This window comes from Podarcis bocagei (assembly GCF_964188305.1).
Source record: "Podarcis bocagei genome assembly, chromosome: 5".
NCBI lineage: Eukaryota > Metazoa > Chordata > Lepidosauria > Squamata > Lacertidae > Podarcis > Podarcis bocagei.
In genome coordinates this window covers 19,024,293-19,096,381 of record NC_138129.1, presented here as the reverse complement: position 1 = coordinate 19,096,381, position 72,089 = coordinate 19,024,293, and the positions used below count along the sequence as shown (strand labels likewise).

At 45.6% G+C, this 72,089-nt stretch overlaps 1 protein-coding gene across 1 annotated transcript; it reads right to left on the bottom strand.

Moving 5' to 3' along the window:
- Positions 1-16,938: 16,938 nt before the first annotated feature.
- On the bottom strand, positions 16,939-41,588 carry ZFP64 (ZFP64 zinc finger protein). Its single transcript, XM_081196171.1, has 6 exons — positions 41,386-41,588; positions 36,430-36,669; positions 34,910-35,071; positions 31,190-31,252; positions 24,021-24,272; positions 16,939-19,192 (listed from the first exon to the last, which is right to left on the bottom strand). The coding sequence occupies exons 1-6, from the start codon at positions 41,573-41,575 to the stop codon at positions 17,907-17,909; spliced, it is 2,193 nt and encodes a 730-aa protein (XP_081052297.1). The 5' UTR covers positions 41,576-41,588; the 3' UTR covers positions 16,939-17,906.
- Between the last annotated feature and the right edge of the window lie 30,501 nt (positions 41,589-72,089).

Genomic DNA, 72,089 nt, shown 5'->3' with positions numbered 1-72,089 from the left:
CACTGACCTTGCTGTTGCCTTGTCCCTGTCCCTCCTGGTAAGCAACAGTGACTCACCTGCCTGGAGGTCAGGTAAGTGTCTCCACACCGCCATGCTGCTGAATGGATTGATGTCGGGTTTGAAGTTTCATCAGTAGTAGTAGTAGTAGTAGTAGTAGTAGTAGTAGTAATAATAATAATAATAATAATAATAATATATTATTTGTACCTCGCACATCTGGCTGGCGATTAGAAATTAGGGATGTCCACTGATTAATTATTGGCCTCGTCACCAGTCAATCAATTAAAACTGTTGACTTCAGAAGCAGGACCAACACAGCTAAAACTTTGAGAGGCTACCTAGACATTTTCTTGAAAGCTGTTTCTGCCCCCACTTTTATTTAGCCAAATGTTACACAATGCCAGTTTTACATTTGAACATATTTTAACAAACAAACAGACAAACAAATATACATACATACAGGGAAAAAATAGCTTCTGAAACAACTGTATTAAAAAAACCCAATTATTCACACAACAGGATTAAACTTCTGTGCATTTGTACCATATATTCATATCATAACACACATGCTAGATGCAAAATACTTCTACAGGATTTTTATTTTTTAATCATTCCTCACTGATAAAAGGGTCCAGGTTGCCTCCCCACCTGTAACCACTTACTGAGGGATGCTTAATGGAAGAAAAGCTAAGTGGAGTTTAAACAACTTTGCAAATGCCAGATATCAGCATCCCCAATACACATTTTATACTCGAAGAATCAAACAGCCATCTTAAACATACATGCCATTCTGTGGCATACTAAATCCGACATCAAAAGCCACCTTATCATCAAAAGCCAAAAAAAGAAAAAAAAGAAAAGGTAACAAGTTAAAGCTTAAAGCACAATGGACTGAGTTTACACTTTACTTCTAAAGCAGCAAAACAGTCCCTTACATTCCCCGTTAATAAAACAGATGCTTTTATGAATGCCCGAAGCACAGCTGGAGTGAGGTAATAATTGGCACTGAGCAACTTGGAACTAAATTTATGCAATTTATATTCTAATATATAAGACATTCCTCCCCTATAAACAAAATCACAATTCTAATCCTACCTATATATGTGTGTGTTTATATGTGCGGGTGTGAATGCATTTGGTGTTTCCTTTCGGAAAAAAATGGCTTTAAAAATGCTAGCGTTTCAAAGAACAAATAGTTATTGGCAGCACTTTTGCATTGTTAAGTGACAAAATTCTCTGCAAAGGGTAACCCATTCCAAAGTTTACTGTTAATTCCTGTAGATCTGCATCATAATTGAACAGCCGGATCCTTATTTACAAAAGAAGGATGTGCTGGAAGAACAAACAGTGCGTAGGGAGTCTCCCCCCCTTAAAAAAAAAAAGACATGGGGGGGAGCACAGCAGCTTTCTGAATAATCACTGAAAAAGCTTTTAACCAACATGAAATACATTATTTCCATCCCCTGGAGGGGAAAAAAAGTATTTCTTTTATGCTAAACTTTTGGGTTGCACATTTTCCTGGTCAGTATCTGTGCTGGAAGTTATTGGCAAACCAATGAGCAGCCAAAACTTAGTGTAAGCTTCTATAATAATGAGGACACTTTTCCCTAGCCCCCCAAATGAGATCAGGGGAACGAGGGACAAAAAAGGGGAGGGGGAATAAATTTGACACAAAGAAATTAAGCCCACCATAATGTCTGTGTTTCATGTTAACAGCCTTCTCTATCCTGCTGCGTTGACCATAATGCTCTATCACAAGTGCTGTCAGGGGCCCACGCTGAGTAGCTAATTAAAACAATTACAAAGACAAAGAAGGTATCGATGGCATTCCAAGCTGCAAACAAAGAGATAAAGATAAAGAGAGAAATTATCAATGGTTGATCTCTGCGGTCTGGTTTTTGAAGTGGTAACAGTGTTCCCCCCACAGATGGAGAGGGGGTCCTCATATTTTCTGGGGGAAAGAAGTGGGTTCAGCTGGAGCTGCCTGCATTGTCCAGAAGGCAGGAGCAATAACAATATTTTTTTTTGCAAAGGAACAACTGGCAATTGTATAAAAAGGTACCATTTCTGGACAGTACCCTTAATGTACTGGGAGGGCTTTGAGTTCCCCTACTGGCAGAGCAATATGCAACAAATTTCCACTGTACTTGAATGTAAACTGGGATGACTGAGATTCAATGTTTATTGTATTTAGTAATGTTTCACCCTCATGTTTTTTTTCATAACCAAGGAGATGGGAGTGAAATTCAGTTTTTTTGAGAAAAAGGTGAGATACAGGAACACCCCCTTTACGTACGTTCAATATGTGTGCAACTGTGTACACATGCATTGCGCCGAACCCAGAAGTGACCTGAAAACATCACAAAAACAAAACAAGAAGGGATGGTCATGAGGCAGGGGTGGAACAGGGTTTTTGCAGGCTTTTTCAATGGTGTTTCAAATATATGCCATTTCACTTAAACATGCAGTGCCTTGGAACACAATCCCCGTGTAAATGGGGGGTTGTTTGTAGAAATGTCTTAAACAAACACATAAACAAATGGGTCTTCCTTGGGTGGGCCAGGGTGGTGCTGGTTTCAAGATTTGAGTGGCGGAAACTTGACCAAGGAAGTATCTGGGGGTCCTCTTACCTTGAAAGAGGTGGTGAATGTAAGCAAGAACTGCTCTCCAGCTGCATCCAACCTTCTTTGATTCGTGCCAAGTGAGAATGCTTAGTGCCATTGGGACAATAGGCTCTTTACAGCTCTTGAGGCCCTGGCAAATCACTGCAGTGTCAGCCCAGTTTGGGACACACATCTGTGTTGCGCCTTGGCTTAAAGTCAGGGCTGTGGCCCAGGACAATTTGCTACCTGAGGCAAAGGACGATGTGGAAACCACATGCAGAAAAATACTGGATCTCACTTCAGCCCTAGAGAGGGGACAGCACACTAGTTTACAGTTCGCAGGGCAGGTGATGTGGTGCATACAACTCTTTCCTTCTTCATCCCTATATCCCATCCAGAATGTGCTACAATCTACCTAATGGTAGGGATGGCTTGCACTCATCTCACTACCATCATTTTGGGAGCTAGGATTTAAAGAGAGAGAGAGGGAGAAAGAGAAAATGAAAGAAATAGGAACTACCGGTATACTGGATCAGACCAAAGGACCACCTAGTCTTGCATCATGGTCTCACAGTGGTCAACCAGATACCAATGGTGAACCTGCAAATAGGCAGATCCAAGGGTGGGTAACCTTCCAGGGTGGTATATGCCCCTGATGAGCAGAGTCAGAGGCAAAGGGTGGCAGAGCAGCAGATGTCCCAGTCAGGCAAAAGTCAGTGGTTCCTCTGACTCCCACCATGCTTGCCCATTGGCCACCTTGACTGGGGCTGCTGGGAGCTGTAGTCCAATGACATCGCGTACATACCTCATTGTCTAGCCATGCATTACAGACTTCCAAACCCACACTCCTGATTTTATAATAAGCTCAAATCCCAACAAATCTATGAATGGAAGCTCTATTTTGGCTTGAAGTGGGTACAATTTGGGGGGAAGATTTTTTTGTCTGGAGAGGTAAAGTGAGGGCAGCGGAAATATTTCTAAAGAATTGCAGGTTTGCTTCACAAAAACGCCTCTCTTTTTAACAAGTCGTTTTACACTGGTGTAATTCTCCAATTTCAGTCGTAGGTCTTTGTGGTCCCGGAGATAAATGTGTATCATTCATCTCATCAGTGTGAACCAAGCTGGCGGTGGCTGAGGAGATATTCAGCTACCGCATTTTGAAAAGCCTTGATAAAACGAAGCCAAGGGTGAGTTTAAATATGCAGCCAGCCATTCAGAAGCATTTACAGCCTAGACTGTAGAAATACTTTAGACAATCGTGCTTGCCTTAATTGCAGGTTTAAATAATTATATATGTGTTGTTGTTTTTAAAAGTCTAGGACTGATAAAGTTAACTTCCTGAAAGAATGGTCTCTGACAAAGAAAATGGAGGGGGGAACACCCCCACTAACTTTTGAATTTAAGAACAGCCCTGTTTTCTTTTTTGGCATTGTTAAACTGTTATCACCTCTATTATTTGCAGAGCGTTTGTTTAGAATTGTGTAATAACACTGAGTTGAATAGTGAGGAATTCATTTGTTAAATTAATCAGAGTAAACTAAACAGCAAAGCTATCATGAACTGGGTGGGCCTGATCTGTAAATGGACTTTGAATTCCAGTCAGCTGTGCTTTTAATCATCTGTGCACAAATGAGCCAAAGACTTCCAATTAGCCAAGAAATAACCTTGAATAGAGTTAACAGTGATTCCCTTCTCCCTATCCCCACCACATGGATGAAAACGACTCTTCGCTGTGCAAACTTCTCTGGGAATAAACCCCTCTAAGTACAGTAGAACTTAATGTTTGCAAGCGGAATAAGCAGTGAAATCTTTGCACGAAAATGCCCAAAGGGGCCTCTCTTTGATATTATTTTGCTGGTCTAATAGCAAGCATGACCTCTCCCACATGAAAACCTGTTGCACCTGATTGAGGGCTAATTCACATACCCCCAGCAACCAGGGGAGATGAGCGTGGGGTGGAGAGGAGAGGAGAGGAGAGGAGAGGAGAGGAGAGGAGAAATTATTCATTGGTTTCATTTATGGCACAGTCCATCCTGATCCCCAGGATACCTGTCAAGTAGAAGGTCAATCTATAATAATAATAATAATAATAATAATAATAATAATAATAATAATAATAATAATAATAATAATAATAATATATTACTTATACCCTGCCCATCTGGCCGGACCTCCCCAGCCACTCTGGGCAACTTCTAACAGAGTATTAAAAACACAATAGAACATCAAACATTAAACATCAGACATCACTTCTCGCAAGGAGTTAACCACCAGAAGACCCTCAGAGATGGACCTCAGTGTCCGGGTAGAATGATGGGGGTGGAGATGCTCCTTCAGGTATACTGGACTGAGTCCGTTTAGGGCTTTAAAGGTCAGCACCAACACTTTGAATTGTGCTCGGAAACGTACTGGGAGCCAATGTAGGTTTTTCAGGACCGGTGTTATGTGGACTTGGCAGCCACTCCCTGTCACCAGTCTAGCTGCCACATTCTGGATTAGTTGTAGTTTCCGGGTTAATAATAATAATTTATGAATCACTCCCTATGAGGCATCTCAGACTGATTTCACAGTACAATAAAAAGTATGATGTGATGATTCAACTTTAACTATACACTGGTCTGTGACTTGGGATTGTGTTTGTTTTTTTAAGTGACCATGGGCATGAGGTGGATCAGGGATTGCATGCCTATCTGTCATGGATGCTTTTACTGAGATTCATGCATTACAGGGCTTTGGACTAGATGACCCTCAGGGTCCCTTCCAACTCCACAATGGTACGATTCTATGGTTCATCTAGCTCAGAATTGTTGACACTGGTTGGCAGTGGCTCATCTCCCTGCTTCCAGATGGGGGTCTTGGCCAGCCAGGGATTGAACCTGGGACCTTCTGATTGCAAGGCAGAAGCTCTGCCACTGAGCTATGGCCTTTAACCACAAGTGCCCTACAATGCAGAGCCTCTCTATCACTGCAGAGGGAACTTTAGTGTCAAATGCAATGCTTCTTAGTGGAGTAACATTCAACTGCAGGCCGTATCCTACAAGTGTGCAGACAGAAAGGAGGAGTTCTGAGCACAGGAAGGGAACATCCATTCTCTGTTCGCACAATTGCCAGTGTGAAACGATTCTCTAAAGTAGCTTTCCCTAACCTAGTGCCCTCCACATGCTTCGGATTACTTGAACCCAAAACCGTTCGAGGGCACCAGGTTGGGGAAGACTGACTTACGAACACTCAACAAGCTGCTTCCTTTGCCTTTTGGGTTTGCAAAAAGGTGGTAGCTCCCACCGTTGTTCTTTTGCAAAACACTTTCATTGCTCTTTTGCTGCATAACTAAACAGTGTGTTTCTCACACTCTCTGATTCACAACTGTAGTGTGCTATGAGAAATGCCTGTCTCCATGAAGTACAGGAATGCAGTTCATTGAGCAAGGTGACTCATTGGCTCAAAATCTGGAGACAGATCTTCAGACAATAAAGCGACTAATTTCCGTGCATAAATGTACAGCTTGGAACTCAGGTGACTGACTGAATGGGCATATCATATCATTAGGTGCAGAATGACAAGTGTGGACTTCTCATGCCTTCCAAGAAATGCTTAATTATTCAGACTCCTTACCACATTCACGTGTTGTTGAGCTTTATAACCTACCAGTACTTATATTAACTTCCTTTTCTAACCCTTTTATTCCTCTTTTTTGAAATTGTGCTCTCATATACAAAGCAAATGCTCATTTTGCTAAGGGATTCAGGTTGGTCTGATGCAGTGTATGTATGTATATATATATATATATATATATATATATATATATATATATATATATATATATATATATATATATATATATATGCTTTCGTAGATTTTCACGGGTACAGGAATGCAGGTTTTGGTGTCTTCGGGTGTCTTCCCGTGTAAGAGTTGGGGTGTCTAGGCGACGTTTCGACGAGGTCTCACTCGTCATCTTCAGGCTGGTGCTTTCGGCTTCTTGTTACTGGAACAGAGCAGGATCTCAGTGTTTGAGTTCCTATAAATAATGTTGAGGGGGTGTGGTGTATAGCCTCCAACGTTCTGGGCAGAGAGGAAGTTTCCAGGTTAGTGTGCCTTTTCTTCTTTTGTTCATTAATTACTTGAGGGATATCTTGAGTGATTTCTTGAGTGATATTCTGAGTACCACTTAGGCGGGTCATTAGGTGTGGATTAGTTGCTAAAGCTTTCGTGTCTTGACCTCTTGAGCTTGTGAAGAGTTTTTTCTGAGAAGATGGCTGTACTGCACTTAGTTGTGCTCTGGCTTGGCTTCGTGTATAGGGGCGAGCTGTGGTTTTGTGCCCTGTGCCATGCCTGCAATCCCTACACAGATCTGACTGGCACAGGGCACAAAACCACAGCTCGCCCCTATACACGAAGCCAAGCCAGAGCACAACTAAGTGCAGTACAGCCATCTTCTCAGAAAAAACTCTTCACAAGCTCAAGAGGTCAAGACACGAAAGCTTTAGCAACTAATCCACACCTAATGACCCGCCTAAGTGGTACTCAGAATATCACTCAAGAAATCACTCAAGATATCCCTCAAGTAATTAATGAACAAAAGAAGAAAAGGCACACTAACCTGGAAACTTCCTCTCTGCCCAGAACGTTGGAGGCTATACACCACACCCCCTCAACATTATTTATAGGAACTCAAACACTGAGATCCTGCTCTGTTCCAGTAACAAGAAGCCGAAAGCACCAGCCTGAAGATGACGAGTGAGACCTCGTCGAAACGTCGCCTAGACACCCCAACTCTTACACGGGAAGACACCCGAAGACACCAAAACCTGCATATATATATATATATATATATATATATATATATATATATATATATATATATATATATAAAACCAGTAGCACCTTAGAGACCAACTAAGTTTGTTCTTGGTATAAGCTTTTGTGTGCATGCACACTTCTTCAGATACCTAAAGAATATCTGAAGATATCTGAAGAAGTGTGCATGCACATGTAAGCTTATAACAAGAACAAACTTAGTTGGTCTCTAAGGTGCTACTGGACAATTTTTGCTAAGGGAGTTATGGTACCTATTTATCTACTTGCATTGGTGTGCTTTTAAACTGCTGGGTTGGCAAAAGCTGGGACAGAGTAACAAGAGCTCACCCCGCTGTGCGGATATGAACCTCCAACCTTCCGATCAGCAAACCCAAGAAGCTCCACCCTCTCTCAGCTAGACACAGATTGCCTATGGATTCGAATGAGGGGAACACAACCAGGAAGAAGACATCATTGCCAAAGATTTACTGATATGGAACATCCTTATACTGCCCTTCAGCCCTGTCAGTTTACACCTGAAATCTAAAAATAATAAAATAAACCAGAATAACACATGAGGATGATAAAATATATGCCATTTCTCTATTTTTAAGAAAATTAATTCAAGGAAGTTTACAGTTCCGATAAAAATACACAACAGGTCATAAAGCAAAAACAAAGAGAAATAAAGTCATCATAAAAATAACTATGATTGTGGGTATGCTTACTCAAAAGTAAATCTCTCATTTCAATGAGCCTTCATGCTAAATAGTCGGGCATAGGGCTACTGGCTAAAATTATGGGTTGCGTCCAACTAAATATTATTCAGAGCTGACTTGTTTAAATTAATGCACCTAAATTAGTCATGCCCATTCATTTCCATGGGTCTACTTTGAGTAGGACTAACACTGGACACAATTATAAGGTGTTTTTTAAAAAATGTTTTTGGAAGAGACTTAGATAAGGATTTTTAAAATTATTATTAGTACTGTGTGATTGCAGCTTATTTAATCAGGACTCTTTAAGAATGTGTAATGTAACCCTACTGCTAGCATTGCTGACCTCCTCCTTCACTCTTTCACCTTGGTGGGCTGTTGGATTATTTATTTCGGAGCTTTTGGGGGCGGGGGCTCACATTTGTTTTTACACTAGCTTGACTCTGAAGGAGGAAGTGAAAAGCAAAGAAGACCCGTAAAATTAAGTAGGCTTAATGAACGTCTGTCAAGCCAGTCAACTGCCATCACCACCTTGTCTGTCACTCACTGTAGGAAGTGGGAGATATGTTAAAAACAACAGCAAATTTCCTCTTTTCCCTTTCCTGGCCTCCAAGCTACCTAGAGGAAATCTCAAGGCCAAGTCGATTAGTGACATCTTAAGGCCAAGACCAGAACTGGCAGGGCAGTTTGATTTAACAGACCAGGGAGTCAATCCCTAGACACAATTTGGGAATGAGGGACACCAGCTTGGATGGCTCTAAAAAGAGGATTTCGCCAGATTCATGGAGGATAAGGCTAGTAGGGGATACTACTAGCCATTATGGTGATGTTCCACCTCCAGTCAGGCAACTTGTTGGCCAGTCTAAGAACAGTGTGGTGGACTAGACAGGACTTTGGCTCTGACCCAGTAATGATCTTCTTATATTCCCCAACCTGGTGCCTTCCAGATGTTTTGGACCATGATTCCCATCAGCCCTGGCCAGCATAACCAAAGGTCAGATACCACAAAAGCTTTGGGGGGTGGGCGCGGGGAACCCATCTGGAGGCTCACATTTACACTCTATAGGGTCCAGACAGAAACTGACCACCTCATTTGCTGTTCTTGAGAACTAAGTATAAGTACGACAGACGCAAAAGAGGTTTACAACATTTGTGAGAGTTTTCAAAGTCCATTTTTCTCCCTCCCACTCAAACCACTACAAACTGAGGTCATTCTGTGAAGCTGACCCGCTTGCTAGTTCAGGACAGACAAAAGGAAGTAGTACCTTTTCATGAATGCATAAGTGCAGCTTACCACAAGATGGGGTGATACAGCTTTGGGACCAGGAGACCTAGAAGACTGGTGCATCCTTAACTGATCATGGCACACTGCAGGAGAGGGCATCTCACAGTGGTACCTCTGGTTGCAGATGGGATCCGTTCCGGAGCTCTGGTCGGATCCCAAGGTTTCTGCAACTGGAGGGACCACTTCTGCAAATGTGCATGTGGGGCAGCAGACCACTTCTGTAGAGCACTTCTGTGCATGCATGTGCGGCGAAACACTTCTGGGCTTGCTGCTTTCGTAACCCGAAGTTTATGTTACCCATATATGTATATATATATGTATATATATATATATATATATATATATGTGTGTGTGTGTGTGTGTGTGTGTGTGTGTGTGTGTGTGTGCAATTGTTTTATATATCTTTCAGTTGTATTGCACACTTGAAATGCTTTACAGGAAGCAATTCATAAATGAAAAAATAATTGTAATAGTAGCAACAACACTTACAATAAATAATAATAATTCTATATAACAGAATAAACATTAGCCACTAAACTCAGAAGACAAGATGAATTTGGAGTTGGCAGTATACCTGTTATTGATTGCCACAACAGAGCTCTAGGTTAAGACACATCATGCATTTGAATTTCAGATGCCATGGACAAAATGGAATGGTTGACCGCTATTGAGTTTTCAGAGGTGCTGAATATAGTTGGGGGGGGTGCAGCTTCCATCCTAAGCCTCTGCAGGGATCGCTCTCCTCCTGTGGAGACTTGGGAGGCTTTCTTTCTCCCCACTCCCCCCCCCAAGCAGCACAGGCCCCTTTTCCAGCCTCCTCCTCTCCATCCCTTTCGCCCAAACTCCTCAGGCAACATCTGCAATTTCTCCCCTTCGCTGCTGCCTCTCCTTTGCCCTCTACCATGACTCTCCACTCACGGCAACCTACCTCCTCTCCCTTTGCCCTGCTTCTTGGTCCCCCTCCTCTCCGTCTTCTTCCTCCCCTCTCTCGGCAGCTGCCTCTTCTCGCCATCCTCTGGCCAACATCCCCGGAGCCTTAGGGGAAAGGGGAGGCTGTCGGTCAAAGCCTCTCAAAAAGAGCAGACCAGGAGCATGAGGCAACATCGCACAGCCTACCCGCCGCTCCCAGACCTTCCCAGCGCTTCAGGGGAAAGGGAAGGCCGCCGGGAAGGCGGGGCAATGGCACGCAGCACACAGGCGATTCGGCTCCAGGGACCACACCTTCGCTCCATAAGATGCAGACATTTCCCTTTACTTTTTAGAAGGGGAAAAGTGCATCTTATGGAGCGAAAAATACGGTGTAATACCATGCTTTGGGGAAGGTTAAAAAATATCTCAACTTGTTCCAAAGCTGTTAGCCATAGTTCCCTTATTTGAACCTAATGGGAAGCAGTAGTTATGGGAAAGCTTCCCGGTTTGCACGTTCCCACTATAAATGAGCAAAGGGTCTGTGCGCACACAAAAAGCTAATCTGCATCTCGGTTTATTAAGCTGAGATAAGATAGTCCAAACTGTTCCAGTGTTATACTACTTGATGGAACTTTGGCCTGATTTTGTATGTCACTCTTTAGTTACATTCCGATGCCCTGATGCTGACAGGAAAACTAATAATTACTGTACATTTTCTTCAAGCAACTGATAGTCTCAGCCTCGCTCCACACACTGTGTTGGTGTTCTTCTGATACCTGTTGCATCTTGGAGAGGGAGGCCAAACTCCATGCGACTTTAAACATTGAGTTATCTCCTTGAGTGCAAGTTTTCTTCCTATAAATTGCCAAGCAGGGAGCCAGATCATAGCAAGAGTGAATGGGAGGAGATGACTTTAACCCTTTAGGTATTGTGGTAGGGTTTTGTTCTAAAGTGGACCCCCTGAGCTGGCAATTTGTGAATTAAAAATGCACTATACAGTTAAGGTCACAAGTAGTTTGGGCTTGAGTGTAGCCTCTGTAAAGAGATATGGGTTATAGATTTTAGGAATGATTAATTCTTAGCCCTTTAGGGGGAGACTGTCTCACCATATATTATGGTGAGGTCTTTTTGGGGTGGGTGGGATTTATGCATTTTAATTAGACTACAAGCTCCGAAGAAGCTGTGGAGAATTAGAGAATCCATTCCCTTATTTTTTACCTCAGTTTCTCTCTCTCTCTCTCCCCTCCCAATCATTAGTCTGCCAAGGCTTATGGGATTTACATATGAATGTTAAAAGTGAACTGTCCACAAAATGGCCATAGAAGCTATTAGCACGGAAAGATAATCAATGGGGAAATTGTTCCTTACTGTGCATTTTTCATGCAAAGTCATCACCAGAAAGCAATTTTACTGCCATACATGTACGTATGTCTATATATCTATATACGTATCTATATAAAGATCATGAATATCACACCCCAGTTAAACAGTTTCCATATCCCCTTGGATTTTACAACATGGATGAAAAGGCGATATTGTGCATTTCTAATGTGATGGCAGTGGGTTATATAAAAATACTCTGCTTGAACTTGGATCCAGTTATAAAAAATGCCATTTGGATGAATAAAAGCAGATTGCTTACCTGTAACCATGGGTCTTGAGAGTGGTAAACTGAGGTGGCACAACACACTCCTCCTTTCCCACTGCAGATGGCACAGTGACCTGCTGTGGCTCTGGAGCTTCCTTATACAATCTGTTTATAAACCCCGAGGAACTAAATGGGAAGTTGGAGGCCCCACGTGCACACTGAGGAATGGTGGCAGGTTTCCTAACAAACTGCCCAGCAGATGTTTATGCATGACACGGCCTTCTTAGTGGTGGCTCTCCATTTGTGGCATGTCCTCTGCAGTGAGGGCACGGGGGGGGGTGTCTGCCCCACTCATTATTAACTTTAAGCAGAAACTTAAAAGAGTGTTTTTAGTACTCTGTTGGCTAGAGTGGCTGGGGCAACCGTCATATGGGTGACAAAACACGTTGTTGTTGTTGTAACCCAGTCAGATGGGCGACATACACGTTGTTGTGGTGTGGCTGGGGCAACGTTGTTGTTTTATTACGTATGTGGGTAATAGCTTGATGGCTGTACTTTTAGATGTTATATAATGTTACTTCTAGGGTGCTGTAAGTTGTTGAGAGGTGACTCCATTCCCTTCAAAGAACGGCAGTTGCCAGAGTCCCCTGTGAAGTATTGATTGTTAAAGTACTATTGGGAATTGTAGTTCAAGTGTCCAGGGTGGGGCAAAGGCATCTTCAAACACCTCTCAGCACCTTTGACAAACTACAGCCACCCCCACCTCCCAATTATCTGGGTGAAGCCATGGCTGTTTAACATGGCAGCATAATGCTTTAAATGTTCAGTACGGCTAGAGCAATAGTCATGGATCGGTATTATATTATTGTGCATAACGAGGAGTAATAGAGTATGTCCTATGATTTAAAAAAATGAGAGTCCCACTTGTTGTTAGTCCTCTGTTTCCGATGTGCAGGCGTGAGAACTTTTGCTTATGTAGCCAAAATGGCATCACCCACAGAAAAGGCAGGGATCAGTAGATTGGGGGGGGGGGGCATCAATATTTGCAGAAGTATAAAAATGATATATAATCTAAGATGTGGGGTGCAGAAGATGACCCCACAAAACAGTCCACTGAAGACCGAGCAGTGAGCATGCTCTGTGACTACAGAATGCTGGCTGATTGTTCAGGAAAAAGAAATGGAAAACTTGGTGGGAGGGTATATAAAATCATGGAGGAAGGTGAAGATTTGCTACCAGTCCATGTTCAAACCCCGACTGGTGGGACAATAACTCAATGACTTCAAAAAACAATAAAGCACAATTCTGATACCGTACATTAAATATATATATGCTGCAGTCTGTGTCTGAAATAAGCTCAAGGATGCACGATGCTTCTTTATCCAGGTTTTGCTCTTTAAAACCAGTGGCTGAACCTCCATTGGTTTGAGAGGGACTAGATCACAGCCTGAGAATCACTCTGCTTTGGATTGTGAGCGTTCATCAGCCTAGAGAGCAAAACCCCCACAAACGGCGCCTTTAAACATAACACACCACTGTGGTGCAGAGAGCAGCGCTTGAGTTATCAGCTTTTCCATTTTCACGGAGGTTATCTTTCCTGTTTATCTGATAGAACTATACACAAACCCCGTGTTATAGGTTAGCCATCACAATGACATAAATATACTGGTTTCCTACTATTGAACCAACTCAATACCTCTTGCTCTGATAAAGTGAAAAGGCAGAAAATGCGGTTAGAGAACCTAATTGTGGCGTTTGGTTCCTGTGTGGGAGTGCACTGCTCTCGCAGCAACGCAAAAAGCACATTTGTGGGTGAAAATACATACGTATAGGGTTCTGGCTCCTTTAGTGCTGTTTCAAGTACTCTGAATTTATAGTCTAGTGTGGGTGGCATCACGCCTAGTTCTAATCCCTTGCGGATTAGCAGGACATGCTGAAAATGCAGAGATTCCATACTGGCACCTTAGTTCTGCAGGGATCACCAACGTAGTGCCCACATGCCCAAAAAGCCATCCCTGGCCCCAGCAGCTCCCCCCACAGTAGCCTCTCAGAGAATAGGAGGTGCTCTTAGTCTTCTCTCATCCCTAGGGAGCAGGGGGTGTCCTCTGAGATCTCCTGGGCTCTGCGCCCGCCCAGTGTGATTCATAGCAGACCCCTTCCCCCACTTCAAGCTTTGGGCGAGGTTGATTTGATCGCCTCCCTCTTGTTCCTTCTGTAGAGTTTTATTCCCTTGTTCCTGACAAAGCTCTTCACTCACCCCTTCTTCCTTGGCCGGGGGAAGGCCCTATCTTCTAGTTTGCCTTAGGTGTCAAAATGTATTGGGCCAGCCCCCTGATGCCTGGTTGCAGGGAGTGTATCTCTAGTGCCCATGTCTATTTTTCTAGCTTACAAAAAGTTGGCAACTCCTGTACTGCTGGTTCAGTTTCTACAGCATGTCAGAATAGTGAAACAGTGAAGCAGAAATAGGAAGAATTAATCGTTTCAGATGTCACAAATGATTAATGCTTTGCTCTTTAGAGGGAGATACATTCGCGATGTAAGCATTTTATTTTATTTTACTACAGTAAGCTTTGAGGGAGATGTTGGGAGTTATGCAAGCTGTACCCTTAGTTTCACCTTCGTGTTGAGAAACTGTTATGCGTGTGCATGCATGTGCGAATACATGCTTGTGATTAAACCTTAAGAGGGGCACTATTTTCAATGACAAATTCAATTTCCATCAGTTCCAATTCTGCATTGTTCACTGATCGACGCTTTGCTACCCTTTTGTTGAAAGACTCATCAGAAAGAAACAAGACTTCATCCTGTTTGCACGTGAGAGTGTAAAGGCAGCCTGCTGGATTCAGGCCAATGGCAGCCATCTAGTCCAGCATTCTGTTCTCACAGTGGCCAATCAGATGCCTGTGGGAAGCCTCAGAGTTGGACATGAACACAGCAGCCTTCTCCCCACCTGTGATGGCCAGAAATTCAGAGACATCCTGCCTTCGACAGCTCTATTGCCTGCAAGCCGTACCTGTGAAGACAAACCTATCCTTAAAGTAACACACTTCAGCCCAGACCTCAGCTTGAGTTCTAGCACCACCTATGGATGAAATAAAATAAATCCTGACTGCTTATCTCCCAACACACAAAATAAGGTGGAATGGAATGCATTCCCCTTCCCCAGCGATCTGCTGCAAACATCCCTTGGAAACGAAGCTTGTTAATATCAGAAAGCAGATTGCTGGCTCAAATTCTTTCAGTGAAATGGTGCAATGTGGGCTAATACAACATGGTCCTCCAAGCCCCACACAGCAAACCTCTGGTGGGCTGCACTGCATGGCTGGCTGCGCTCAGTGGGTCACATGTTGTGCTGGTGTGATCTTGTTAATTAGAGTCCCCAAATGATACATTGACTGCAGCTGCTTTTATTGCAAGTTGCAGAAATTGGAGTGACCTCTGCTTCAGGTTTTGTTTTTATCTGCCCATATAGTCAGGAACACACACAACGAAATCTGCTCATTACAGTGGTACCTTGGGTTAAATACTTAATTCGTTCGGGAGGTCTCTTCTTAACCTGAAACTGTTCTTAACCTGAAGCACCACTTTAGCTAATGGGGCCTCCCGCTGCTGCTGCACCGCTGCTGTGCGATTTCTGTTCTCATCCTGAAGCAAAGTTCTTAACCCGAGGTACTATTTCTGGGTTAGCGGAGTCTGTAACCTGAAGTGTATGTAACCTGAAGCGTATGTAACCCGAGGTACCACTGTATTGCCAAACTGCCCCACCGAGTTTGTACAGTGGTACCTTGGGTTACAGATGCTTCAGGTTATGTGATTTTGGGTTGCGCACTGCGCCGAACCCAGAAGTACTGGAACGGGTTACTTCCAGGTTTCGGTGCTCGTGCATGCACAGAAGTGCTATATTGCGCTTTGCGCATAAGCGCCGAATTGTGACCCGCGCATGTGCAGACGCGGCGCTGTGGGTTGCGAACGCTGCAGGTTGCAAGCGTGCCTCCCACACAGATCACATTTGCAACCCGAGCATCCACTGTACAGCATTGAGATACGATGTTCTGCCCCATGGCTGGCGACAGAGAGTATACATGGAATGCCTGAAATAAGTGAGCTTACTGCACTGAAACCTGCAAATCGCAAATATAGCTTGGCTTGTGTGCAGAACATAGCTGCCCCAGGCTACACTGCTGTTTGGCTGCAAGGGAGGACGGCACACAATTCTGGTTTATGCTGTGGTTCAAGAGCTGTTCCCTCCGGTTCCAATACAGACTATCCGATATTCAAAAAGGAGTCGACCGGCTTTTGCTTTGAGCAAAATCCCCAGGTCATGTCATCTTATTTTTATTGTTCGGCTCCTGTATCTTCAACAGGACCAAGGCAGGTTTTCCTTACCGCTTTCGAATCTTTTAGTGTAGCGGCACCTAAATTTTGGAACTCCCTGCCTATAGACATCAGACAGAACCCTTTGCAATACTTGGTTGGTGCCTGCTTAGAACATTTTCGTTTGGACAGGCATATCCAGACATTAAGAAGTTACTGTTGTTTTCAACAATTTGTTGAATATTTTCAAATATTTAACTTTTAAAAAATGTTATATTTTTTTTGTAAACTGCTTAGGTTTTTTACAATCAAGTGGTATATAAATTTTGTTCCTTTATCTATTCCAGTGATGGTTGGGACCCAGACAGAAAGGTCAACCCCCTACTGAGTTCTATGATGGCAACACTGAGACTGACAAGGAAGCTGACAGCCGGTACTGGATTTGCTGTACGGTGAAGGTTGTCTGCATGCAGATCCAGTGTTTTTGCTGCAGTGCTCCTTTCTCCCTATAGGACTAGCATCTTCTGCCTATTTCCATGCACATCAAGCTACCATCAAAGATGTAGAACACAGCCAGTAAAAAAAAGTAAAGTGTCGGACCTTCCCCCTCAAACCCTGTTTTTGGAGCGAACCCTGCAGTCTCGGATTACTTAGTCCTACCAAAATCCCTGCATAATTGCAATTACAGTACAATTTGGCATAGGATTACAGTCCAAGGCTGTGCCGTTATTTCAAAATATATTATATTTACTTTGAACATGATTGTGGAAATCCTGGGAAATGAAAGCCAATGTGGAACTGGAAAACAACAACACACTCTTCCCTGAAATTCGCTGGGTTACAAACATTGTGATTGGAGTTGGCTGTGAAGCTGGAAACTAATTTCAGTGCAACTTCTTTAGCAATATGTATTTTAAGGCTGTGACCTTCAAACGGGGCAAGAGGTGTAGGAGGGACAGTATTTGCTACCAAGCACCTGTGAATATTGTGTCGTGCACCAAACGAACAATCTAGCGCAGGAATGGGCAAGAGACGAACCGTGTGTAATGAATACTGCACCTCACTGGGTGGCCCGTTTGTAGAATCTCATACTTTCTCTGCTCCCTGGTCTCAAAAGCATAACCACCACTAAGCCTGTTAAAACATGCACGCAATACAGTGGTACCTCAGTTCTCATATGTAATCCATCCCGGAAGACCGTTCGGGTTCTGAAACTTTCGAAAACCAAGGCGCAAAGAGCTGTCGGCAAATTCAGTTGAGAAAATTGAAAAACACACAGCAGAAAAACACACGACTTCTGAGGCGTGGTCGGAAATGGAAGCATTCACTTCTGGGTTTTCGGCGTTCGGGTTCCGAAACGTTCATCAATGGAGACATTTGAGAACTGAGCTGCCACTGTATTCTGTAAGAGGAGGGGCTCTATTTGCAGGAAGGCATGGAATCCAGGGGCAGTCAACATGGTGCCCTAAGAACTTTGTTGGACTACAACTCCCATCAGCCCCCAAGCTGGTCTGGCCGATGGTCAGGGATGATGGGAGCTATAGTCCAAGAACAGCTGGGCTAACCCTGGAGTGAAGCAATGAACCGGCACGACACCAGGGATTGCTTCGCCTTCTGTACGCATCAGCCTAATCTGGATCCAGGGCCGAATCTGATGTGCTAACTGATCGCTGAGCAAATGCGCTCTTCTTGAACTAATCTGGTATGGAGTCTGCAGGACACAGCAAACTTGCACCACTTTGGATAATGGAGTAGACTTGCTTGGGCACGTCGGCGTGAGAAGGGGAGGAAAAGATGGGCGGAGGGGGAACCGAGGTGGCCACAGTGATGCTCTGGTCCTCATCACTCACCACTGTCACCTCCCCAGCCCCCTCCTGAATCAAAGCATTGAGTCCTTCCAAGTCGGAGCAGCTGATCTCAGCACCGCTGATGAAAGCCTGGGTAGCCGAGGCTTCGTGGCTGCCTACGGGGATGTCGGGAATCAGAGTCTGGCTGGGCGTGCTTCTGTCTACTGGACTGTGGGTTGTGAGGAGCACGGCCGGTTGGCCCATCGAAATGCTTTCCGCTTGAGACCCCGGGGGCAGAGGGGGAGCCAGCAAGCTCACTTGCTGCAGGATTTGCAACTGGCCGTTGCCAGACAGATCTTCTTGGTTCTGGCTTATTAAGGCTGGCGGCACAATGTTCACGGAAGCCGCTTGCACCAGACCGCCGGCTTGGGGTACCTGATGTCCGACGATGATCTTCACCTGTCCTTTGCCATACGACGAAGCCTGTAGCGGGACCTGGAGGTGGCTGACGGTAATAGGGGTGCCGCTTGGCCTCGTGGGGTCCACCTGGAACTGCAAAACGGCCAGCTCCGGGTTCTTCGCCCCGTTGTACTCGACGTGTTGCCTCTTGTGGCTCCGCAAGGAGTCTTCCCGGACAAACGAGGCCTCGCAGAGATCGCACTTGAAAGCTTTCTTGGCCTCCAGCCTGGCCACTTGCCTGGAGCCGCCTTCCTTCGGCCGGTCTCCTTCGCCCTTCTCGGCCGCCTTCTTCTTGGCCCTGACCTTGTCCCCGTGCGCCTTCTTCATGTGCGTGGTGAGGTTGCTGCGCTGCTTGGTGTCAAAGCTGCAGAACTCGCACTTGAACGGCCGGTCCTTGAAGTGGATCCTCTCGTGCACCTTGAGGGTGGCCTTGTTGGAGCAGGAGTAGCTGCACTCCGAGCATTTCACCGGCTGCTCGGGCTGGTGGGTGCGCAGGTGGTGCCGGAGGCTGGTCTTGTTCCCGCACTGGAACTCGCACTCGAGGCACCTGTAGGCGTTCTCCATGCTGTGCTTGATGCGGATGTGCGACTTCAGGTTGCCCTTCATGGCGCAGCGCACGTCGCAGTAGTCGCACTTGTAGGGCTTCTCCCCCGTGTGCACACGCATGTGCCTCTTCAAGTCCGAGTTGATTTTGAATTTGGCGCTGCAGAGGCGGCACTGGAAGGGAGCGTCTCCTGTCCATGAGAAAAGCGTTTCGAATTAGGGGCGTTTGGACCAAGAGACATGCAGGACAATAAGGATAAATTCCAATGGATTTGCATTGGTGTTTCTGAAAGATGATGATTTATTTACCGCCCTTTATAGGAAGTGTTAAACACTAAAAACGTATTTTACAAAGTGAAATAATAAAAAACTAAGAATAAAAACAGATAGCATAGTAAAATTAATCATAATAACAGTACCCACCTGCAACACATTTAACAGGCCATAGATTATTTACAGTGGTACCTCGGGTTACATACGCTTCAGGTTACATACGCTTCAGATTACAGACTCCGCCAACCCAGAAATAGTGCTTCAGGTTAGGAACTTTGCTTCAGGATGAGAACAGAAATCGTGCTCTGGCGGTGCGGCGGCAGCTGGAGGCTCCATTAGCTAAAGTGGTGCTTCAGGTTAAGAACAGTTTCAGGTTAAGAAGGGACCTCCGGAACGAATTAAGTACTTAACCCGAGGTACCACTGTAATGGCCAAAGGCTTGGGTAAAGAGGAAAGTTTTTGCCGGCCGTCTAAATACATGTAATGATGGTGCCAGGCGAACCTCTCTAGGGAGAGCATTCCACAGATGGGGAGCCACCACAGAAAAGGCCCCTTCTCGTGTTGTATCCCTACAAACCTCTTGGGGAGAGGGGGACATAGAGAAGGGCCTCGGATGACAAGTGCAAGGTCCGGGGCAGTTCATATGGGGAGAGATGGTCCTTAAGGTATTGAGGTCCTGAGCTGTGTAAGGCAGTCATAGGCAAATTCCAGCCCTCCACATGTTTGGGACTACAATTCCCACCATCCCTGACCACTGGTCCTGTTAGCTAGTGATGATGGGAATTGTAGTCCCAAACATCTGGAAGGCCAGAGTCTGTGTATGCCTGGTGTAAGGCTTTATAGGTCAACACCAGCACTTTGAATTGGGCCTGGAAACTAAATGGCAGCCAGTGCAGTTGGGCCAGGATTGACATTATATGATCAAACCGTCTTGTTCTGGTGAGCAATCTGGAGCTAGCCCATGAACATGAGGAGACTCCTGCTAGCTCAGACTAAAGCACCACTGTGTCTAGGATTCTCTTCCCATAGCTGCCATCCCATAGCTGCACATGGAAATCCCACAAACACCACAGAAGTCTCCAGGTAGTGACCCCCAGCAACTGGTATTCAGAGTAGCATATTGCCTCTAAAAAATGAACGTAATATACGGCCATCTTGACTACCAGCCACTGAAAGCATTATCCTCCACAAATTTGCCCGCCTCCCCTTTTAAAACTATCCAAGCCAGTGACATCACAAAGCAAACCCCACAGTTTAACAAAAATAATCAAGAATCTTTGGACACCCTAAAGCAGCCTTTCTCAACCTGTGGGTCCCCAGATGTTGTTGGACTACAACTCCCATCACCCCTAGCTAGCAAGGCCAGAGCTCAGGGATGATGGGAGTTGTAGTCCAACAACATCTGGGGACCCACAGGTTGAGAAAGGCTGCCCTAAAGGCTAATAAAATTTACCTTGACATCTGATGAAGAGGGCTTGAGCCCACAAAATCTTTGGCCACAATGAATTTACTACGACTTTGAAGGTGCCAGGACACTTTGGGTTGTGCCCAGTCTTTCTCAGCGTAGTCCCACTGAAATGAATGGACCCAAGTTTTCATCATGCTACCCATTGCAACACCGGGATCCCTTTCAGCTGAGACCCCATCAGTCATTTTAGTGCCTGTTCTGTCAATTTGCACCATAAAATTTCATTGTCCCCACCCCTCTTTCGCAAGAGATGGGTTTCTTTTCTTTTGAGCGGGACAGGGCATAATTTGTCTGCAGCCACAAATGCACAAACCCAGCACTTTAACATCAAATGCAAATAAATGCATCTTTATACCTACTATCTGAAGGGGAGGGAAGACAGGACACCTGCATTCTGAAACCTACAGATTTCCCCCCCAGAAAAAAAATGCCACCATTTTCTTGCCTGCCCTTCGCTTTCCCCCATATCTCCCAATAGCTCTCCTCCAGTTATTTGTCTGCCCGTCTGATATGCAAGCTTTGCATATTTAATTATTATAGTAACATTATTGTTTCCCCCCCTAAGCGAAGTATCTGTTTGAAAAGGAAAGCAAACAGAATGCATTGAAAAGGGGAGTAAATGGAGAATACCAATGTTCAGGAGCAAAGACAGACCTCTGCACAACAATTTGCAGGAATTATATCCGAAAACATGCCTTAGCTTTCGTAGCGTTACGCCTCCACAGCTGGTAGGACCTGCCTAATCAACAGAGCAATACAGCGCAAACATGCACAGTATTGATACCTTTCACAATACGAACGGCGGGGTTTTCGTTTCGCAAAGAGTAGCCAATTATCGCTAATACCACATCACAAAGCAGCACTGTTGACTTATTGCTGCTCTAAGCTACTTGAACAGCGCGGAGCTCCTTTGTTATTCCGTGTATATCATGCACACACGCTCAGAAGTGAGTGAATGAGCCACGGGGCGCCATTTAAGGCAGAAATAAAATGTAAGGAGGTCCTTGGTTCAGTGAACGTTGCAGCTCTTTTAAAAAATCACAACACACATGGCTTAATTTACTTTACCAGTTAATATTTTATAGATCTTCATAAATGGGAGACTGTTAAAAAAAAAATGTAGGCGCAAGTTGCTTACCCGGCTACATATTTCATTGATCGGGCAGAAGATATTTCAAACTGCGATGTGGCATACTGTGCTAATCCACAAGCTTGCTTAATAATTGAGACCCTGGGTGTAAAATGTTTATTATACACATTTTATTAATGAAGACACACAGCCTGCCAGTTCAATTTGTTTTACAGACTGGCCCTTCCAGCTGCATATACCACTGGGTGAACTGCAAGAGACAGTCATTGGATTTTTACCCACTTTCCTGATGAAAACCGGGTGCGGCACATGATCCAATAGTCCCCAATTTCAGATGCCAAGCCATACTAGAGGAGATCTGCAGAAGCTAAATGTCAGCTGTACATTTAATGTTCCAATCTAGAGATTGATCTGTGTCGCCAGTTGTTTTTCCTCCTCAATGACCCTATTGGATTTGACTTTGGCAAAGGAAATTTAATTTATTACTATTTTCTTTTTCTTTGCAGAGCTTCATTTGTAAAAAATGAAATGTCCATGCAAGAAGAGAATGGAAATTAAGAGGGGACTTCTGAATGGCCGGGACACGGGTGGCGCTGTGGGTTAAACCACAGAGCCTAGGGCTTGCCGATCAGAAGGTTGGCGGTTCGAATCCCCGTGACGGGGTGAGCTCCCGTTGCTCAGTCCCTGCTCCTGCCAACCTAGCAGTTCAAAAGCACGTCAAGTGCAAGTAGATAAATAGGTACCACTCCAGCGGGAAGGTAAACAGCGTTTCTGTGCGCTGCTCTGGTTCGCCAGAAGCGGCATAGTCATGCTGGCCACATGACCCGGAAGCTGTACACCGGCTCCCTCGGCCAATAAAGCGAGATGAGCACCGCAACCCCAGAGTCGGCCATGACTGGACCTAATGGTCAGGGGTTCCTTTACCTTTACTGAATGGCCGAGCCTAAGACCTGCAGGATCTGAGTCCAAGCAGAGATGGCAAGGATAGCCTTTCCTTTGGAGATTCTAGCTGGGTTGTGTGAAAGGGCAGAGCATCACATTCCAAGAACCTCAACGCACCTGGGAAGTCCTCTCTAGGCACAGGCGTGCTGCATCATTCCTTGCACTTGATAAGCAACACAAAGCCTGTGGATGGGCAATGCCTAGTAGAAAGATTTAGCACCCTGGCCTTCTGACCATGCCAGGTCAACAGACCAGGGGCTCTGGCTTGCTGTTCCTCAGGCTCCAGCTCCAGCTGTTGGTCCTAGGAACCCTGAGTTTGAGATCCTCCACACTGAAGCAGGTCGGCCCACAGCCCTGGTTTGGCCCTGACACAGCTCTGTAGTTTTACTCATAATGGGTGGAACAGTATCTGAAGAAGACATGGGCAATGTCTGGTGAACGCCTTAAGATGTGAGATACTTACCGCCAACTTTTGAGCAGGCCAACTCTTGGGAGTTCCAGTGTGATGCAGGTTCTTAATAGTTTTCCCCAACGAATCCAGCACTAGACTTTTATACACATGTGAGTGTTGGGAAACCTGTGCCTTATAGACTCAACTGCTATCCAACTGCTCGCTCTATGAAAATTCACTTTACAAAAACGAGGAACCTTGCTATGCACATTGTAGATTCAGATACCCAAATAGCCAGTCCTCCATGTCCTCCTCTGTAAACCAATAATCAGCCTTAGAGAAGCCTTACTTTTTGGTGTTTTGCTGGTCTTGCGACAGCCATTTCATCAGAAACCATGGCGGGAAGAATAGGAGAGACTGGACAAATAAGAGAACACTTTCTCCTTCCTTGTTTGCCTTTTGCAAGGTTCCAGAGGGTTTTCCGTCATTTGGGAGTCAGATTTCCATGGTCAGGAATACATTCAAAATTTCCCCATAGGAATCAATGGAATTTGAAGAGTCGTTATGTGAACTCTCGCCTAGCAATTGATTTCCTGAGAAGTCGTTGTGTTTGCATAGTGAGACGTGCTTGTATATAAATATTTGGGGCAGGAAAACACCGCTAAAAGGAGGTTTGCAAACATCACCAGTCAGCTGGCCTGCAAAGCTCTGTGAAAAGCTCTCTGCTTAGGGCTTTGCAAGATCATCGGATCGCGTGAAGCCCCTTTGTCTTTTTCCTCCCTGCAATAATCACGGAGCATCTGATCCCCTATCCCAACGTGAGGCAACGTATGGCAAACCTGTCCTTGTCCTTACCTGTATGGGACCTGAGATGCACCGTGAGCTGGCTGGAATTGCGGCTTGCGTAAGGGCAGATCTGGCACTTGAAAGGGCGCTCGTTCGAATGGATGCGCTGGTGCTTGTTCAGGCTGCTGCTTTCGGAAGCTGCATAGTCACAGTGCTTGCACTTGTAGGGCTTCACTCCACTGTGGGATCGCATGTGCATTTTCAGCTTGTCTTTGCGGCTGAAGCTCTTTCCACAAACCTCACATTTGTGGGGCTTGTCACCTAAAACAACGGCAACAACAAAAGGCGAAGGTGCAGCAGGGTTGAGATCAGTTGCATTACACGGAACAAAGAGATTCTTAATGGAAGAATGTTTCTGTGAGGGTTTGATTAGCTGCTTGTGCGTGAAAACGTGCTCCCTCAGAGTTTGTGCGCCCCCACAAACCTCCGTGTGTGACGGAGCTCCTCAGACATGTCTGCTCTAGTCACTAGTAGAGTCCGACAGTGGCTGTCTGCGGAAGCGTTTCCAGCAAAGAAGTTCCTTAACGGAAACGCGTCTCCTGGACTCACGGCGTGACAGTTTCCTGCGAGGTATGGGTCTCCCTATGGGAGACTCCGATACCTCCCCACTGTTCTCGCTGGAAGCCTCCCTGAGCCCTCCCTCCTGCTCGCATTCCCTCAGAGACCCACTCCTCCCCCTGCTGGTCCCTGCTTCAGCAGTTGAGTCTCTTTCATCCTGCCTGAGTCCCTCCACCACCTGATGCTCTGATGGCAGTTCCCTGACATCCACCTCCCCTCCAGGGCCCCCCTCACCCCCTCCCAATTCCTCCCCCCTGGGAGGTGAAGGGCTAAAACCCCGAAACGAATCTTCCTCATCTTCTGACGTCTCGAACAATTCTCTCCATCGATCGTCGTCCTGGCCAGCTGAATCCTCCTCCTCTTCAGAATCTGGGAACCCCTCCAACTCCTCTTCCTCGTCGGTGGTGGCAAAGTATTCCCTTCGGAACCTCGCTACAGGCTGAGGTTTACGTGGGAACCTCTGATGAAAAGTCTCTATTAAAACCTCGTCATTGACATCCTCTGCCCTAACCCAGGTGTTTTCCGACTCCGGTTCCCCTTCCCACATTACCAAATACTCTACTTGATCTCCCTTCCACCTGGAATCGAGGATCTCCGCTACATGGTAGCTGTGTTCCTTCTCCTCCATTGCTGGTCCCCTAGTGACCCTCCCCTCACTGTCTCCTCTATACGGTGACAGCAACGACCTGTGAAAAACTGGGTGCAGCTTCATGTGGTTCGGTAACCGGAGCCTGAAAGCCACTGGATTGACCTGCTGTATGACTTCAAACGGACCCAGCCTTTTGGGTCTTAATTTCTTACAACCTCCTTTGAATGGCAACCCTTGGGTTGACAGCCACACCTGGTCCCCCACCCTGATGCTTTCACCTTCCCTTCTGTTTTTGTCTGCTTGCCTCTTATATTCCTCCTTAGCCCTGTTTAAGTTGAGTTGGAGCTGGCGATGGATCGCTTCCATTTCTTCCACGAACTGTTCTGCAGCTGGAACGCTCCAGTTCTCCCCCTCCCCCCCTGGGAAGGCTCTGGGATGGCACCCGTGATTAGCCAAAAAGGGGCTCATCCCCGTGGACACGTTCTCTGCATTGTTGTAGGCAAATTCTGCCAACGCCAGCTTCTCCACCCAATCATTCTCTCTGTCATTAACATAACACCTCAAATATTGTTGGAGAACCCCATTTGCTCTTTCCGCCTGCCCGTTGGTTTCAGGATGACGGGCCGTCGAGAAATTAACCTCTACATGCAGTAAGCTCATGAGCTTCCTCCAGAACCTGGAAGTAAATTGTTTCCCTCGGTCTGAAACCACCCTCAAGGGGGCGCCATGCAACCTAAACACATTCTCTACAAACAATTTGGCGGTTTCTTCTGCTGTAACCGCATGTGAGCAGGCTATGAAGTGGGCCATTTTAGTTAACAGGTCTACTACAACCATGATGGCTGTTTTCCCTCTAGACCTTGGCAGATCAGTCATGAAATCTATTGCCACTGCTTCCCACGGTCTCTCAGGTGTGGGCAGTGGTTCTAATAAACCAGCCGGCGCCTGCCTCTCCCCTTTGGCTCTTTGGCATTGTTCACACCCTCTCACATACTCCCGCACATCTTCCCTGACCTTGGGCCACCAAAATTCCCTGGTAACCAGCCACATGGTTTTGTGTTGCCCAAAGTGCCCTGCTGTGGGGCTATCGTGCAGCTGCTTGAGTACTTTCTCCCTCAATTCCCCTTCAGGTATATATAACGCTCCCTTATAATACAATGCCCCATTTCTCTCCTCAAAACCACCGGGTTTGTCTTCCTCCCCTCTGAGATCCCTGAGTTTCCCCTGGGCGTATGCATCCTGCACCGTACCCTCTACCAATTCCCTTTGCCCCACCAAAGTCGCCCCACACACCCAGCGGTCCTCTGGAATGATATGGGTTTCTTCGGGTGCTCCCTCCCCCTCCAAATATTCAGGCTTGCGTGAGAGAGCGTCCGCCCTAACATTCTCTGGGCCTGGCACATAACAAATCTCAAAGTTAAATTTGGAGAACTCTTGGGCCCATCTCAACTGCCTTTGGTTGAGCACTCGCGCCGTTCTCCAGTACTCTAGATTTTTATGGTCCGTGCACACTTGCACTTTATGTTGTGCACCAACTAGCAGATGCCTCCATCTCCGGAACGCCTCATGAATAGCAAGCAGTTCTCGGTCGTACACCGTGTAGTTCCTCTCGGATTTGTTCAGCTTCCGCGAGAAGAAGGCACACGGACGCCACTCCGACTCCTCCTTCCCCGGCTGCAGAAGAAGCACCGCCCCTATGGCTCTGTCAGATGCGTCTGTTTCAACCCTTAGCTTCTTTCGTAAATCCACATGCAGAAGTTGTTCTTCAGAGGCGAAGGCCCTTTTCAGTTCCTCAAACGCTCGCCCCGCCTCCGCCGTCCATACAAACTTCTTCTTACTGCTAAGACAGTCAGTGATGGGCGCCGTCAGATGGGCGAAGTTGCGGATGAACTTACGATAAAAGTTTCCAAACCCTAGGAACCTCTGCACATCCTTCTTGGTTTTGGGTGTTTTCCATTCCAGCACTGCCTGTACCTTGCCGGGATCCATGGCCAATCCCTTGTCTGACAGGCGGTACCCCAGGAATTCCACCTCCTTGGTATGGAACCGACACTTCTCCAGTTTGACCCACAGCCTGTTGGCTTGCAGTCTGCTCAACACTTCTCTGACGTCTCTCACATGTTGCTCCTCATTCTCAGAATACACCAACACATCATCTAGAAAGGCAACGCAATTCTTGTAGAGCAAAGGGCCCAGCACGTGGTTCATAAAAGATTGAAAACACGCGGAGCCTGCTTGTAATCCAAATGGCATAACGAGGTATTCAAACGCCCCCAAAGGGGTAAACATGGTGGTTTTCCATTCATCCCCTTTCCTTATGCGTATCAGGTTGTACGCCCCCCTTAGATCCAGCTTTGTGAAAATCTTTCCCTTCCTCACCATGGTCAAAATATCATCAATTCTGGGCATAGGGAACGCCACCGGTTCAGTCACTGCATTCAGCCGCCTAAAATCACATACAAGTCTCGGCTTGTCTGCATTTTTTTTGTCCACAAAGAACACTGGGCTCCCCCCTGCTGCTTTGGACTCTCTGATGAAGCCTCTCTTCAGGTTCTTGTCAATGAACCCTCGCAACTCCTGCATTTCCCTGTCTGACATGGCATACAACTTGCCCACGGGAAGCTGTGCTCCAGGGAGTAAATTGATCTGACAATCAAAGGGTCTATGAGGTGGTAGTTGGTCAGCTTCCTTCTCGCTGAACACGTCGCTGAGATCTGCATACTGTGGTGGTACCTTCACCTTCCCCATTACTTCAGTCCCTGCTAGGGTGGCTTGGGCCCCTACTGAACCCTTCTCCCCTTTGCAGTGTTCTAGGCAATGTGCTGAACCAAAGGACACCACTCTTTGATGCCAGCCAACCAGCGGATCATGTAGAGCTAGCCAGCTCATTCCCAAAATAATGGGAGCGCCTCCCAGGGTGGCCACATTAAACGCTATCAGTTCTGTGTGCCTTGCCACCCTCATTATCATTGGGACAGTCTGCAAGCGGACTCCTCCTCCCAACAACTCCCTGCCATCAATCGTGGTCACCTGCAGGGGGTTGCTTAAAGGGATGGTCTGTATCTGGTGTTCAGCAGCAAACTCCTTGCTCATAAAATTGCAGGAGCGGCCTGAGTCCAATAGCGCCTTTATTTTTAGGGGGTGCCCATTCTGCAGCTCTAGCGACACTTCAATCACCAGAGCAGGTCGAGGAGCTTCTGGCACGGGCACTTTCACTGCTCTTTGGCCTGGCTGCAGTGCCCCAATTGTGGCAACCAGGCGTTGGCTTTTACCTGCTCCGCTCCCCCTTCTTCTCCCCCCTCAACAGCTCCCACCATCCCTTGCCATTCCTTCCTCTGGGGGCAGACTCTGGCAAAGTGGCCTGGCTGTTGGCAGAGATAGCATTTCCGGGGGCCCTTTCCCTCCTTCTTAGCTCCCTCGCTGGTTTTTGAAAATGCGCGCGCGCGCGCTGTTCCGATTTCCATCGGCTCTGCCGGCGGGAAAGCTGGCTCAGGAATGTCTGGAATGCGGAACTCCTTCCAACGTTCCCCTCTCCCTTCCCGCCTCTCCAAGGCTCTTGCCTCCTGCCGCGCTCCTATGGTCAGCGCAGATTTGGTCAGCTGATCCATAGACTCCGCCCTGGGGCTCCGTGCCAGCTCGTCTTTCACCCCCGAAGAAAGACCTTCTTCAAATAGCATTTGAACGGGTGCCGCCGATAAATCCCAACTCAGTCTGTGAATCAGCATGGTAAACTCAGTCCAATATTCACGGACAGATCGACTCCCCTGCTTACAAGCCATTAGCTGTCTGCGCACCACCCCTTCCTCAATATCGCTGGAAAACATGATATCCATTGCACGAAAGAACTTCATTGTGTCCTTTAGTATGTCATTGTGCGTTGCCATTAGGGGTCGCACCCAGTCTCTAGCCCCTTTCTCAAGATGCCCAATTACAAAAGCAACTCGCGATTCCTCATCAGGGAACTCATCGAACTGCACATTAAGGGCATATTGCATCTCTGTCCTAAAAGCATGGTAGTCCTTGGGGTCCCCCCCAAATTTCTGCACCAATCCTGGTACCTTTCTGGGGAATTGAGTGGCTCTCCCCTTCTTGTCTGCATCCTGAGCCCTTCTCTCCTCCAGCCTCGCCGTCTGCAGGGCCAGTTGAACCTCCAACGCTCGGTATCTATCTTCCAAGCTTGGACCAGCTCCAGCCCCTGCTCCTCCGGTTCCGGTTGGTTCGCTCATGATGCCTTCTCTTGCACAGGCAGCGTACAAAGACTGTCGGACTGCTGTGAGGGTTTGATTAGCTGCTTGTGCGTGAAAACGTGCTCCCTCAGAGTTTGTGCGCCCCCACAAACCTCCGTGTGTGACGGAGCTCCTCAGACATGTCTGCTCTAGTCACTAGTAGAGTCCGACAGTGGCTGTCTGCGGAAGCGTTTCCAGCAAAGAAGTTCCTTAACGGAAACGCGTCTCCTGGACTCACGGCGTGACAGTTTCCTGCGAGGTATGGGTCTCCCTATGGGAGACTCCGATACCTCCCCACTGTTCTCGCTGGAAGCCTCCCTGAGCCCTCCCTCCTGCTCGCATTCCCTCAGAGACCCACTCCTCCCCCTGCTGGTCCCTGCTTCAGCAGTTGAGTCTCTTTCATCCTGCCTGAGTCCCTCCACCACCTGATGCTCTGATGGCAGTTCCCTGACAGTTTCCCTTTCCCTTTTTGTCATGGGCTTATTATACTTTAGAGGTTTCCTCCATTCTATTTGTCTTTTTCTCCAGCAAACTGAGGATGTGCAGAGAGGCAGGCATAGTTTTGAGAATGCATCTGCTTGCAATACATTAATTTTACAGGTGGGATCTGAAACAAAACACTGCAGTGTGCAATGCTTTCGATAAGGGCTCCAGCCACCCAATTCTATCTCCTCCCTGCACCATCTTCCATCTCAATAGTTAGTTATCCTTCTACACCCATTGAGTATGTTCTGGTGGATCCTTTTCTTTCGATTGTGGTTTTTCTTAATGGAGGGGAGGGTTGAATCCAAGCTATGCTACAATATTTTATTTATCCATTGAAGTCTATCAGCAATCATGCTTCCATCCTTGGGACACTTTAAAATAGCTTCTGAGCATGAACCAAGAAATGGGACGCGGGTGGCGCTGTGGGTCAAACCACAGAGCCTAGGACATGCCAATCAGAAGGTCGGCGATTCAAATCCCCACGACGGGGTGAGCTCCCATTGTTCGGTCCCTGCTCCTGCCAACCTAGAAGTTCGAAAGCACATCAAGTGCAAGTAGATAAGTAGGTACCGCTCCAGCGGGAAGGTAAACGGCGTTTCCGTGCGCTGCTCTGGTTCACCAGAAGCGGCTTAGTCATGCTGGCCATGCTGTACACCGGCTCCCTCGGCCAATAAAGCGAGATGAGCGCTGCAACCCCAGAGTCAGCCACGACTGGACCTAATGGTCGGGGGTCCCTTTACCTTTATGAACCAATAAGTGACCTTTCCAGAGAATGGGATGCTCCATTCTACCCTTTTTCATATCTCTGTCTCCTTTCTTCCCCTTTCCAGCCTCTCCATTCCCCCTCCCACGGTTGTCAGTCCCCGCCCCCCACTCTCTCAACATTCTGTGTGATGTTTATGGGTTGCCCAATTCCTTCCGCCTCAAGTACTCCCCCCGCCCAAAGATTTTTTTAGCACCTGCAAATCTCAGGGTTACTTCAAGTCTGCAGGTACTCCTGGGGGTGGAAATGAGGGAGGAAAAAGAACAAAGATGTGTTTAAGGAAAAAAATACAAATACAAAATTGCAATGTAACACACTCCCATGCACTCCTGTATAAACTGATACAGTGTTATTATCTTAATGCATATATAGATGTTAATCGCCTACTATGTTCCGTATAAACTCATTCCAAATGTTATCATATTTATCCAAGCGAAGTCTGCGCCCGTAAGCAGAACGCAAATGGGCCCAGGAGATCTGTGTACATTGGTGGTGGGGGGCAGGTAGGGAAATTAGGGCTATATAACTCAGTTTAAGGCTCTATAAGGCTGCTTACCGGTGTGTGTTCTTAAATGTCGTTCCATGTCTTTCATACCATAGGATGTCTTGAACTGGCAGCCTGGGGAGGGAAAAAAAGGAGAGGGCCAGCTATTATTTATTTATTGACTTTTGCCCTACACTTTCTCCCAGGGTCCCAGGGTATGCGATTCCCCCCTCCACACAACAACTTTAAATCTTTGAGTGGCCCAAAGCCACCCGTTGAGTTCAATGACTGGGGATTTGAACCCAGGTCTCCCTGGGCCTAGTGCAACACTGGTCCTCAACAGGCATACATGACCAAGAACTAGGCCTCGGCTAGAACTCTGCTCCTTATTCCTCTCCCTGGACGCCAAACTTCTCCGTATGCCAGCAGTCAACAAGTCCGCTGGGAGACAGCCATGTTGTTTCCTGACATTGGCGTTGCTCGCAAGTGACATGGCAACAGGAAACAGGGTAGCATTTCCTTCAGGGCAACCTTCGGGTGGGCAGAGCAGAGGCAGGAGTGGGTGGAGCAATAGATGTAAATTCCCCCATCGTACAGTAGACTAGTTTCTACCCAAACTCGCACACACCTCGGTGTTAGAAATTAGCCAGGCGCCAGGCACGTTTTGCTACTGGCGAGGGTCCAACTGCAACCACATGGAAATCTCTGTTTGCCACGCGGGCAACTGACATCTCCATGTGGCTGGCCCCTCCAGGTTTAAGCAGAAGAGCTTATTTATTCTGTTTATATTGCACTTTTTTCTCCAAGGAGTACATGGTTCACTCCCCTCCTCGGTTAATCCCTACAATGACCCTGTGAGGTAGCTTAAGAGGCTGTGACTAGCCCAAGGTCACCCAGTGAGCTTCATGACTGAGTGGGGATTTGAACCCTGATCTCCCAAGTCCTAGTCCGATACTCTAACCACTACACCACACAGGCTTCCTAAAGCACTTATGCAGCTATACAAATTAAGTAAATAAATACAGTGGTACCTCGGGTTACATACGTTTCAGGTTACAGACTCCGCTAACCCAGAAATAGTACCTCGGGTTAAGAACTTTGCTTCAGGATGAGAACAGAAATCGTGCTCTGGTGGCGCGGCAGCAGCAGGAGGCCCCATTAGCTAAAGTGGTGCTTCAGGTTAAGAACAGTTTCAAGTTAAGAACAGACCTCCGGAACGAATTAAGTACTTAACCCGAGGTACCACTGTATGGGGAAAGCAAAAGACCACTTAGAGGAGGATCTGAAATATTTTCAGTGAAGCTTGAATTTATTTTATTCTGGATTACTTTATTTGATGTTTTATTGTGTTGTAAACCGCTTTGAGATTTTTTCTTTAAGATATAATGCGGTACAGAAATGAAATTAAGTAGTAGTAGTAGTAATAGTAGTAGTTTCACAGCAAAAAAGAAAAAGAAAAAAATGCACCTAGACATTCCGTTGTGGCAACCGTAACCTAGGTTTAAATTGCCATTTGGGGATTAGGTTATATATCTGAGTTTATAACGCTGCTCTCCATCCTTTATCCAGAGAAGCAAGAGACACTGGCAGAGTCAAAGAGCTTACCCCAGTCACTTGGGATGTGAAACACAGCCAGTGAGGGTACAGTTTTGGGACAGCTCCATGGGGCAGATAAGAGAGTTTCCCCTGGGTCTAGGATTCCCCTTCAATTCCACACTCAGATCCTGGATAGGCAGATAAAGTTGAAGTGCACTCAGCAAGCTTCAAAGCTGAGCAAGGATTTAATTCCACACCCTCCTGATTCAGGTCCAATGACCCCCTAGTAGGTAGGTGTGCAGGTGTTTTGCCTGAATTACCAACACTGTCTGAGGTTAGAAGCACAGTGAGGAATGGACATAACTTCCAGGTAAGATTCTCAAGGGAAGACAGGTTCTGAAATGGAACATTCTGATGAAGTTAGCTGACCTAATTACACAAGCAAGGCTTCCCACCCACCTACCTTCCTGTGACTTTGGCCTGTGTGATCAATGGCTATATAAATTAATTAAAAAGCGCTTCCATGAATCTTCTTGAAACTTTGCGGCCATGTCACTGATTAAAATCGTTTAAGCATTTCCAATTTATTCCCCCCCCCCTCTGGAAGCAGCAGAGCAAAGCAGAGGATGTAAGGAACGATTCGGAAGAACAATTCACGAGGGGCAAAGCCCTTTGAGGTCCCCGAGACTCCTTGGGGTGGGGTGAGGCAAGAAAATCCTGAAAAAGGAGGCTATCATTTTAACTGTGTATCATCTATATGTATACAGAATCCATACTGCTGGGCCTCACTAACTGGAAAGTGCATTTTTTCTTTCCTTCCAAAGACTGCTTTTGTCGATCATATTCCTGCTAATATGCAGGCAATGTTTCCCAAAGCAATGGCAGCTAAAGAGGGTAGTGTGGTGTAGTGGTTAGAGTGTTGGACTAGAGTTCAAATCCCGACTCACCAATGAAGCTCCCTGGGTGACCTTGGGCCTCTCAGGCCAATCTACCTCACAGGGTTGTTGTAGGGAGCTTGGGTAGGTGTTTGTTGCTGTTGATGTTAATTTTTAATATATATTTATACTGGATCTTGTGATTTATGTGGAAATTTGGCTGTGCGCTTTTTGATGTTTTGCTTATTGTTGATGACTAGTTTTGTTATGTTTGCAGTTATGTATTTTTTTATATGTTGCAAGCCACCTTGCACACGGTTTGAACTTTGGAAGAAGAAGAGGAGTTTGGATTTGATATCCTGCCTTTCACTCCCTTTAAGGAGTCTCAAAGCGGCCAACATTCTCCTTTCCCTTCCTCCCCCACAACAAACACTATGTGAGGTGAGTGGGGCTGAGAGACTTCAAAGAAGTGTGACTGGCCCAAGGTCACCCAGCAGCTGCATGTGGAGGAGTGGAGACGTGAACCCGGTTCCCCAGATTACGAGACTACCGCTCTTAACCACTACACCACACTGGCTCTCCAGTGGAAAGGCAGTATACAGTCATACCTCGGGCTGAATGTGCTTCAGGTTGAGCGCTTTCGGGTTGTGCTCTGCGGCAACCCGGAAGTAACGGAGCACATTACTTCCGGGTTTTGCCGCTCGCACATGCGCAGACGCTCACAATGACATCATGCGCATGTGCGGAAGCGGCAAAACGTGACCCGTTCGCATCCCGAGGTACCACTGTACAAAGGATTGATTGAATAGGAGGGGGCAATAACAATGTTTACCCACCTTATTTATTTATTGAATTTATATACCTGCCCTATAACCACAGGTCTCAGGGTGGTTGAACTCCTTGGAGTAAAAGATGGGGTGTAAACACAGCAAACAAATAAATAACCCATCCTCCCCAACCGCTATGAGGTTTATAGCAATTGCCACTGTTTTTTTCCACCTGTGAAGGAGATTTTGAACCTTCCTACCCCAAAGCAACAGAATAGAATGGAGGGATCTGTGAACCAGCAACAGCCAGGGGATCTAAACCGCAGAAGCAGTCACTTCTATGGTCCCAAGACTGCCACACTGTCTAAACCAGGAATAGGCAAACTTGGTCCTCCAGATGTTTTGGGACTACAATTCCCATCATCCCTGGTCAGGGATGGTCAGGGACCATCATCAGTGGTCACCAGGCACTCGGCCCTCCAGATGTTTTTGGCCTACAACCATGATCCCTAGCTAACAGGACCAGTGGTCAGGGATGATGGGGATTGTAGTCCCAAAACATCTGGAGGGCCAAGTTTGCCTATGCCTGGTCTAAACACAGGCATATACTTTACCTGGATAGCAGCAGTTAAGTTTCTTTTGCGCCCCCGATGTGGCGGACTTTCTGGCGCGAAGTTTCGGTGTAGTGGTGACAACAGCGGCAGGCTGAGGCTCACTGCTCTCACCAGGTAGGTAGGTTTGGTAGCCATGCTCAAAAACAAACTCTGGCGCAGAAACTCAAAAGCAAGCAGGAAAAAAAAGAATTGTTTTAACATCAGAGCACTGCAAAACCACATATCTTCTGCGAACCCTCAATATAAGAAGAACATAAAATTACTCCCAATCTCAAGACTATAATGCAATCCTCTTTTCTTTTTCTTAACTGCTTCCTTGTCAGTGAGAGAAACGCCACAAGGTTCACTAATCAAAGCTGGTCAGGAAGGAAACTTTCAAGTTAGCTATGAGACTGAGCTCCCATATGCACTATGAATTTGAACAGCTGTGGCTCTCTGCACAGAATCCTTGGAGGTGTATTTTGTGAATGGCGCTGAGAGTTGTTAAGCTACCCCTCTTCCCAAATCATTTACAGGCAAGAAGGAGAAAAGAGCCAACTTTTGCAATACTTTTCTGCCTGGTCACTTGGAGGTGATTTTTATTTGCCATGGGTGGCAAAGTAAGCGGCTGCGTACAAGAATGAACAAGGAAGTGAGCTTAGGGACCTGCCTTATACCAGCTAAGATTCTTCTCCCATCTTACCCAGTATTTCCTGTTCTGACTGGCAGTGACTCTGGCAGGGTCAGGCAGAGAGGACTTTTCCATTACTTGCTATCTGAACATTTGAATTGGGAAGATCTGCATGGAAGGCATGTGCTCTACCACTAAGGCATTTCCCCCAAGTTCACAACCCACAAGTGGCATACATTGAGCCATACCATTGACCAATCTAGGCCAATGTTCTCAGCTCGGATTGGCAGCAGCTCTCCATGACCTTAAGCAAAGACATTTCTTTTCTTTGCCAGTGGGACAAAGCTTTAGTGCAGGGGTCAGCAAACTTTTCCAGCAACTTTTCCTGTCGGCATCATGGCATTGGAATGTAACTAAAGACTGACATACAAAATCAGGCCAAAGTTCCATCAAGTAGTATAACAATGGAACAGTTTGGTCCGGGGGTCAGCAAACTTTTTCAGCAGAGGGCCGGTCCACTGTCCCTCAGACCTTGTGGGGGGCCGGACTATATTTTGGGAAAAAAATAATAATGAATGAATTCCTATGCCCCCAAATAACCCAGAGATGCATTTTAAATAAAAGCACACATTCTACTCATGTAAAAACACCAGGCAGGCCCCACAAATAACCTAGAGATGCATTTTAAATAAAAGGACACATTCTACTCATGTAAAAACATGCTGATTCCCAGACCGACCGCAGGCCAGATTTAGATGGCGATTGGGCTGGATTCGGCCCCCCGGCCTTAGTTTGCCTACCCATGCTTTAGTGTTTCCTTTGCCCAGGGTACCCCTGCTGCCGAAGCATACAATGCTAGGGCTTAGTTTTGCCACGAAGATGCCACTACCCAAACTTCCTGGATAAATACCTGTGATCGTTTGGGTTTCTGAAGTGATGGTCCTTGTTGTGGTTTGGGTCTGGGTCGCTGGCACGGTTTCTTCTGCTACAAACTGCACTGTGCTGGTGGTCTCTGCTGTGGTGCCGGACAACTGGCAGCCACTTCTCTTGTGAGCAACGAACGCATCTAGGTTATTGAACTGCTGCTTGCACAGGCCACAAATGTGAATATCTGGTGTGAGCTCCACCAGGACAGTGGTGCCTCCAGGAACTGTCAAAAGACATCAAATTGAAAACAAAACAATTAATAATTACCACAGAAATGGCAACAGAAATTTTATGTGTTGCCAAGGTTATTGTTTGCAAGTTACTGGAAACAATGAAATGGTTGAACAGGGTTCACCAACATGGCAGGAATCCTGGTACCCATTGAGCCTCTGAGCCTCCCCATGAACTGCCCACTTGGTCATGACGCATCCTCCCTTGGAAATCACGTAAAGTTGAAGGAGAAAGTTGGAAGAGTGATGCTCTTTCTCATTTCCTCTTTCAGCTCTATGTGCTTTTTGAGGCTGATTAATTCAACTAGCTCTGACGTTTACCCAGATTGTGTAGAAAAGTGGAACATGTGTGTGTTCACTTTCTCTATTTCTGTCTCCGGGGGGTGAGGGGTGGGGAGAGGAGCAGAGAAAAGAGGGTTTGGTGTCCACAGCACTTGCTGAAAAATTCAAGGGTGCCCACTGACCTTGGTGAACCCTGCGTTAGAAAAACATTATTATCCCACAGTAGGTTATCAGCAGCTCAAAAGAAGCTTCAGCAGTAAATAAATAAATAATTGTTTATTTATACCCTGCCCTCCTCGGCCAGGGAGGCTACCACCAAATACGAATTACAATAAAACATAATAGAGAAGAAACACACAACAAAAAAACAGTTAATTAAAATATGGCTTAAAATACATCTTGAAATGCAGCCTCATTTTAGTAGTAGGCCATAAATCAAGACCATAAAAGGAGGAAACATCAGATACTCACCTGAGCCAGCTATCCATGCTGGTCCTACATGGGCCAGCAAAAAAGCCAAGGGAAACTTTATACAGTGGTACCTCGGGTTACATACGCTTCAGGTTACCGTATTTTTCGCCCTATAGGACGCACTTTTTCCCCTCCAAAAATGAAGGGGAAATCTGGGTGCGTCCTATGGGGCGAATGCAGGCTTTCGCTGAAGCCTGGAGAGCGAGAGGGGTCGGTGCGCACCGACCCCTCTCGCTCTCCAGGCTTCAGGAAGCTCTGCGCAACCCTCGGGAGACCGGCTCCGAGGGTTGCGCAGAGCTGCCTGCAGTCCCCGGCTCAGCACAGCTCTGCGCGGCGATCGGGAGTGGGGCGCTAAGTCCCGCCCCGCTCAGGATGGCGGCGCAGAGCTGTCTGCCGTCCCGGGATCAGCGCAGCTCTGCGTGGCCACCGGGAGCTGGGGGCGAAGCCCGCCCCGTTCCAGATGGCTGCGCAAAGCTGCCTGCAGTCCCGGGACTGCAGGCAGATCAGCGCCGCCATCCCGAGCGGGGCGCTAAGTCCCGCCCCGCTCGGGATGGCGGCACAGAGCTGCCTGCCGTCCCGGGACTGCAGGCAGATCCGCGCCGCCATCCCGAGCGGGGCGCTAAGTCCCGCCCCGCTCCGGATGGTGGTGCAGAGCTGCCTGCAGTCGCGGGATCAGCGCACTTCTCCCCATCGCCAGCCCCACAAGCTCGGGGGACAGCGGGGAGGCAGAGCGTGCCTTCCCACTGTTCCCCGAGCTGGTTCTTCCAGTCCCGCACCTGGGGGGGAAATAATTTTTTTTCTTTATTTCCCCCCAAAAAAACTAGGTGCGTCCTATGGGCCGGAGCGTCTTATGGGGCGCAAAATACGGTACATACGCTTCAGGTTACAGACTCCGCTAATCCAGAAATAGTACCTCGGGTTAAGAACTTTGCTTCAGGATGAGAACAGAAATCGTGCTCCGGCGGTGCAGCGACAGCAGGAGGCCCCATTAGATAAAGTGGTGCTTCAGGTTAAGAACAGTTTCAGGTTTAGAACGGACCTTCGGAACGAATTAAGTACTTAACCCGAGGTACCACTGTATACCAAATCCCATTTAAGGGGTCAGAGAGTCTAAGCCAAAGGCCAGGCGAACAGGTCCGTCTTGCAGGCCCTGAGGAAAGATGTCAAATCCCGCAGGGCCCTAGTCTCTTGTGACAGAGCGTTCCACCACATCGGGGCCAGTGCTGAAAAGGCCCTGGCCCTAGTTGAAACCAATCTAACCTCCTTGAGGTTTGGGACCTCCAAAGTGTTGTTATTTACGGACCTTAAGGTCCTCTGTGGGGCACATCAGCAGTAGTGGCAATGTGTGAGCTGGCAGACCACGCACTGCACATTGCTTTAGCATCCATGCGCATTGACATTAGTCAAGATACATCTGCTCTCTGCTCCAAGATTTAAGTTCTGGAGTCCATAGGAATGGAGCTCAGCATTGAAGGATAGCAAGACTAGCCGAAAAGACTAAAAAAATTAACAAGTGGAACATAATGTACCTTTATTTATCCATCACAGACCTTATTATTGCCAGGTGGAGTTACAAGATAATAGTGCACATGTTCATGCATGAGAGTCGCCAAGATGTCAGGTTTTAAATCCTCTAGATTGCTATAAGTTAAATGGTGAATGTGCAGGGAGGAGAATGCGATGAGACGAGGCCTTTTCAGTGACTGCACCAATATTGTGAAATATTTGTGAAGCATCGATGACCCCCTCTGTTGTGCTTAAATTCCACCAGGATTTTGCTTACTAAGTTCATTTTTACCTATGATCTCTGCAATTGCTTTTAAACAGTTTTTTTTAAAAAAAATTGCTGTGTTCCTACACACACCTGTTCAAAACGTATTTATTTGTATTGCTGAATTCTTTGTATTTAAATGTATTTATTCTAAATTGTTGTATGGCACTCTTGACTGATGCACTAGAAGGATGGAACAGAAATGAATGCTAGGTAGGTCAGGTTGAGATATTGTGATGTGCACAATATTGCCTACTGAAACACCCCAGTCCAGCCATTTTAACCTGCTTACGTTATATGGAAGCTTTTTCCCAGGAAATCACGCGCAGGAAGGCAGCTCGCAATGTCACTTTATGCATATTTACTAAAACTGGATTTACTCCCAGGTAAGTCTGTGTAATGGATTGCAGCTTTAACGTATTTAAATTCCAGCAGCACAAATAGCTCCATTGTGTGATCTCTTAAAATCTTCCCACGGAGAGAACACATTCGCTTAAGAAACTTTTAAAATCGCCTTTTCTTTTAATGTATTACTCTGGTGCTAGCCAGGCTAATGCGCCCTGAGTTCAGCCTTGAGCAATTGCAGAATGGCTCATGTGGAGAGGATGCACATGCAGCGTCCTACATGTGAGGTTATGGGGCTGGCCATAGTTTAGGGGAAGAGCATATGCACACAGAAGGTACCAGGTTCAATCCTGGCCAACTCCCTGTTAACAGGACCAGGTATCCCAGGCAACTGGAAAGACTGCCTGAGCTACTAAGAAAGTTGCTGTCAGTCAGTGTAGCCAGTACTGGACGATGCGGACTAATCTGGTGTAAGGCAGCCTTCTGTACATATAATAATAATAATAATTTATTATTTATACCCCGCCCATCTGGCTGGGTTTCCCCAGCCACTCTGGGTGGCTTCCAATAAAACACTAAAATACAATAACCTATTAAACATTAAAAGCTTCCCTAAACAGGGCTGCCTTCAGATGTCTTCTAAAAGTTTGGTAGTTATTTTTCTCTTTGACATCTGGTGGGAGGGCATTCCACAGGGCAGGTGCCACTACCGAGAAGGCCCTCTGCCTGGTTCCCTGTAACCTCACTTCTCACAGGGAGGGAACCACCAGAAGGCCCTCTGCGTTGGACCTCAGTGTCCGGGCAGAACAATGGAGGTGGAGACGCTCCTTCAGGTATACTGGACCGAGGCCGTTTAGGGCTTTAAAGGTCAACACCAACACTTTGAATTGTGCTTGGAAACGTACTGGGAGCCAGTGTAAGTCTTTCAAGACCGGTGTTATGTGGTCTCAGCAGCCACTCCCAGTCACCAGTCTAGCTGCTGCATTCTGGATTAGTTGTAGTTTCCGGGTCACCTTCAAAGGTAGCCCCACATAGAGAGCATTGCAGTAGTCCAAGCGGGAGATAACCAGAGCATGCATCACTCTGGCAAGACAGCCTGGGGGCAGGTAGGGTCTCAGCCTGCGTACCAGATGGAGCTGGTAAACAGCTGCCCTGGACACAGAATTGACCTGCGCCTCCGTGGACAGCTGTGAGTCCAGAATGACTCCCAGGCTGCACACCTGGTCCTTCAGGGACACAGTTACCCCATTCAGGGGCTAACTTTTTGCTAGGGGGGGGGTAATAGAAAGTCCAAATGCAAGAACAAAAGCCCTGGCCTAGGAAGGGCCTCTGATTTCCTTGCAAGCAGAATAAAACAGCACCCCAAACCAGATTGCATTGGAGGTGCTGGAACCAGGCCTTGATCTGCTTGCACGAAGCGCTTCTGGCGCACGCTGCAAGTTGCACGGTCAAAAAAACCGGATTATGTCACCCCTTCCATCTGCTGCAATCCTGCACAGAATTAAATGCAACTAAACCCACCAAGCATGCTCAAACCTGCTGGCTTCAGCACCCGAAACCCTCCCGGTTCCTTATGAAAGGCGATGCACCTTTTTTTGACCCTCTCCCCACCCGGCCCCCGGCTTGTCTCAATGCCACCCTCCGGCCCGCCTTTCCCCAACCTGCCGGCTGCTCTTCCCACCCAGGTTCCCGGGCCCCGTTTTCGCGCTCCAGATTCCCGGGCTGCGCGAGCGCTCGCTTCTTCCGCTACTCAGGTTTCGGGGCTGGCCGGAGCGCAGGCTCCGCGCGGCTTCTGCCAGCTCCGGGCCCGGGAGCGCGGATAAGCCGCGCAGCCACTTACATTGCACGGGGCTGGCGAAAGGCTGGCCGGTCGCGGCGCTCGGGTTCATGGCAGCCGTCGCGGATTCGCAGCAGCCGCGCGCCAGGCGCAGCTTTGCAAAAAAGAAAAAAGGGGGTGGGGGTGGGGAGAGGAAAAACGAACGAACAAGGAGACTTTGCAACGTCCTCGCGGGTGTCCCCCCCCCCCACATCAGAAGGCGGGGACGGATGTGGAGGGACTGCGGAGCATGCTCTGTAGCAGCAACCGATGCCGTCGCGAGGCTCTTTGCCCACAGAAGGGAGCAAAGGGCGCTTGCAATGCATGCCTCTGGTAGCAATGCAACTCAGGAGTAAGCCTGCTGAGTTGAGATAGACTTGCTCCCCGGTCAGTGCGCACACAGGATTGCAACCCTGGAGAAAAGCGAGGGACAGTGTAGCAAAAGAGGCTCTGCGGTGGCATTTCTGGCTGAGCTACGGCAAGGCAGCAAAGGGTTTTCTCCTGTATCCTCGGGACAATACTGTAGATCCGAATGGGGACATTTCACTCGGTGCTCGGAATGTGCATCTATTTAAACGTCCCTGCTCCGAAGCTGCTTTCTCTCCGCTTGCCCATTCATTGATGGCATTCGCGTGCCACCCAGTGAAACAAGTCCTCTGATCACCTAGAGAATTTAAATTATTAAAACACAAACACAAGAAGTTAGCCGCTAAAATAATCAGTACAAAAGCTGTGCCAGCACAGAATTAGTGTAAAACCAGCATGAAATCGCGGTGATACATGGTGACTCCAGAGACTGTCAATATCTGCATTCTGGAACTTTAGGTCTGTGCATTTAAAATGGTTTAAAGTGCTCTGCCACCCTAGCATAACAAATCCACTTCGAAATAAAAATAAGAAATGGACCTCTTTGCAGTTTGGAAAGTGACAGGGAGACGCATTGAAAGGTGTGTGATTAACTGGGAAATGTGTACACCTTGCAAGCAAATCGGGATGAATGCAAGATGAATTCTCATTGCCATATAAGCACTCTATAAAGAAAGCAACGGTTGTTCAATAAAGACTGGACCCAGCCACATTCGTAGAGTAAACCCTACACAAATCTGGAGCGGAGTCCCTAAGACAGTTGGGTGGTGCGTTGCATGCCTCCTTCCGGCAGCTCCTGCAAGCTGGTTGCAAACATATTGCTCTGCTTTCCTTTGGATCACATCAGTGAGACCGAGAGGGGGCAGCCCAAGAACTCCATACACACTGTCCAGGCTTCTGCCCCAGAGAGGTCACTTTGATGCTGCTAACCATTCAAAAACAATGGTTTCACTTCACACCCCCCCCCGGAGGTGCACCCCATTGTCTCTTGAGACAGACGGATGCCACTAACAACTGACATCCAGACTATTATTAATTCTATATTATTTCTAACATGTATAGGTCGTCCTTCATTGCAACAAACTCATCCCAGGGTGGTTTCCAACAATGCATAGGTAAAGGTAAAGGGACTCATGACCATTAGGTCCAGTCGTGGCCGACTCTGGAGTTGCGACGCTCATCTCGCTTTATTGGCCGATTGAGCCAGCGTACAGCTTCTGGGTCATGTTGCCAGCATGACTAAGCCGCTTCTGGCGAACCAGAGCAGCACACAGAAACACCATTTACCTTCCCACCGGAGCAGTACCTATTTATCTACTTGCACTTTGACGTGCTTTCACACTGCTAGGTTGGCAGGAGCAGGGGCTGAGCAACGGGAGCTCACCCTGTCATGGGGATTCAAACCACCAACCTTCTGATCGGCAAGCCCTAGACTCTGTGGTTTAACCCACAGCGCCACCCGCGTCCCTATCAACAATGCATAAGATGCATCAAATATATCTACTATATAGGGGTGTGTGGGAGGGTGTGCTGCTATTTAGAACATAGGATACAAATATTGTACCAGTTGCATGCTCATTGCTGTCCTGGGTTCAATTCAGCGTGTTTATTTTGTTTGAAGCGAGACTATTTGAAGGACTTCCTTCACGCTGCACAAGCCTGCTCACCCTTTGAGAATGGCCTCTTTTCATTTCTTTGCTTATTTAATAATAGCAGCCAAAACTCAAATCGTATGGGAGACAGGGGGTATGTTACGTTGTCAAATGGATCAATTCAAGAATTCTAAAGTTCAAAAGGTGCCGTTGATGTAAATGACACGTGGTAAAATCCTTCCATACATCCCCAAATGTGGCAAGTTTAGCCAATCCTTGTACAGTGGTACCTCGGGTTAAGTACTTAATTCATTCTGGAGGTCCGTTCTTAACCTGAAACTGTTCTTAATCTGAAGCACCACTTTAGTTAATGGGGCCTCCTGCTGCCACCGCGCCACTGGAGCGCGATTTCTGTTCTTATCCTGAAGCAAAGTTCTTAACCTGAAGCACTATTTCTGGGTTAGCGGAGTGTGTAACCTGAAGCATATGTAACCTGAAGCGTATGTAACCCGAGGTATCACTGTGGTGCCTTAAGATTCCTTTAGAACCAGTTTTTCTTCAAGCAACAAATATGTGTAATAAATAATAAAAATGGTAATAATAATGATAACGCTCCTCCCCATCCTAGTAATTGTCAACAAAGTCTATAGAATCTATAGAAAATTTGGATGCTCCTGTGTCTATAGGAGATACAGCAGAGATGGGAAACGTGAGTCCACTGAGATGTTATTGGACCAAAGTTCCCATCGCCTCTGACCAGTGGCCATGTTGTCTGGGGCTTGTGAAAGTTGACGTCCAACAGCCTCTGAAGTGCCTCCGTTTCCTCACCCCTGCAAGAGGGGATTTTGGTAGGAAGTGCGTTTCGCGTCATCTTTCTAGGGTCTCACCCGCTCCACCATCCCAGGCGAAATGTATCCTTTTGAGCCAAGGTTCTCCGGCAGGGATGGCCAAAATGATGAGCTTTCCAGCGGCAGCTGCATGTCGGCATGTTGAAGCTTCCCCTTGCTGGATGCTCAGATATTTTATCTCGAACTGTCTGATGCAGCTTGACTTCTGAATGCCCTGCCTGTCTCTCCCCCAACCACCCTTTGCCCCTCCTGTGATTGACATTTGTCATTACCGTGCCACGTCGCTTGTGCAGTACTTGCCCACTGCCTGCAGCGGTGGAGTATCTTCTTTTTCTGTCAGGTTAAGGGTGAAAAGGATTACACATGCATACTGATTTATGCCTTCTGGGCTTGGAATAGTGTCACTTATGATTGCTGGCATGCTCGTTCAGCGTTTCTGCTTTTTTTTTGGTTGTTGGGTTACACAGCGTTTCAGTCTCGGGGCCGTTACACATATTAGGGGAGATGAATGTTGGATATCTTTTGGCCTCTTGTGCACATGCATTGATTTTAACACCAGTAGTGTGTGCTTGTGCATCCCTTTTATACCGTCTTTGGAAACTGGCGTTTCTCATGCTCATGCACATTACAGTTTTAGCATGCGCACCTCGAATGCATGTGGTTGGTCAAGATTATGGAACACATGTCCTTAAAGCCTTGCAGACTTGCTGCCTGTTTATTGCCGAGCCAAGTTCATGGTGCCAATTTTTGACATATACTGTACCATACTTTTCCGTGTTTAAGACTCACAGATGTATAAGACGCCCCCTATTTTGGGGGGCTCAAATTTAAGAAAATGGGAGGAGGTGGCTCACAGTTGTTGAGCTTTTTTGGGGGAGGATTGCCCAGAGTTGTGCAGCTTGCTGCAGCAACAGCAAATCGCAAACAGACACTTACTCAGCAGAAAATCAATAACCCAATGGAGAAAAGCTGTCCACTGCCAATCGTGCATGTCCCAGAACAGCAGCCGCCAATCGCAGCAGCGACAGCCAATCCACAGCAGTCCTTGCTGCAAAAACCAAACACCAACCCAATCAGAGCAGCAGCAGCCAATCCAAAGCACCTCTTGTAGCAGCTAACAATTGTCGCCAACAAATTCCTATTTGCAGCTGCAGCCAATCACACACACCCCATTCACTATCCGTGTATAAGACGAGCCACGTTTTTGAACATTATTTTTGAGTAAAAAACCCCCGTCTTATAGACAGAAAAGTACGGTAAATCCTTAGATGGCTTAGGACCCAGCTATCCAAAGGAGTGTCTCTCCCACTATGGTCCTTCCTTGAGAGCCACTCAAGCCCCTTTTGTGAAGTCCAGTTGTCTGGAATTTGTGGCGCTGTGGTCTAAACCACTGAGCCTAGGGCTTGCCGATCGGAAGGTTGGCATTTCGAATCTCCGTGACGGGGTGAGCTCCCATTGCTCGGTCTCAGCTCCTGCCAACCTAGCAGTTTGAAAGCATGTCAAAGTTCAAATAGATAAATAGGTAAACGAGAAGGTAAATGCCGTTTCTGTGCACTGCTCTGGTTTCGCCAGAAGCGGCTTAGTCATACTGGCCACATGACCCGGAAGTTGTCTGTGGACAAACACCGGCTCCCTTGGCCAGTAAAGCGAGATGAGCGCCGCAACCCCAGAGTCTTCCGCGACTGGACTTAACTGTCAGGGGTCCTTTACCTTTACCTTTTTATAAAAAGATAAGAAAAGCCTTGTTGGATCAAGTCAAAGGCCCATCCAGTCCAACAGAGGCTTATGGGAAGCCGTGATGTTTTCAAGAATTTAATCTGCAAGGGTTCTCAGGGTGTATACTTTTACAAATAGGAACGAGTTTGGAAAGGATTGTCTCGGAACTTTCCACTTTACCACTTTTCAGCTGAGTTGCACATGCAAACTATATTGGTGTTGATGCCCATCAGTGGGGAAGTATGAAAAGAAGTTGGTGCAGTGAAATGAAACAAAACTTGAACGTAGGCTTGAATGGAGTCAGGATTAGTGCCTGACGAGCAGCTCAAAATGAAAATTGAAGGATGGATGCAGGGAGAAATCAACAGGCAATTAGAATAACTTAAAGATTTTAGAAAACAGTTCTTAGTAATTCATAATTATATTGATGAATAATGACAAATACTGAAAACAAATGCATTGTGCATAAAATTAATTATGTTAAAAGAATAGCTAATCTGTCTCTGTGTTGATAACATATAATTATGATGATGCTTTCTCACATGTTTTTAAATAATGTCATTTCAATTCATAATTCAGAGTAGGTATTTTGACATTTAATACATGTTGCAATTTATACAATATTTTCAATATAATTGCGCTGTGCCGCATTAAAGAATCACAGCCTACTCGGAGACGTTTCTTACCACCACATAAACATTAAAATAATAGTATGGAAGCCTATTATTCGCAGTGATAACCCATGGCAAGTTGACAACAGGGAATCACCTTCGCACAGAGAGAAACAGTGTTATTCTTTCAGGTTCTTAGTTGTTCGTTCTTTTTATTGTCCCAGTCGTACTTCGTACACAGTGTTTGTGTGGATTTTTCAGAGGTTTGTGGACTGTAGCATCATCAAGATATCTGAGCCATAAAATTACACAACCCAAGGTTTGGCTTTTAAGAGAAACAAGAGCAGTTCACTTGCCAAGTAGAAGGTTTGTTTCCTGTGGGTGCTACATCTACCATCGAAATACTGAGGGTATATAAAAGTGGTGGAGAAACCATTTGTCCTCAAGGGCCACATTGCCTCATTGCCAACCCCGCAAGGGCCATATGCTGGCAGAGGATGGGACCAGATTGTGGATGGGGTCGCAAGGCCACATTCTCTTTCTCATCCCTGCCTTCATACTCATACACAGACACCACATTCAGATAGACAGAGCCATGCACACAAATATATGCATGCACACCTATATACTTGCAGACAGACTTGCACCCCAAACCCAGATGATCCATTCAGATCAGGTGAGGAGTGCAGGGGGCAGGGATTTTTTCATCCTCATCACTGCACCGGAATGGGCAGGGAGGTTTGGACACACGATATTAGATCCTAGCCACCCATCACCTGAACGTAAAAAGGTAAAGGTAAAGGGACCCTGACCATTAGGTCCAGTTGTGGCTGACTCTGGGGTTGCAGCGCTCATCTCGCTTTATTGGCCGAGGGAGCCGGCATACAGCTTCTGGGTCATGTGACCAGCATGACTAAGCCGCTTCTGGCAAACCAGAGCAGCACATGGAAATGCCCTTTACCTTCCCTCTGGAGTGGTACCTATTTATCTACTTGCACTTTGAGGTGCTTTCGAACTGCTAGGTTGGCAGGAGCAGGGACCGAGCAACGGGAGCTCACCCCGTTGCGGGGATTCGAACCGCTAACCTTCCGATCGGCAAGCCCTAGGCTCTGTGGTTTAACCCACAGCGCCACCCACATCCCTTTCACCTGAACGTACCTAGAGACAAATTTAATGTACTGGATCCAGAAAGAGCTGTTGACTTCCCATAGCTCAATAGGCCCTGACAGCAATAGCAAGAGGGCAGATCTTGGGGTCTCAAATTTGGGCAGCGCCTTCTGCGATGCCAAAATTCAGTGCCCCTCTGCCTCTTGTGCTCCATTCTAAATCATAGTTGTGGCACCCCTCCCCGGGCTCTGCGCCCAGTGCGACAGAACCCATCACGCTGTCCCAAATCTGCCTGTGCAAAAGTGTAATATCCCATGTTAATTATACTCAGAGTAGACCCATTGAAATGAATGGACTTAATTCATTTCCGTGGGTGTGTTCTGTGCTGAATATCGCCTAGAGTTTGTTTGCCTCGCGCAAAGTTACCGGTTGCTGGGGGCCAAGGCACTGTGGCCCTCCTAATCTTTTCTTTGAAGAGGCTGGGCCCCTCAGTGTTCAGAGGGCCCCCTCTGTGATGGCAGAATGTTGTGCGCAGGACATTGGGACGTTGTGCAGCACCACACGTGGGCTCCCTCAATCCTGCGGAGAAGGTGGTGCCTCTGGCAAACGTTATGCAAAATGTGTGTCGTGGGTCTCTGCCCTGAGTCTAGCAGTGCCCCAGTTGTTGAGGCTCACCATGCATTTTAGAAACTTTCTTTATTGGGGTTCTGAAATGTACGAGGAGCTTCCCCGAATACAAAAGTCACCTTGCTTTAGATTGTCACATCCCACAGGTTGGAGAGCAACAAGAATTGCGATGGGACAAATCTAGTGTGGTTTGCTCCACTGCCCCCTTCACGTATTTATAATAAGGTTACTTTAGCTAATGGGGCCTCCTGCTGCTGCCGCGCCGCTGGAGCCCAATTTCTGTTCTCATCCTGAAGCAAAGTTCTTAACCTGAAGCACTATTTCTGGGTTAGCGGAGTCTGTAACCTGAAGCGTATGTAACCTGAAGCGTATGTAACCTGAGGTACCACTGTAGATGCTACAAGCCTGAAGTCTGCCCACCATTATATCACACCTTGTTTTCCCTGCTTGTCTTTTACTAATTGCTGTCCATCAATCATGTTCATTTCTTGTCCTTTTGGGGTGTGCTTGTGTCTTTTTAATTCCTGGTCTTTGTGCTCCTTCCATCCCCATCTTCGGGTCCCTAGGAGTGGCTAGCTGCCCTTATCACCCACATAAACCCCCAAACAGGAAATTTATTCTGCCAGCTGGATCTTTGGCATTTAAGGAAGCTCTCCAACGATAGACATGTCACTTCAGGAAAGAATGGGGGTGGGGGAGGAACCCCACACCAAACTAGTTATCTCCAAAATTTATACCGACACATGTTTATATAAATAAAGCTTCAAGGCAAAATACTTCTGGGAGTGCATGATAACCAGCAAATGTATGGTGGATTCAAAAAGTTGGACAGCTCCAGATTAATATTTACCCATTTTTATTGCGACGCTGGATTGAAAATGGAAAGCAACACCAGCAGAGGGACTCTTTGAATACTCTGCGGTGTTTTGCATTCGATGGGTAATTCTATTCCAGAAGCTTTCGAATGCTTTACTAGTAATAGAAACCAAGTGGGAAAAACCTGTTCCATATTTTAGTGATGACATTTTCACAGCAGATACCCCCACGCACATTCTTGTGTGTGCAGAAAAGCAAGGGAATTCTGCAAAACGCCACAAAGTCTTTAGGTACTGAATCACAGTCTGGTTCTTTAATGTTTACATGTATGTTTGTGCGCGCACACTTATATACAGCTACACACGCACACACACATTTATCTGCATGTAAACATTAAAGATTTCAGAGTGCTTTGCTTTGATTCAGTACCCAAGGACTGTCTGGTGTTTTGCAGAATTCCCCAGAGCCCTATAAATGCTTCTGTGCTAGAGGTACCCATTCTAAGCCTGAGTCACTTATACCAGTTTATCAAACTAACGAGCCATTGAGTGATGCTATTTCCAAGTTCAAGCTCCACCAGGGAAAGAATGTGGAAAACAAAACTGAAATTTTAGACAGAACTGAATTCCTAAGGGCCAAGACAACTAGAATTTATTAACTCGTACACGCCAAAGCTCACCAAGAATAATGTTCCTTTAGCTTTTTCCTCCACAAATCTTACCATCTTTCATAAAATCCAGGGACGTGGGCAGGCTACATCATTCTGGATTTGGCAAGGTGTCGTGATTTAGCTTGCTGTTAAGCAGCCTTTGTGCTCTGCCCCTCAGATACAAGCACTGAAGGATCCTTGGGAGAAAAGGGGAGCTGTGCCATGGACTTGCATTTGTAACGAAGGGCTCGTTCACACCGAGGAACTAATCACTCACGAGTGATGACGTGTGCGAACGAGCCACCAGGAGTTAATCACCGGGGATCGAACTTTCATGTTTCCCTGACATGAACTGTCACGGAGCAGCTGCTTTTCCATTAGGCTGCGGCAGAGAGAAAGATTGGACAGCAGGCCCCTCTCATCTGAGAGACCAACTACATTTAGGTCTTCCTTTCCCTGAACTGTTTCCATGCCAGTGGTGGACAGCGCGAGAGGCAGGGATAAGAACTGACCAACCGGTCAGCACCACAAACACTCCCTTGGGTTGCAAACCAGAAGAATATATCCCCCCCTCAAGTGCCCCTATTTTCCAGGGACTTCCTGGATTTACAGAAGCCATCCCAGTTTCTGATTTGATCCCAGAATGTCCCACTTTTCCTTAGGACGTCCCTATTTTCATCAGAGAAATGTTGGAGGGTATGGAGTTACGAAGCAAGCCAAGAAGATAAGTAACTATACAACCTTTAGAAGACATCTGAAGGCAGCCCTGTATAGGGAAGTTTTCTAATGTCTTTGTAGGTCTTTATATATGTTAGAAGATGCCCAGAGTAGCTGGGGCACCCCAGTCAGATGGGCGGGGGTATTATTATTATTATTATTATTATTATTATTATTATTAATTCTATTTTCAATGGAGAAATGTTGAAGGGTATGGAAGGAGTTTGATCTTGGAGAGAAGATAGTTGCTTCTTCTTTCTGCTCCTCCTTCTCCATCTCCTTCTCCACCATAAGGTTCAAGGGCAAATTACAATACAGTGGTACCTCGGGCTACATATGCTTCAGGTTACAGACTCCGCTAACCCAGAAATAGTGCTTCAGGTTAAGAACTTTGCTTCAGGATGAGAACAGAAATTGTGCACTGGCTGTGCGGCAGCAGTGGGAGGCCCCATTAGCTAAAGTGGTACCTCAGGTTAAGAACAGTTTCAGGTTAAGAACAGACCTCCAGAACGAATTAAGTTCTTAACCCGAGGTACCACTGTACTGTATATCCATCTAACATCTTAAAATGCCAAGAGTGCATTTTCACACTAAATTCACTGCTGAAAGTTCTGCACACCTGCACATCTTCATTTCACTGGCGGGCACATCTTTGCCTTCTGTCAGCTCCACGCTTGTCAAGGAGCGTTGCTAGTTGCCATGACACAAACTTTGCACTGAAGCTAGTCGGTGCTGTCCTGCCCAAGCAACAGAATCAATACGGTAAAATGGATTGCGCCATTTCAGACTGCAGAGGGAGTATCGTATTTTTGAGTACCCTTTGCTGTGTTGAGGGAAGAGGGGGGTGGGGCAACCCCAACCTTACCAGGCTGGACACTGAGGACCGCACTACAATTTATTTAGTCAGTTATTTGTAGAAATTTTCTTTCATGGGGCCCATTTGAAAGAGATTCTGGATTCTACCTCATTCTACTGCATATGTGTTCAGCTGCTTTGGGACATTACTTCCTTGTGTAAGCAGCTAACAAATTCAGTTACAAGTGATAATAGTAATAATAATAAATGTGCAGAAACCATGGTCTTGACATCAAGTTGTGGCCCTATCGCACAGGATTTTTTTATTTGCATGCTTCTCCACAAATTGTTGTTTCTCTGTACAAGAGATGGTATGTATGGATCTCCAATGCTTGACCAGTGCAATGAATCCCCTCCCCTCATTTCATCCTGACGCAGCCTAGGGATGGACAAATCTGTCTAGTTTGGGTTTCTATCAGTTTTTCTAGCCCCAAGTTTGGGCTGCCACATTTCCTCATTTTCCCATGAAGTATCACCAGCATGTTAGTACACATTTCTACTCATAAACACATTTTTTTTTAACATGCAGTTTTGCCTAATATACACAATTTGGCAAGCAATGTTCCCTAATATAATACACTTGTACGTTGGTTTCCCAAATGTATGCATTTTAAAATGCATACTTCCTCCTAATGTATACATTTATGTACAATTTTGTTGTTGCAAAGTTCAGAGAGTTGTGAATTTTTTAAGAATAAGGTGTGCTTCAGTTCGCGTCTTATTTCAGGGAATGGGACTTGGGATCTCAATAAAATGAAAACCAACGTGAATATTTTCCCCACCCTTAGCACCCCCTCAGTCAGCAGAGTCAATAACTGTTCCTTTAATACAGCTCAGCTGTCGTCTCTCCCCCTCCCAAAGGCCTCTGTACCTGGTGGTTGCAATTATTATTACTATTATTATTATCATTTACACATTTATTCAAAAGTTACCCTACAGCTTTGTCAACTGCTACAATACCACAGAACAATCACTCCAATCCTCAATCCCTCATCGCCGTCACGTTGGCTTACCAAATACCCTCACTTGGAACCCAAATTCGGTGGTTGTGTTATGATCATATAAGTTAGCCGCTCATATGCTACACGACACACGAGACAATGTTTTGGAATTTCCGTGTTGCATCTTGAATATGCCCTCTTGTCCGGTAGAGGGTGCTGTTTGGTTGCTTATGCCATTTCCCTCTGTCTGCATGGAACAGGAACGCCACAACCAAACATTCTTTGAAATCTGCTTCCAGACATTTTCCTTTTTTAAAGGCTCATTAGTGTGAAATTCCATTCCAAAGAGCTCTGAAAACTTCAATACCAGCATAAATTCCAGCTCAGCTGTATTAAGCAAAACACCTATCAAGTTTAAATTCCAGAGCTCCCTGGTGTCTGTGGACCAGTTGTCGCCTCTGCCTGCCAATAGAAAGGTAACTTCAGAGTGATACAACTTCTGTCCCCCTGGGGCGCGTATGAAAATGAGGTGTACATCTCGAGAGGCCTTTGCCTGTGAACTAACTAAAAGAATTCAAACAAGGAAATAAGAATATATTATTGATAAGAATACCGAGCGGGTTTTTTTGTCATTTCAAAAGCACTGAACAAAGATAAACTAATGGGTCTCTGTATCCCCCTTACCCCACATTGCCCCCAGATTGTTGGGGAAGAAACGTGTGTTTTTATCCCTAGGCCATATGCTGGCAGAACAATACCATGAACGTTCTACGTTGCAAGCAATGTTTTTGCACGCTCACAGATACTAAGGGACTTTAGTGGCATGGGAGCTGCTACACTGCCACTCCTCCTGGCAATGTTAGAAGCCCATGGCCACATAGGAGCGCAGGTGTAGTGGTCTGGGGTCACAGGGGTTTCGGAAACCGGCTACTATTTCTGCAGCAGGGTCCCTGACTCCAGCGTCCGACAGCCACCCAATCAGCACAAAAGGGGAGCTTTTCAGCCACTGAGAATAAGGCTTCTCACCGTTTGTGCCGATTGGAGCCAATCAGAGTGAAAGGAGATGAATCAACCACTGAGGATTGGCTCCTAGGGTCACTCTGGAGAAGAAAACCAAGGAAAAACGACTCTGTGTGCTCCACCCGCTAAGCATTTAGGAGCACTGAAATCACAAGGTGCTTCAGTTTCAAGAGAACGGTGTGTAAGTTCTGTTATGTACAATGCAACGTCAAGAAAAACACAACCGAAGTAACTGAAATAAAACATCAGAGCACTCCCAAATCATTTGCCCCTGTTGTACAGAAAATAGCTGGTCTAAGTCAGGCAGAGGCAAACTCGGCCCTCCAGATGTTCTTGGGACTACAATTCCCATCATCCCTGACCACTGGTCCTGTTAGCTGGGGATCATGGGAGTTGTACTCCCAAAACATCTGGAGGGCTGAGTTTGCCTATGCCTGGTCTAAGTGAAAGGCAACACATTGAGATCTGCACTGATCGTTGCAATTATTATTGTCTAATTATAACATAATAATAATAATAATAATAATAATAATAATAATAATAATAATTTATTATTTATACCCCGCCCATCTGGCTGGGCCTCCCCAGCCACTCTGGGCGGCTTCCATAAAAACCAAAAATGCAATAAAATATCACACGTTAAAAACTTCCCTGAACAGGGCTGCCTTAAGATGTCTCCTGAATGTCAGGTAGTTGTTTATCGCTTTGACATCTGCTGGAAGGGCGTTCCACAGGGCGGGCACCACTACCGAGAAGGCCCTCTGCCTGGTTCCCTGTAGCTTTACTTCTCGCAATGAGGGAACCACCAGAAGGCCCTCGGCGCTGGACCTCAGCGTCCGGGCAGAATGATGTGGGTGGAGACGCTCCTTCAGGTATACTGGACCGAGGCCGTTTAGGGCTTTAAAGGTCAGCACCAACACTTTGAATTGTGCTCGGAGACGTACTGGGAGCCAATGCAGGTCTTTCAAGACCGGTGTTATATGGTCTCGGCGGCCGCTCCCAGTCACCAGTCTAGCTGCCGCATTCTGGATTAGTTGTAGTTTCCGAGTCACCTTCAAAGGTAGCCCCACGTAGAGTGCATTGCAGTAGTCCAAGCGGGAGATAACCAGAGCATGCACCACTCTGGCGAGACAGTCCGCAGGCAGATAGGGTCTCAGCCTACGTACCAGATGGAGCTGGTAAACAGCTGCCCTGGACACAGATTTGACCTGTGCCTCCATGGACAGCTGTGAGTCCAAAATGACTCCCAGGCTGCGCACCTGGTCCTTCAGGGGCACAGTTACCCCATTCAGGACCAGGGAATCCTCCACACCTGCCCGCCTCCTGTCCCCCAAAAACAGTACCTCTGTCTTGTCAGGATTCAACCTCAATTTGTTAGCCGCCATCCATCCTCCAACCGCCTCCAGACACTCATATTATATACTTTTAGAATGGCTTCTGAATTTGCTGCTACGTTACTGCATAGGATAAATATGCACCACACCTCTTTCCTATTCCAAAGCTGGCCCTCAGAAATATTAATGTGGAAAGCTCTCCCACACGAACATAGGAAGCTGTCCTTAATCTGTTGTTTGGCAGCTCTTTGAATGCATTTTCATTGACTGTAATGTTTGCACGGAGAATTGTTCTTAGCAGCCGGGTGTTTTGCTTCTGTTATTTTTAATACAGAAAAGCAGGATAACAAAATGTTTTGTTTTTATATATATAAATAAAAATGCCTAGGTTTTATTTACTTGTTTATGGATTAATTCATTTATTTAGATGTATGGCTTGTTTCATCCTTTTGCCTCGACGTATATAATGATAAATAATAATAAAATGACAAAAGCTCCACTAATAAAAAAAATAAAAGAGAGACTACAATGAAAAATGCACAACCTTCGTTTCTGAATAGGTAATATGATATCGGCCCTCTTAGTGGAGCTGAGACAAAACTAGTTCCATGTGCTCTGGGCAACCACTCATCCTTCCTAAGGTTTCAACCCTATGCTCACTTAATTGAAATTTTGCCCATGGAACACAGTAACCTTACTTGTTGAGTAAACACAAAAAGGATCAGGCTGGTTTTTCCTAGATATCAGGCAGGCAGGCAGCTTATTTTTCCTAGATATCAGGCAGGCAGCTTATTTTAACATCTATATTCTACACACCTTTATGGGTTGTTTCCAACGATCACCCTACTCAGGGCAGACCCATTGAAATGAATGGGCATGGCTAACATAGGTCCACCAGACCCTTGAAGTGTCCCTATTTTCCAACACCATCCCTGATTTAGAGATGCAGTCCCGGTTTCTGATTTTATTGCAGAATGTCCCACTTTTCCTTAGGATGCCCCAATTTTCATTGGGAAAATGTTGAAGGGTATAGAGTTAGCCAGGTCCTGAGATATCTGAAGGCAATCCTGTATATGGAAGTGTTTTTTTTTAAATGTTTAATGTTTTATTATGTTTTTATATATGTTGGAAGCTGCCCAGAGTAGCTGGGGCAACCCAATAAGATGTGTGGGGAAGAAATACAGCAGTACCTCGGGTTAAGTACTTAATTCGTTCTGGAGGTCCGTTCTTAACCTGAAACTGTTCTTAACCTGAAGCACCACTTTAGCTAATGGGGCCTCCTGCTGCTGCCGCGCCACCGGAGCACGATTTCTGTTCTCATCCTGAAGCAAAGTTCATAACCTGAAGCACTATTTCTGCGTTAGCAGAGTCTGTAACCTGAAGCGTATGTAACCTGAGGTACCACTGTAGTAAAATTATCATTATGGAATGGGACATCCCTATTTTCATCAGAGAAATGTTGCAGGGTGTGCTACTCAAAGTAGACCCATTAAACTAAATTGATATGACGGTTTTGGGGCCATTATCAGGGTTGCCATACCTTTGGAATTTCCCAGACATACCCGGAATACTGAAGTCAGAAGCAGTGTCCGGGCGGAAATCGGGAAAAGGTCCGGGATAATCCGGATGTATGGCCATCCATGTTGGCAGTGTCGTTTTTGCCGATTTTCCTTAAACAACTTTTGTGTCCAGATTTTCACTTTTTGAAAGATGGCAACCCTAATTCAATTCAGTGGGTCTACTCATTGAATACAACTCTATGCATCAGGGAGGTACCTTTTTCTATTATTTAGTAAAAATCCACTCTATTCTATGAAGTGAATGACTCTAATAAATAGTTTATTGGAAACTGCCCTGTGGTCTTTGGATGAAGGGCAGTATAGAAATTTAAAATAATAATAATAATAATAATAATAATAATAATAATAATAATAATAATAATACATGCCCACTCAGAAGTAAGTACAATGGATCTCCTTGGGGCTTACTCCCAGGTAACGGGATTGCAGCCTTATTTGAGTACATACAGTGGTACCTCAGGTTACATAGGCTTCAGGTTACATACGCTTCAGGTTACAGACTTCGCTAACACAGAAATAGTGCTTCAGGTTAAGAACTTTGCTTCAGGATGAGAACAGAAATCGGGCTCCAGTGGCACGGCAGCAGCAGGAGGCCCCATTAGCTAACGTGGTGCTTCAGGTTAAGAACAGTTTCAGGTTAAGTATGGACCTCCGGAATGAATTAAGTACTTAACCCAAGGTACCACTGTATAGCTATATGAGCTATGATGTTAGATCTGAAGTAAGGAAGCTGGTGTCCTAACCTCGCAATTGGTATATTTGTAGGATATGCCTTAGCTTTACGAGGTATGCACCAGTGATGGTATGTATAATGGGGTATTGCACCCATGCCTGTTGTGTGTGTGGTGGTGGTGGTGCGGGAGTAGAAAGAAATATATATGTATGAATGCAAAAAATACCCAATAGTAGTAAGACTTAAGTATCCAAGGAGCAGTTCAACATGACATGAGTTTTCATCTGCTCATAAGCTACAGGGATTCGGGCTACAGTTGATAAGCTTATCTTGAAGTAAGACAGAAGTTAGGCTGCTGAAATTCTTACCATTTTGCTGCCATTATACAGCTGAGAGTCAAGAACTGTCAAATTACATGAGTAATAGCTATCCATATTCAAAAGGGAGAGCTGTTGACAATTGCCTCTCATCCCTCCTTTCCATTCCATCTGTGCTTTCTGCAGAGCAGGCAGGACTAAGCGGAGCTGGGGCCAGATATTGCCACATTCCCGATAAGACGCCCCAACACAGAGCGCAAAGTGTCGGGAGAGGCGAGGATAGGGTGAAGAGAATTGTCGATCGCTCTGAGTACAAAAGTAATGAGAGAGATAATTTCCCCCCTCCTTGCATTACAGCAAGAATAATAATAATAAAAAAGATGATGGGAACCGCACTGACATTGTTTGAGGTTACAAGTGATGCAGCAAAGGACGTTTACTTGATTTTCTTTTCTTTCCCCCTTCTCTCTTCCCCAGCCCAGCCTTTCTTCTCCCCCTTCTCTGTCTTTTAAAAACAATCGCATTATATCTTCTCATAAGATACGAGGGAGATCATTATCTGGCATAACGAAAACCCAAATGACAGGGCCGATAAACTTAGCAGCTGTTTATAAAGTCTTGTAAAGGCACTCTCAGAGGTATACAGATAAGGAAATCACATAACCGAAATGGCTAAAAGCAGCATTCGATACAGAAAAACAACAACACCACACAAGGCATGCTACTGTAGACTGTATTCAAATCCTGAACGGCTAAGCAGGAAATGGGCAAAGACATAAAGGAAGGCCTTTCAGGTTTCCGGCTCTGAGCCAGAACTACATGCTCTGCAACCACCTTGCTTATGTAAACGTCAGACACTGGTTCTCTTCTGCAAAGCAGCAGCGTAAGAAGGTGGTTTGGAAAGATGTGTAAGTCAGGGGAGAGGATATTCATGCACTTCCTTACCCACCACTTTCCCCTTGCAATTCCAGTTTCAGCAGTTCCCCTCCCTGCTGCTGATCTAGGTAAAGGTAAAGAGACCCCTGACCATTAGGTCCAGTCGTAACCGACTCTGGGGTCGCGGCGCTCATCTCACTTTATTGGCCGAGGGAGCCGGCATACAGCTTCCGGGTCATGTGGCCAGCATGACTAAGCCGCTTCTGGAGAAGCAGAGCAGTGCACGGAAATGCCGTTTACCTTCCTGCAGGAGTGGTACCTATTTATCTACTTGCACTTTGACATGCTTTCGAACTGCTAGGTTGGCAGGAGCAGGGACCAAGCAACGGGAGCTCACCACGTCATGGGGATTCAAACCGCCAACCTTCTGATCGGCAAGCCCTAGGCTCTGTGGTTTAACCCACAGCGCCACCCGCGTCCCAACTGCTGATCTAATCCTTTGTAAAAACTGCAGGTGGGAAAGTGGAAGGTAGGGGAAGGGTTAAGTTCTCCCCATTTCTTCCCTTTCAGTGCTGCTTTTCAGAGGAGAACCGGGGGCCAGGATTTCAACATGCAAGGTAACCACAGAAAGTGGTGTCCTCTGGATGTAGTTGTGGCTCTTCAGATTGTGTTGGCTTTGGAGAAATCTCTCGGAAGGGAAATGGCTGGTTTTGCAGGAGAAGACAAGAAGCAGTGGTTTAACTGCAGGGCGAAACGTTATTAAGAGCTTTCTAAATGCAAGAGAGCAGAGTTTTCCGGCATTCATGCATGATAATTCCTGAAGAATGGATGTGGCAACAGTGGACACAATTGGACGTGGTTGTCCGCACTAATCCTGCCAGCTGGGTCTGCATCACTCCTAGTTTACTAGTAGGATTCTTATGGCTGGCAAATCAATCTTTCCTGTATAAAAAACTTTACTTTCTTCCAGTGCTACTGCAACAATGGGACTCTTCTGTATAGTGAACTTGGTCAACTTATGGATGCAAAAAGGCAGCAGTTCCAAACGTGTGTTCATCACAGTCAGCACCGTTTCCATTCCACCTCAGTTTGGTTTCCAACAAATACAACATTATTTGCCTCGCTGTCTGCTGCTCAGCGTAAGTTAAAAGTAAAGGGGCCCCTGACCATTAGGTCCAGTCGTGACCAACTCTGGGGTTGCGGCGCTCATCTCGCTTTATTGGCCGAGGGAGCCGGCGTACAGCTTCCAGGTCATGTGGCCAGCATGACTAAGCCGCTTCTGGCGAACCAGAGCAGCACATGGAAGCGCTGTTTACCTTCCCGCCAGAGCGGTACCTATTTATCTACTTGCATTTTGACGTGCTTTTGAACTGCTTGGTTGGCAGGAGCAGGGACCGAGCAACGGGAGCTCACCCCATTGCGGAGATTCGAACTGCCGACCTTCTGATCGGCAAGCCCTAGGCTCTGTGGTTTAACCCAGAGCGCCACCTGCGTCCACAGCGCCACCTCCAGCGTACGTTATTTAACTATTTATGTAACTTACATACATTTAAATGTAAAGGAAACATAAAAGCAATAGTTTAAAAAGTCATTAATCATTTGTGAATATGAATTTGTTTGATTCATCTACTTTCCTGCCCACAGACAGACACAAATTGCAGCAATTTCTGCTTCTTTCTTTGTTTTTCTTGGAATTCTCTGACAGCATCCCAACTAAAGAATACCGTCTGACCTCCACAAGGATAGCAACTGAACTGCAGTTCAAAACAACATGAAACTCACCTCCCTAATAGATTTTGCTGTGAATATTTCAGGATGTTTTTTGGGGGGCATTGTGGACTCCAATACAAAGAATGGGATTGTGTCATCTCCTTCTTTGCAAAGACATTATTTAAGAACCAGTATATACAAAGTGAATTCTGAAAAGCTGGAAATTGCATCTTTTTAATATGTATTAAAAGCACAGTGCTTTGTGAGGATATATTGCTAAAAAGTGGGACATAAAATGAAATAACAAATATATTTCTTATCACTCAAGAGGACAAACGGTACACACTAATTTACTGCTTATTAATCTGGATAGCCAGATTAGGCCTCTTTAAATGGTTTCCGGCAAAATGTCTAACTTCCTTAATTCAGTCTTGCTGTGAACTTTACAAAGTCGGCCTTAAATCATAATGAAACCCCATATCCTAATGCAAGCCAGTGTTATAAACCCTGTGTCAATGCAGTATTTCACTAATTAAAAGGGTCACAAGTTCAAGTCCAGATGGAATTCTTGTGCTTATATTCTCTCATTAGAGGAGAAATAAGAAGACAGAAGAGTGAAAAAAAGAGATTTTTTAATATATATTTTTAAAAAACAAACACCCGGTACTTTAATAATTATGCTTAGTTGGAATAAAAGAATTAGACCTCTTCGGACAGAAATAAAAGTTTTCATGAAATGTGGGTACTAGAGTTTGCAAGTTTTATCTGCTGTGACACAACACCAATTAGGGACGGACGATCAGATCCTTAAAAGCTACTGGCAGACAATCTGGCCACCAATTCAGTAAGCAGGATAACTCTTCCTACAGTAAAGAACTGTAACAGCTTCCAATGAGTGCGCAGCTCATTGCATCATTCTGAGAACCAGTGCTTCCTTTCTGATGCCGCTTTGCAGTGGACCCCAATGTCTGTCTTTCTGAAGGATTTTAGCACATGGGTAACTCCCTCTGTTGGCGCTGTGGGTTAAACCACAGAGCCTAGGACTTGCCGATCAGAAGGTCAGCGGTTCGAATCCCCGCAATGGGGTGAGCTCCCGTTGCTCGGTGCCTGTTCCTGCCAACCTAGCAGTTCGAAAGCACATCAAAGTGCAAGTAGATAAATAGGTACCACTCCAGCAGGAAGGTAAACGGCATTTCCGTGCGCTACTCTGGTTCACCAGAAGCGGCTTAGTCATGCTGGCCACATGACCCGGAAGCTATAAGCCGGCTCCCTCAGCCAATAAAGTGAGATGAGCGCCGCAACCCCAGAGTCGGCCACGACTGGACCTAATGGTCAGGGGTCCCATGAGTAGAATGTGTGCTTTTATTTAAAATGCATCTCTGGGTTATTTGTGGGGCATAGGAATTTGTGGGGCATAGGAATTCGTTCATTTTTCCCCCTTCAAAATATAGTCCGCCCCCCCCCACAAGGTCTGAGGGACAGTGGACCCTGCTGAAAAAGTTTGATGATCCCTTAACTAGAATCTATAGATATACTTCTCTCAGAAATCCTGTTGCCAGTCTGTGTAGGTCAGGGGTTGCCAACAAGGTAACCCCTGTTGAACCCACTATTGGTCTTGTTTGCTCAACTGGTCTTCGCATGTAGAACCGGTCTTCGCATGCAGAAGAAGTCCTTAACTCAACGAAGGTTTGAGACCCAACATTCTGTATGCACAAGGCAACATTTGCTTAAAAACATGGGAGAAGTGAGGTTACAGGGAAACAGGCAGAGAGCCTTCTCGGTGGTGGCACCCGCCCTGTGGAATGCCCTCCCATCAGATGTCAAAGAAATAACCAACTATCTAACTTTTAGAAGACATCTGAAGGCAGCCCTGTTTAGGGAAGTTTTTAAAGTTTGATGTTTTATTGTGTTTTTAATATTCTGTTGGGAGCCGCCAATAATAATAATAATAATAATAATAATAATAATAATAATAATAATAATAATAATAAATAAAAATAAAATATGATTACTATTATTATTCGTATCTGCACATTTTAAAGCTTAGCTTCTCTGATCAGTCACAGACTGCAGGATGCTTGCAGTTCTCTTATGATAGCACGGTTAAATGCTGATTCAATTAATACAGGCATGATGTGACTTAGTTCTTATGGAAATCAATGGGATATATGTTCGGTTAACTTTATCTAGATGTAGCCCCAAGAGAAGCAAGCAGGTTTCCCACTGTTAATTATGTATGGAGGTGAGTGCAGAGAACCACAAAATGTTTCCCCAGGTCCAATAACTCTGACGTGTTTCTGAAGGCAGCAAATGTTCATGCTGTATGGTGAACCTCTTTTGAAACTCAAAAACCAGTTTGTGATATGCCAAGGAGATTGGCTGTTCTACAGGGTGGGTGGGAAGGAGGGAATAGAATTACACCAACTGTGCCCGAGTCCTTGATAATTCCTTAACTAGCTTTCTGAATCCTGTCTGTGATGTCTTAAATTAAGCAGGTTTTGAAAGAAATGAAGTTTCTAAAGAAACAATTGAGCCTTGCAAACATCATCATGTTTCCTAACGTCAAAAATCCCCCCTCATCATCTGAATGATTTCTCTCTCTTTCTGATTTTAGCTTTATTAATGAAACAAAAAGGCATCTATAACAGATAAATAATACATCATATGAGATTCAAGAACACTATTTATAATGCAGATCACTGACACCTATCAACTCTGATTAAATCAGATTCTGCATATTTTGCCACATCTGCAGTTTGTCAATCTTTGTGTTCTTGTTAATCACTGAAGCAGCTACGTTGAACACTTCGGCAGGAAGAACCAGCTGCACGGATATAAGATGGGGGACACCTGGCTTGCAAATAGTGCAAATGAAAAGGATCTAGAGGTATTGTAGACCACAAGCTTAACATGAATTAACAGTGTGAAGCAACAGCAAAAGGCTGCATCAACAGAAGTATAGTGTCCCAATCAAAGGAAATAATAGTACCCCTCTTTTCTTCCTTCTCCCACACCTGGAATACTGTGTCCAGTTCTGGGTGCCACAATTTAAGAAGGATATTGAATGTGTGCAGAGGACGGCAACCTAGATGATCAAGAGTCTGGAAACCAAGCCTTATGAGCGAAGGGTGAGGGAGTTGTGTATGTTTAGCCTGGAAAAGAGGAAACTGAGAAGAGATATGATAGCCATCTTCAAATATCTCAAGGGCTGTCACATGGATGATGGAGCAAGATTGTTTTCTCTTGCTCTGGAAGGTAGAACCCGAATCAATGCATTCAAGATACAAGAAAAGAGATTCTGACTAAAATATGAAGAACTTTTTGTTCCACTGTTCCAGACAGTGGAATAGACTCCCATGAGGGGTGGTGGACTCTCTGAAGGTTTTTAAGCAGAAGTTGGACAGCCGTCCATCATATATGAACTAGTTGAGATTCCTGCATCGCAGGGGGTTGGACGATGACCCTCAAGGTCCCTTCCAACTCTATAATTCTATGATTTGATGAATGAATGAATGAATGACAGAGAGAGCTGTTCCGAGTGTGCAAAGCCCGGGGCCAGTGTGTTGATGCGGTCCCAATGTCCGTAGCAAAATTTGCTGGGTTCAGGTGCATGAATTTAATAGCAGTGTTTGCACCATTATCCCTCATTCCATTTTTTTAAAAAATGGATTTCTCCTCTGTTGTCTCTTAATTTTTATTTGTATCTATATGCACCCAAGCATGTACTGAGAGAAACAAAAGAACTTTCTGATGGTAAGAGCTGTTCGACCATGGAATGAAATCCCTCCGTAGGTGGTGGACTCTTCTCCACTGGAGGTTTATAAACAGAGGTTGGGTGGCCATCTGTCAGGGATTCCTTACTTCTGATTCCTGCATTGCAGGGCGTCGGACTAGATGACCCTTGGTGTCCCTTCCAACTCTATAGTTCAGAGATGGCTCCAGGTCCGAGTGGTCCAATGGCACAGCGTCCTCTAGTGGGCTTCCTCCTATGTAGCTGGTCCTACCTGATTCATACTTCTTGGGACAATATAGGAACCAAAACACAGGTATCCTGCAGAGCACCTGCACAAGATTTCTCCACCCCAATACTGTTCAGATAAGCTGCAGTAACAGTAACGGTTGGGGGGGGGCAGTTCTGCAGCGCTGCTCCCCGCACCAGTTGTATATGGCTCAGATCAAAGTGTGAGAACCTCTGTTTTCCATCCCTACAGACTTCCCCATTCACAAACTTTAACCTTATTCTTATTCTTCTTATTTAAAAGCCACGTTTCCAAATAAGCAAGCTGTGGGAAGAAGAATGTTTGACTATGGATTTCTCGTTAGTAGTGCATAAGTGTTGCTGAAACAAAGACTTTTAAGTGAAGGTTTTGCAACTGGGGAGGAACAGGACAGGGAAAAGCAGGGGATGGCAGGGGGGAGAGGCTGGACCGCTGTGCAGCTTTTAGAAAATAATTAGTGCTCTAACATAAATATATGTCACTGACTGTAGTAATGTCTACAGGAAATAAATAACAGTGGAACACAATAAAACTCCCTGTAATGTACTCTGTTGTAATATTGATGGTAGCATATGGCAACCATCTGACAGCTGTTAAACAGATGTGGCAATTAGCAAACCTTATGGTCATGCTGTTAAGATTATTATGCAACACGTTCTTTAGCAAAATTAGATGACTTCCTACTTTTAGTAGCTTTACACATGTGGAGAGCTAGCCTAATGTCCCATTTAGGCAGAATTGTTAGCTAATGTCTCTTATATGTGTCTGGATATCTCTGTGTGTGTGTGGTTTGTTTTTTTGCTTTTTGTGTGTGTGTGTAGAAAGAGAGAAAGAAAGGGGTGATGCCTCATGGAAGATTTAAAGAAATTCAGAATTTAAACAAGAACAATATCAATTCCGCTGTGCAGCAGATACTTCAATTATAATAGCTAATGGACAAATTGAGAGATAAAAAGACTTTTCTATCATGTTGAAATTCAATGAACAGTTTTCAATTAGGCACCAAGTATAAAAAGGGGGAAGAGGAAGATACTTTTCCTTGATGTTAACATTTCAGAGAAAGATGAGAGCAGCTCCACATTTTCATTATACAGAAGAGATGCATATAATGATGCATATTTAAATTATAAATCAGGTCAGTATCTGCCAAATGAAAGCAATATCAATTAGAGTGAAGGTGGATCAGGCTTTAAAATGCCTTATATTTAATGACAAAAGTATGATTGTTAATCTTGCCAGGCCAACAAAGAGATAATTTAAGGCAGTAACAAATCAAAGAGTAATGTCACAAAAATAAGCCCTCACAGCTTTTTTGGGGCAGTATTATTATAATTAATAGACTTCGAATGACTTTTTTTTTTGGTGGGTTATAGGCTCTCACCAAAGCGTTTACGGCGGGCATAAAATATGAAACTCGAAATAGTGGGTTTGACTAAGGTTGACTTGAGGGTCCTTAAGCCTTTCCACTACAGTAATTCCTGTAAAATAATAGTTTCATTTATGGGCTTAATTTATAATGTTGAATTTATGCCAGTTCATCTAATATAAATCATGATTATGGCATGATCTATTGTATGTCACTTGAGCTAATGCAAATTAAATATCGGTACATTTTAAGTGAAGGAGGAAACCCCTCTGTGCTACAATAACACTAAGTGTCTGGTCCACAAAAGCTTACTTAGCTGTTCTTTTTAGTGCAGATATAGTATGAACTAGTGAGATGGTGGGATGGCTGTAGCTTTGGGGCACAGCTATAGATCTCTTTATGGGCCAAATGATTTCCATCATAATGGAGAGCGGCTGGAACGTGCTTAGCGGATCTGCTGGCCTATCTATCCCAACACTCCTATGGGGATTGCTGTTACAATTAAATGGCAACCCATTACTCCGACCGCCCCAAATTACAACAGAGCTCAGTCTGATGACTAGTTACACCAAAGCAGATGTTTTCAGTATATGAGTATAGTAGCTACTGCAGGGATAAAGGGAGACATCTCAAGAAGACGCTTTCAAAATGCTCTCATTGTGATCCAAAGAAGAGGTAAAGGTAAAGGACCCCTGGATGGTTAAGTCCAGTCAAAGGTGACTATGGAGTTGCGGCGCTCATCTCACTTTCAGGCCGAGGGAGCCGGCGTTTGTCCACAGACAGCTTTCTGGGTCATGTGGCCAGCAGGACTAAACCGCTACTGGCAGGGCCAAATTTAGGTTTGATGAGGCCCTAAGCTACTGAAGGTAATGGGGCCCTTTATATGTCCAGCTGTCCTTTGTCAACAACAAACCAGTGATATTTTAGGGAGCAGGCTAGCAGACGGGGCCCATTACTTACATCATACGAGCCTATACACTGTTGCTGTATGTAGGTTTTATTTTATTTGTTTTTTATCATATATTTTGGAAATTTACATCCAGGGTTTTTTCCTTTAATTTCTTGGGGCCTCCAAGAGAGTGGGGCCCTAAGCTATAGCTTGTTTAGCTTACACTTAAATCCAGCACTGGCTACTGGTGCATGGAAGACCGTGACGAGTGCCACAGCACACAGAAATGCCATTTACCTTCCCACCACAGCAGTACCTATTTATCTACTCTCACTGGTGCGCTTTCAGACTGCTAGGTTGGCAGAAGCTGGGACAGAGCAGTGGGAGCTCACCCCATTGTACGAATTCAAGCCACCAATCTTTTGATTGGCAAGCCTAAGAGGCTCAGTGGTTTAGACCACAGCGCCTCCCGCATCCCTTTATCCAAAGAAGAATACCTCTTTCATTCCCAGAGCAAGTGTACGGCGTGGTCAGCATGAACTAGGGAAAATTCAGCCAGTGCCTCCAGCTTTCAGAGACTGGCAGAGGCACACCTCCACCAAGAGTGCCAGCTCCTGGGGGCCGAGGCACTTTGAACCCCCCCAACATATATTTTTAGGAGGCCTGGTCCTCTCAATATTCAGAGGGCCCCATGACACCAGAACATCATGAATTTTTGACTATGTGCCATTCTGTGCAGCTTCGCACACAGTCAATTAAGCGTTGGCCAAAAGCCAAGAATGACTGAGCAGAGAGGAGTTATTCTGCCTGGAGATATGGGACCTTGGAGACACCTCTACCATTGGTTGAGGTCTCACACAAGCAAGATGACATATGACTTTACTGACCGGGTAGTTTGTTGGTCAGTGTGGTGTTCTGAGTTCTGAGAGTTGTTTGGAGTTTGTTAAGAGAGAGCTAGTAAAGATCCGTATCTGTTCTTGTATATAGTAACTTGTAGTTGTTGTTGTTTAATCATTTAGTCGTGTCCGACTCTTCGTGACCTCATGGACCAGAGCACGCCAGGCACTCCTGTCTTCCACTGCCTCCCGCAGCTTGGTCAAATTCATGTTCATAGCTTTGAGAACACTGTCCAACCATCTCGTCCTCTGTTGTCCCCTTCTTCTTGTGCCCTCAATCTTTCCCAACATCAGGGTCTTTTCCAGGGAGTCTTCTCTTCTCATGAGGAGACCAAAGTATTGGAGCCTCAGCTTCAGGATCTGTCCTTCCAGTGAGCACTCAGGGCTGATTTCCTTCAGAATGGATAGGTTTGATCTTCTTGCAATCCATGGGACCCTCAAGAGTCTCCTTCAGCACCATAATTCAAAAGCATCAGTTCTTCGGCAATCAGCCTTCTTTATGGTCCAGCTCTCATTTCCATACATCACTACTGGGAAAACCATAGCTTTAACTATACGGACATTGTAGAGTCTGCTGTAAATAATAAACATCTCTAAGTAACCAAGTTACTAGTAGCATCGCCTTGTTCCTGCTTCGTCCATCCTGCCTGCAACTGATTGCTTTCTGGAACTCTGCATGCCTATGATCTGCTAAGATCTGGCTATGGTCCTGCAACAGGTCAAAGTTGCGAAACACCCATAGTTGTGCCCTCCCAGTCATGCGGAGAAGGTGGCGCCTCTGATCACTGACATGTTTGAAGCTGCTCGTCTGTGGTGGGTTGAGTGTGCAGTACATCTGTCATGGAAGCTACAGAGAGAGACTCACCCTACTGGGGAAGAACCTGCTGTGACTGCTCTGAAAATATTACACCTGTCTTCAGATCAACCGGACAACCATCGTTTTATTATGGTACGGTTAGAGGGTATGTTGATGGAAATCCTCAAAGACAGGGAAGAGCTTTCATTCATCTGGCAAATGCACAGGGGAGTATATTCTCAATCCTTTTGCCGGACCTGGTGTCAGCAGATCATACCTCTCGACTGCGGTATCATGGACTGGCTGAATGCTGAGGAGTGGTGAGAGGCACCAGCTGGGAAACCCCAAGGGAACCCCCAGGGGAAGAAGGCTCAGAGCCAGTGGATTGGTAGTGCCCACCAGTCTACACTGTTCTCCTTTTGTTGCCACCACTCTCCTACTGCAAGGACTACCAGCACAGTAGTGGACCCACTTGGGGGCACTCTTATGAGGGCCTCCTGAAACATAGAGCCGGACTGAGATTCTGTTAACAAGAATGTTTGGAGATTGCACTTGCATGCTTGAAGATGGAGGCAAGTACTCTACTGCCAAGCCATTGCCTCCACCCTGAAATTTGGGAGCATGCGTGAAGGATGAATTTTCAACAGTTGTTTCACCTTGTATAGAAGAAACACTGTTCAGTTAAACATACATTTCAAAAAATACTCCACAAGACATGTTGCCTTCTGTAGCACTTTGGCAAAATGATCACTTTTAATAAACTTCCCAAAAGCCAGCTAAGCTGGACGATGGCAACACAGTCCTGCTAATGGTAAAACAAACAAACGAACTTAAATTTGAGTTTAAACAAATGTTGAACTAGATTTTCAGATACCATATTTGCCTGGTAGCACAGCATCCGCAAAGCACATGTCCATTTTCCAGAGGCATCATCCATTACAGGGTAACTGTTGAGAAGCTCTAGTAATTTATGGTGGTGTGACATGAATTCCTGGATGAGATCCGAGACATCCCCTGGCATCAAAGTGATGGTGGTGGTGTGGAAGGATATATTTTGGGGGGCAGATATATCCATCTTTGTATGACATGATCAAATGGATTAGGAATTAAAAATTCGATTCGAACAAGAATCTGCTCATGCAGTTTACTGGGAGTGATAAATTATTATTATTATTATTATTATTATTATTATTATTATTATTATTATTAATTGGATTTTTTATATGCTTTTCGCAATAAGTTCCCAGGATGGGTTACTTACAGCAGTATAAAAATACAATATTAAAATCAGTTAAATCAAGTTACAATCAGAAAAAGAGCATGGGTTCTAAAAAAATATGGACCTCCGGTATCCAAGGGGGAAACGTAATCAAGGCTACTTACTTGGAAGTAGGTCACATTCAACTCAGTGTGGCTTATTTCTCAATAAATGAGTTTAGAGTGATGCTCTTTGTTTGTTTGTTTTGTATTCTGTCTGTGTAATCCACCCTGGGAATTCTTTGAAAGGTGGGTTAGAAATAACTAGAAGAAATAGATAATTGTTACACTGTGGTGTACGTTTCTGGTTAGCATTTAATTTATTGATTATACATTTCTATCCCATCTTTCCTCCCAAAGGAGCCCAGGGTGGCATTTAAGGATGTTCCCTAACTGCACAGTTTAGTAATTTTGACATTGCCTCTTGGAGGGTGGGCAGTGGGTAGCAGCTACATTCGTTTAGCCTCGCTTTCCTTTTGTTGTTGTCATTGCTAGCTCCAGGTAGACACAGGAAGAAGCCTGGCCTTAGCTCTAATAAAGTTCTGAGCCTTGTTTGAATGGTTGTGGGATTATTGTACAAATAGTTTGCAGTTATGTGTGATGCAGTGATCAGACTCAGACTGTGAACACCCAGATTAACATAAGAAGAACCCTGCTGATTCTTCAAAGCCAAAGGCCTATCTATACAGGATCCCGTTTCCTACAGTGACTGAGCAGATGCTTCTGGGAAGCCCACGAAGGACATAAAGTCAATAGGCTTCTCCTGCTTATGCATTCCCCACATTCAGTATTTATAGACTTGCTACTTCTAGTCCTGGCCAGAATGACTACTAGCCAGTGGAGTAGTGGTCTGGGGTCATGGAGGTCAATGACAGAGCTGCCCAATCCGTATGGAAGCGGAATTTTTTGGCCAATCCAAAGCTAAGCATTTAAGATGACTGAAAAAGCAAGGTGCTTCTGTTGCGAGAGAACGGTTTGCCAGTTCTGTTACATGCAATGGAACGTCATGGAAAATGTAACTTCTTTGAAAAATCATTTTTATTTGATTTTTACAATACAAAATTATAAGAATTCAAATCCATACCCCAGAGTCTTTAAAACTGAATCTTCTTTGAAATTCTAACTATTATATCAATCCATATTTTCCATGGTAAATGTCACACAACTAGTGAAATCAAAATCCTGCCAATGTTTCCAGCTGCTTACAGTGGTCTCTTAAATAACTTATAAATTTTCCCCATTCTTTTGTAAAGTTTTTGTCCTCTGGATTCCTGAGTCTTCCAGTCAGCTTTGCCATTTTGACATAGTCCATCAGCTTGGTTTGCCATTCATCTCTGGTAGGGAGCTTGTCTTCTTTCCATCTCTGGGCTAATAACATCCTGGCTGCTGTAGTTCCATACATAAAAAGTCTTTTCTGATCCTTTAGAAAACGTAACTTCAGTCACTCTAAATGAAGATATTGCAGCACTCCAAATCATATGCCCATGTATGTGTGCAGAAAATAGAAGATTTAGCTTAAAGGCAGCATATGGAGATCTGCACTGATGGTTGCAATCCATCCTGAATTATTACTGTTGTATAATTGTAAGATTATTGTACAATTTTAGAAGGTTGTATAACCTTAGAAGGGGCGTGGCTGTGATGGGGACCCTTTGGTGACTATTGTAAAGGGACCCCTGAAAGTCTGAATTTGCTGCTGCCCTACTTCCAGTCTAAGCCTCCATGATTTTTGTCTAATTCCCCTTTAAAGACTAAATTGGTGACCATCACCACAGCTTGCAATAGAAAATTCCATAGTTCGAGTAAAACCATGATAGATATGCAGTTTATCATAAAGTTTAGGCGGGTCCATGTGGATATAGACAATTCTTTAAGTAACCTGGACCCAAACTATTTAGGGCTTTAGATGCTGACAGTGACTCCTTGAATTGGGATCTGCTGGCTTCCTGTTATGTACTGAGTTGAATAGGATCCAAACTGCAGCAGTCTGATTGGTCCTAGAACAATAGGATCCAAAATGCAGCAGTCTGATTGGTCCTAGAACAATAGGATTCAGAATGCAGTAGTCTGATTGGTCCTAGAACAATGCAGCAGTATGATTGGTTGGCAGGAACCACCCAATCATGCTCCAGATAGAAGTGAATCCACAACCTGATTGGCTTACAGTAGAATTCCGGAATTAGCCAATCATGTGCAGCCCATTGTGTAAATAATGTATATAAAGCAGATACTTTGAGGGGACTTTCATTCATTCCTCCTCACCACTATGAGCTGAATAAAGAGCATGAAATCACTTTGCGACTCTGAGTATATTTCACTTCCTGTGAAAAAAGCTGTAGGACGTCACCAAGATATCTCTTCCTCCCAGTTAGTCTACAGAGCAACATTGCAACTGTTTCAAAGGTTCCTCTTCCTGATAATGTGAAAGATGAATTCAAATACATTTAAACACATATATGCAGTTCTTTTCTTCCAGAAAGTAAGGTGCCAGTACAGTGTTACCTCGGGTTAAGAACTTAATGTTCTGGAGGTCCGTTCTTAACCTGAAACTGTTCTTAACCTGAAGCACCACTTTAGCTAATGGGGCCTCCCACTGCCGCCGCACCGCGATTTCTGTTCTCATCCTGAAGCAAAGTTCTTAACCCGAGGTACTATTTCTGGGTTAGCGGAGTCTGTAACCTGAAGTGTCTGTAACCTGAAGTGTCTGTAACCCGAGGTACCACTGTACAGTGTACCCTTAAGTACCCCAGAAGAAAAGCACTGTATATATACCACTTGATATAATACTAATAATACAATCAATCAATCAATCAATCAATCAATCAATGGACAGCCTGCCTGGGGCACTGGAGATGGGACAAGACTGAGGGTTGATCGAGCATTCAATTTGCAAAACATGAATGTGTGCAAGACGAAGAGGAAGAGTTTGGATTTGATATCCCACTTTTATCACTACCCAAAGGAGTCTCAAAGCGGCTAACATTCTCCTTTCCCTTCCTCCCCCACAACAAACACTCAGTGAGGTGAGTGAGGCTGAGACACTTCAGAGAAGTGTGACTAGCCCAAGGTCACCCAGCAGCTGCATGTGGAGGAGTGAGGAAGTGAACCTGGTTCTCCAGATTACGAATCTACCGCTCTTAACCACTACACCACACTGGCAAAGTTGCAAAG

Bases quoted from the DNA above. Each gene is read 5' to 3' on its own strand.
- ZFP64 (XM_081196171.1), bottom strand. From the start codon at position 41,575: ATGTGGGGGGGGGGGACACCCGCGAGGACGTTGCAAAGTCTCCTTGTT. The intron at 36,670-41,385 runs GTAAGTGGCTGC...GTCTTTTGACAG, and splicing joins TTTCGCCAGCCCCGTGCAAT to TTCCTGGAGGCACCACTGTC. The intron at 31,253-34,909 runs GTAAAGTATATG...TTCCCTCCCCAG, and splicing joins ACTTAACTGCTGCTATCCAG to GCTGCCAGTTCAAGACATCC.